The sequence below is a fragment of the Lathyrus oleraceus genome, chromosome 4, assembly GCF_024323335.1.
Source record: "Lathyrus oleraceus cultivar Zhongwan6 chromosome 4, CAAS_Psat_ZW6_1.0, whole genome shotgun sequence".
Lineage (NCBI taxonomy): Eukaryota > Viridiplantae > Streptophyta > Magnoliopsida > Fabales > Fabaceae > Lathyrus > Lathyrus oleraceus.
The window spans coordinates 313,140,698-313,212,786 of NC_066582.1; the positions used below are offsets into that span (position 1 = coordinate 313,140,698).

A 72,089-nucleotide genomic window follows, 5' to 3' on the forward strand; every position below is an offset into this window, starting at 1 on the left:
TCCCTTGTTTGTTGTTGTTACATTAATGCATTCATGCACATCATAACATTCATCACAAAAATAAATTTCAAGGAACTAAGGTCTTATTTGCAAAAAATTTCAGACCATGGATTGTGGATGAAGGAACACTAAGAAGTACAGTTTCAGATGTCCTGATTTGAAAGAGCTAAGGAAGTTATCATCCTTTGTATTAGATACCTTGGACTTGAAGCAACGTCGTGAGAATGTTTTGTCCGTGCTATTTACTAATCTGGTTGAAGGACTCTCGATTGTTTTGGTTCAGTTTTATGACCCTCTCTATCGTTGCTTCACTTTTCCCGATTATCAGTTTCTGCCTACTTTAGAGGAATATGCCCGTCTCTTGGGAATACCCATTTATGACAAGGTTCCTTTTAGTGGATTTGAGGAGATTACCAAATCTCATACCATAGCTGAAGCTCTTCATTTTAAGAAGTTTGAGATTGAGAATTATTGGATGAAGAAAGGAAGAATGTTTGAGTTGACTTATGTGTTCCTTATTGGTAAAGCCACTGTCTTTGCTCAAGCCGGTAGTGTGGATGCTTTTGAAGCCATCTTTGTGTTGCTCATCTATGGTTTGGCTTTGTTCCCTAACATTGACGGTTTTATTGATATTAATGCCATTAGAATCTTCTTGATTGGGAATCTTGTCCTGAATCTGTTGGGTGGTATCTATTTCTCCTTGCATTTGAGGAATTATAAAGGTGGTGGGACTATTGTGTGTTGTGTTCGTCTTCTTTACAAGTTGTTTATTTCACACTTGCCTCAAACGCCCGCTTTCTTGGAGAACAAACAATGTCTAAGGTGGTCCCAGAGACTTATATCTCTCACTAATGATGATATTGTTTGGTATGATTCTACATTAATTATTATGGATATTATTGATAGTTGTGGTGAATTATCTATTGTACCTCTCATTCGTACAGAAGGAGGAATAAACTACAACCTTGCTTTGGATCGTCGTCATCTTGGGTTCCCCTTGAGAGATAAACCTAACAACACTCAGTTAGAAGTTCTTTTGTTTCAGGAGGGTAAATATCCCTAACATCTGAAGCATAAGATGATATATGTTTGGCATAAGGTGCATAGGAAAGGAAGACCCGAGTTTGGTCCGTGCAACTGTGTAGCTTTGGAAGCTTACACTACTTGGGTGAAGAAGAGAGATTTGGAGTTGAAGATGATGTATGCTTATGAAAGACCTATGTCTTTGGATGTAGTTGAGCCATTAACTCTCCCTAACCAAGACGTAGAGGAGTTGGAAGGTGCACTCTCCTAGATGAATCAAGAGAGAGATATGTGGGAAGAGTGGTTCCATGCTTTGAGCCGAAAGGATGAGGAGTTGCAGCTTGAGTCAAAGGACAAGGATGCACTTATTTAACTTCTTGAAGACCGAGCAGTGAAGAGACAGAGAGAGCCAGAGGGTCCATCTTTCTCTAGTATGCCTCATCCTTCTGGTGGTTGGAAGAAGATTGTTGACCAGCTTATCCTTGAGAAGGATCAAATGAAGACTTCTTTTGAGTCTGAGATTTGACACATCTGAAGAAAGTACGCACCTGCAGCCAGATCATCTGACATTGTTTCTAGGGGATCCTTAGGATGATAGTTTCCTTTTCTCTTGTATTTGTACTTTGGTTTTTGAAATTGTACTCAGTGCAATCCTTCCAAATTGTATGAATAAAAAGAGATTTTATGGTTAATCAAATTGTTACTACTACTATTATTTAAATATATTTGCAAATAGAACTTCATGTGTTCCTTGAAATTAAAAACAAACCAAAAAGTTGCATTACATGCATAATATGCATAACAGGTTTTTCTTCCGCCAGATTGTCTTATTGGTTATTCTTCTGTGCTTCAGCCAAGCTGACTCACCGATACAACACTCGCGCCAATCAACCCAATATCATGGAATATTTGGAACAAGAGAATAGAGAGATAAGGATGAGATTTCCCAGTTGACCGCTATGATGGAGTTTGTTCTTGCTGCATAAAATCAGTCTTCACCAACTCCTAGAACTCCTCCCAGAGGACTGTTATTTTTGAGGTTGCTACCTCAACTGTTCCCGTCGCTACTAGCCAATCCGGGCCTTCCATGCCTGTTGGATTCCCGTGAGGAATGCCATACAACTTTGTGCCTGAAGGCCCAAATGTATATGATAAGATGGGAGAAATTAAGGATCAGTTCCTTGAGCTACATAAAGAGTTGAAGACTCTGAGAGGAAAAGACTTGTTTGGGAAAAGTGCTGCTGAGCTCTGCCTAGTGCCTAATGTGATGATCCCAAAAAAGTTCAAAGTCCCTGACTTTCAAATGTATAAGGGAAATACTTATTGACTAAGCCAACTTGTGATGTATGCCAAAAAGATGTCAACTCAAACTGATAATGATCAATTACTAATTCTCTACTTTCAAGACAACCTGAATGGTGTTGCTCTGAGGTGGTATATGGGATTAGAGAGTGCATGTATCCGTACTTTCAATGACTTGGGTGAAGCCTTTGTCAAGCAGTATAAATACAATGTTGATATGGCGCTTGATAGAGACCAGTTGATGTCTATGTCTCAGAAGTATAAAGAGTTGTTCAAAGAGTATGCTCAGAGGTGGAGGGAACTTGTTGCCCAGATTAATCCTCCATTGGAAGAAAGAGATGACAAAGATTTCCCTGAAGACCCTGAGTTCGTTTTATTACGAACATATGATTGCCAGTGCCCCTAGTGATTTTACCGAAATGGGAAGTAAGGGGATGAGGTTAGAAGAGGGAGTCCGTGAAGGACGTCTGTCTAAGGAAGAAGCATTGTCTAGTAAGAAGTACAGTGGTAGTTTCTCCAAGAGAAAGGAGGGGAAACTAATTCAGTATCTGTGGGTAGGCAGAGGAGGCCTCATGTCAGAAGGAGTTCTCAACCGCGTCAGCATCAACATCAAGTTTCTTCAGTGATTCTTGTATTTTCCAACAATTCCAACAATCAATCTGTTCCAATTCAACAACAACAATAACAACGTCAACAACAACCGCAACAAAGAACCAACTACCACAACAACAATAATCAGCAACAACGTTTTGAGAGGAAGAAGGTCTGTTTTGATCCCATTCCTATGTCCTACGCAGAATTATATCCATCTTTGGTTCTCAAGAACCTACTTCAACACAAAAATCCACCTCAAATTCCCGAGCCACATCCATGGTGGTTCAAACCTGAACTTCGTTGTTCCTTTCACTAGGGAGCCCCTAGCCATGACATTGAGAAATGCTACCCATGGAAGTACGAAGTACCAAAGCTTGTGAAGAGTGGGATGGTGTCCTTTGAGGACTGTGCGCCTAATATGAAAGGTAATCCATTGCCCGCCCATGGTAATACTTTTGTCAATATGGTAGATGGTTGTCCTAGAGAGTATAAGGTTTATGATGTCTGCCATATCAGACGGTCTTTGGTTTCAATTCATAGAGATATATGTTTGGTCAGTGATTGTGAGCATGATCATGATGGTTGTGTGATATGCTGCGTGAACCCTCAAGGATGTGTTATTATCAAGAGGGACATTCAGAAGTTGATGGATGAAGGGTTTATCCAAATTTTTCAGTTGAGAGATATAGATGATGTGAATGTGAGTGTGCTTGTGTTCAAGACCCATGAGCAGGTAGTAATCCAATTTGATAGTAGTAACAACAACAATGTTAATAGATCGGTATCGTCGTTGGTAATACAGTTAGTGGGCCCTGTCCTGTATGCATCCGATAAAGTTGTGCCTTATCAATATAATACCACAATATTGGAGAACAGTCTAGAGATTCCTTTACCCGTAGCAGATTTTATGGTGAATATAGTTGATATTGCAAAGGTGACCCATAGTGGTCGTGTCTCCGGTCCGATCCTTCCGAAGGAGGTAGAGGATGTTTCAATCAATAAGAAGGTGGATATGACAGTGGTGAATCGAGGTAGTGCTTCAGTGTGCCAGTCTGGTGAATATAGCAAGCTGAAGACTAATGATGATGATGAAGTTTTGTAGTTAATAAAGAGGAGTGAGTTCAATGTGGTGGAGCAGTTGCTCCAAACCCCGTCAAAGATTTTAGTGTTGTCTCAATTGATGAACTTTCAGGCACATAGAGAGGCGTTGTAGAAAGAGCTCGAGCAAGCCTATGTTGAACATGATGTAACTGTGGGTCAGTTTGACCACATTGTTGCTAACATTACTTCATGCAATAATTTGGGTTTTTGTGATGAAGAGCTTCCTGAGGAAGGCAGACATCATAATCTAGCGCTCCATATTATATGAATTAAAAGAAGGACGCTCTGTCCAACATATTGGTCGATACAGGTTCATCTGTGAATGTGCTTCTGAAGTCAACTCTGTCTAGACTTTCTTATCAAGGTGCCCCTATGAGGTACAATGGCGTGATTGTCAACGCGTTTGATGGTTCTCGTAAAATCGTCATTGGTGAAGTGGACATTCTAGTCAAGATAGGTCAAAGTGATTTTCAGATTACTTTTCAAGTGATGGATATTCACCCAGCCTATAGCTATTTATTGGAAAGGTCATGTGTAGCGGGGTATTCGTTACCTTTAGATTTATTGACTAAATCAAAAGTAAATCATAAAATACGAGTCACCACCGCACTTCTATTTATCCAAAGGAAAGGTTAGAAAGCGAACAAAAACCGAGATGTTTTATCAAATCAAAAACTAATAAAAATCTCAGAGATCTGGGTAAGGGGGTTGGTTATGAAATGGGAAGGTTTTAAGCACCCAAAACATCCTTAGTACTCTAAGGGAGCCCTTTTTGCAAAGTTGTATGGTAGGTTGGTATTTGTGAAAATATTTGTGCAAACATGATTGGGGAGATGAGAAAAGAATATACAAATTATTTATTATTCTTGGGTTTGAATGGATAAACCCATTGCCACGTACCATCTCAAAGGTAGGATCAAAACCTCGTAGTTCGGGTTAAAAATCTCAAAATATTGGTGAATTGATTTGTCAAAAGCCTTAAGGTCTTTTGTTATCAAAGGGAGAAAACTCAACCTAAACTAACAATCCACCATGTGAGGAGAGCTTCAGCATACTAGTGAGGGATCCATCCTATAATAAGTTTGGAAGACTTATAGTCCAATCACTAAGGATGAGGTGAGGTTTACATCAACCACTATGATAACTCAAGCCTATGGCTAATGTTTATGAAAAAAGGTTTTAACAAAGGTGGCCATTGGAACCACAAAAATCACTTGAAGTGAGTTATATTTACAAATTAGAAGTATTCACAAAAATGAAGTCAAAGTTGAGTTAAGATTCAATTCAAATTAAGTATTAAATGAAAAGAGTTTGAAAAATCAAAGGCATATGGCCTAGGTTTCTAATTTGAAGACAATGTCAATGTTTGCACAAAATGAGTTTGGCTTGGGTTAGAGTGGAGAGATGAAGAGAAGGGCTAGTCCTAAACATTAAAAGATGAGAGAAGAGAATAAAACCCTTGGAGTTCCTTTCTTGATATCATAAAGATGATTCAAGATGCTCCTTTCCTTTGGACTTAGCAATTAACTCAAGCAATCAAACAAATATTCAATCAAGCTCCTAGGATCTCCATTTGGCTTGTCTCTCAACGTGGATGCTCATGATAATGGTCCTTCTAATTATCTCAAGTTTGGAATCCTTATCACACAAGAACAAACAATCAAAAGTTTCACAATGCAATAAAGAAATGGACAAAGAGAGAATTTAGATTAGGGGTCCTTTCAAGTCAACATCAAGATGTAAGCATTCTAAAGGCATGAGGCCTAGTTGCTCTTCAACAATTTTAGCATTCTAAAGGAATGAAGCCTAGTTTCTCTTGAACTCAATTAAGCATAGGTGAGGTCCTAATTCTAAGTCCTTTCTCCTTTTTGGATTGGGTTCACACAAACGAAGACAAAATAAGCACAAGGCAATAGTATATTTACACAATAATATGCTCAAGTGAGCAAAAGGAAAATGGCATAAACATAAACATTAGCTCAAATGAGCAAAGGGAAAAGACAATATGAATAAATGAGCAAGAAATTAAATTGCATTAAAGTAAATTGCAAGAATTAAAAGTTAGTAATTAGTAGTTAGTGTTAGTATGCCATAAGGCAATTTAGCGCTATGTTAAGCAATCGTAAGTGGATTAATGTAGTAGTCACACCTATCTGAGGCCGGTCAATAAAACTATAGGCAAATAAACACAAGTTAGAGATCATGACAAGTAAGCCATGCTCCTACAACTTGCCATGCCAAAAGAAAAGAAGAATGACCTTGTATGGATTTCAGGTTCTTTGCTTGACCAAGAAATAACCTATCTTGGACACAAAGCAATTCACTTGATCTCTGAACAAGTTGAATTTGATTTGGATCAAAGAAGGTTAAGCCTCTCATATGTCAAGGCTAACCACAAATCAGGAACTCATTGGTCAAAAGAAAAAGAAGAAGATAGAAGATGAAGATGAAATGCACACAAATGAAAATTCAAATGACATAACAAAGACATAATGATCAAATGTGAATGGAACCAACATCAATCAATGGTAAACAGAAGTGAAATGAAGATTAGAAGTCAAGAAAGGTCAAACATATTTTTGGTATTTTTTTGGAAATAAAATAATACATAAAATAAAATGAACAAAGTAATGTCAAACTTCAAATCCAATTCAAATCAACTTGGATAAGTCCAATTGGATCATCATAAGTCTAACATGGTCAAACTAGGTTTGACAAATTTTCTCAATATTTTTTGAAAACGGAAACTATTTTTAAACAATTAAAAATGAAGAAAAATAACACAAATGGACTAAAATCTCAAATAAATCTCAAATCAATTAAGAAATTGATGAGAATATTTTTCATAGACTTATCATCATCCACATGTATTAAGAAAATGTTGTTGGCATTTTTGAATATCTAAAAGTATTTAAAATGAATTAAAAACAATTAAAAACAATTAAAAACAAAATAATTCACAAAAAATGTTAAATGAAATCACAAAAATAATTAAAAATCAGATTATAAAACTAGAATTTAAGAGAAATTTTTTGCAATTGGTCCCATATTTTTGTGATTCCAAATAAAGGAGTTGTGAATTTTTGAAAATAAATGGAATTAAAGAAAATAAAACAGAAATTAATAAAAGAGAAAAAAATCTGGAGCACATGATCCAACCTCATTAATTGACGTGGATCATCAAGTGGCTCAGATACGCGCGCTCATTGTGTTCCCCAGTCAAATGCAAAACATGCTGGATTAAAAATAGTCAAACATAACAAAGGCTGAAATTAGATCTGGAGAGTTGGATCCAAAGGCCAGGCGAGTTCCACGTGGGGACGGTGGTGGAAACCACCGTCTTCTCCGGCGAGCAAGCAAAAACTGGCCACCAGTTACAGGTTTTGCAACCTCAACCAAAACACACGATCCTTATACCAAATTAAAGCTGGGGTGATGTACATCACCCCTATAACCTTAGATTTCACTCAAGGTCCCTATGGGAGGAGAAATCTGAGGTGGAAAATCTAGGTGTTCAATCTGAAGTTCATCAATTCACAAAATTAAAGCCACCATTGGCTTGCCTCTCACACGAGGACTTCAGAAAACCAAGCAAACTCAAGCAAAGCACAATATATGGTGAGATTCGAAGCAAAATAGTTGAGATGTAAACCTTTGGAGTGCAGCTTTGATGAGCACGATCCAACCAATCTCTTTCTTGCAGCTTGATCTTGAGGTATGGTATGAGTGTAAGGCCTATGAATTAGTACTGAAGATCAATTGATGTTGTTGAAAATCAAACATGAAAAGGGAAATGAAAATGCAAAATTCCTTTGGTGTGAGGTTGGGGTTCAATTCCAACAGAGTTTTAGGAGCCTTCAGGTTGATCATTCAATGAAGAAAGCATCCTATTTATAGATGAAATGCAAAGGATAGTGGATGGAACTCGTGTGCATGAGAATTGGGTCCTCCATGCATGGGCTTGTACAGGCGCATGTGAGGCCCATGAGCTAATGCAAATGAATGCTGAAATGATTTGGAGAAGGTTTGGACGTGTGGTTTGCATTACAATTGCTTGTGTGTGAAGTTTCATCATGAAATGTATAAATGGTCACAAACATAGGCATGTGAATAATGGTGGGAAAGGTCTTCACATAAGGAACAAATGCTATGTTGAACAAAAATCCATTTGGAGTTTGGAAAATAGTGAAAATTGGCCATGAAGTTTGATATACAAAACATGTATGTGAAAATTTTGCCAAAAGTGACCAACTTCAAGCCCTTGTTTTTCAATGATGCAAGCCTCAAATGGAAAAACCTCCAACATCAAAGTTGTATATATTTTCAAGACAATATATTTGGACTTACATTTTGCATCATTTGGTCCAAAGTAACCTATAATGTTTTGTATTATCACATGTGTTTCCTTTAGGATTATGAAATTTTGTCCAACATAACAATTGAAGTAGACATTTTAATATTTCCAATTCAAATGGTCTTACCTCAAAATAATAAAAAATGAAGGAGTTAGGTTCTTGGGAAGTTGACCCAAAATTAGAATTTCAGTCAAAATGACCTATAATGTTTTGAAATATATGATGACCTTCCAAGTTTCGAATGGATTTTTGATAAACATGAAAGTTGTTTAGATTGTTCTTAAGAACATTTTTAATCTTGGGGTCATATTCATTTTGCAAGCATATCAAAAGTTAGGGCTTAGTGGATTTCAATTTAGTTAGATGATTTGACTGGTCAACTTCTCAAGTCCAAACTTCAAATCTTAATGAATGAATGATTGAGGATACTCACATAGGCTCATATATGCATACAATTATGAATGAAAGAAATTCCCTTGATTGAATTTGATCATAGGTTGAGGTTGCTTCATGAGCAAAGCACAGTCAATGCACAATTGAATTAGGGTTTCCTTGGGAAACAATCCTCAAGCCCCTTGGTTTATCTTGATCAAAATGACAAATTGAGATACTTGGGAGACATATATGATGATTGAGAGCTTTGGGAACCATTGTTATGCTTGCTTTCATCTTCATCTGGTCACTTCATTGAGCATAAGGGCCTCCTAGGAGCCTTGGATCTCATGATTGCTTGAGCTTCAAAACAAACAAGTTAGTGACAAATTTTTGTGCTTTTAGTTAGTAAACAAAATAAGAAAAGAAATACTATATAATTCAAGCATGCTTGGTGGTCTCAAACCATTCACACAAGTCCCAACCCTAGGGTAAGGAGCCAAGATGCTATGATCTTTGAGGCAAAATGCAATGAGCCGTGATGTTATGCCATGAGGGACCTTAGGGTCAAAATTAGGGTCTTACACCATGGATTCATGAAGCAGGAGCTGTGACATCTAGTTTACACCAGAAGCTTACATTTTTGAAAAACGGCAAGCTTGTCGCTGGTAGTGGAGAAAAGGCGCTTTTAGCGAGCCATCTGTCATCCTTTTCTTATGTTGAAGCTGAGAAGGATGTTGGAACTCTGCTCCAAGCCTTGTCTATTGCTGAAGTGAAGAAAACAGGGAGACCCATGTCTTCTTTGAAGGATGCTCGAAAAGATATTGAGATTGGAAGCACTGATTAATGGGGTCGTGTGATAGAAATTGCTGAAAACAAAAATAGGGCCAAATTGGGATTTCAAATAGGGTCGTTCAACGCCAAGGTTGAAGATGTACAACTGAGTTTCCGCAATGGAGGGTCCATTCATGGTAATGATCAACACTCAGCTATTGTGATCAAGGATGGTGACGATGAAGACGAAGCTTGCGCCAACTTTGTGACGCATGGCCATACTTGCAACAATTGGGTTGCTATTGATATTCCTATTGTTGTTCACATCTCTAAGTAATTTATTTTCCACTTTAAAAAAAACCATTCTCCTATGCCTAAGGAAGAAGTGAACATTGTTAGGCATTTCAGTTATAATTAATGAAAAACAATTTTATTCATTCATATTTATGATGTTTTATTTTTACTTTTTGCTTTTCTGAAAATGGTAATCACAAAGAACATAAATAAATAATAATTGTTCATCTCCATAATATTTGGTCACAATTCACTTCTCTAAAATCAAAATATCAAATCATTATGCAGGTTGGTTCCCAAACCCATTGAATACAATGATCCTACTCCCTTTCCAAACTTTGATTTCCCTGTGTTTGAGGCTGAGGAAGAGACTAATGATGAAGAAATATTTGATGAATTATCTCGTTTACTTGGGAATGAGGAAAGAGTCATTCAGCCATTTGAAGAGTAGATTGAACTAGTTAACTTGGGTTCCGAAGATGATGTGAAGGAAGTCAAGATTGGGTCTCAATTGTGTCCAGAGGCTAAGAAGGGGTTAATTGATCTTCTTCAAGAATATTCTGATGTGTTTGCTTGGTCCTATCACGACATGCATGGTTTGGATTCTGAGATCGTGGAGCATAGATTGCTGTTGAAGCTAGAATGCCCTCTATACAAGCAGAAGTTGAGGAAAACTCATCCTGATATGGCAGTGAAGATCAAAGAGGGAGTACAAAAGCCGATTGATGCTGGTTTCCTTGTTAGCTCCGAATATCCGCAGTGGGTGGCCAATATTATGCATGTTCTGGAGAAAGATGGAAAAGTACGCATGCGTGTTGATTAGAGAGATTTGAAAAAAGATAGTCCGAAAGATGATTTTCCTTTGCCTTACATTGATATGTTGGTATACAATATAGCTAAATTCAAAGTCTGTTCATTTATGGTCGGATTTTAAGGTTATAATGAAATCAAAATGGCACCAGAGGATATGGAGAAGACCATATTCATTACACCATAGGGAACATTCTGTTATAGAGTGATACCTTTCAGTTTAAAGAATGCTGGTGCAACATACCAGAGAGATATGACTACTCTTTTTCATGATATGATGCATAAAGAGATTGAAGTTTATGTTGATGATATGATTGCCAAATCAAGTTATGAAAGAGAACATGTTGAGCATTTGTTGAAGTTATTCCAGTGTTTGAGGAAATACAAACTCCGCTTGAATCCCAATAAGTGTACTTTTGGTGTTTGTTATGGTAAGTTGTTGGGCTTTATTGTTAGTGAGAAAGATATTGAAGTTGATCCTGCCAAGGTCAAAGCAATACAAGAGATGGTTGCGCCCAAAACTGAGAAGCAAGTCAGAGGTTTTCTCGACTGCTTGAATTATATCTCAAGATTCATATCGCATATGACTTCCACATGTGCGCCTATATTCAAACTTCTTCGGAAAGATCAGTCTTGTGATTGGACCAAGGATTGCCAAAAACCTTTCAACAGTATCAAAGAGTATCTTCTTGAGCCTTTGATTCTGTCTCCGCCTGTTGAAGGAAAACCTTTGATCATATATTTGATTGTACTCGATGAGAGTATGGGTTGTGTTCTTGGTCAGCAAGATGAGTCTGGAAAGAAAGAATATGCAATTTACTACCTCGGTAAGAAATTCATCGATTGTGAAACTCGGTATTCTATGCTTGAAAAACTTGTTGCGCATTGGCTTGGGCTACTAAGCGTCTGTGCCAGTATATGTTAAATCATACTACTTGGTTGATATCCAAAATGGATCCAATCAAATATATTTTTGAGAAGCCTACTTTAACTGGGAGGATTTCCCGTTGGCAGATGTTCTTATCCGAGTATGATATTGAATATCAATCTCAAAAAGCAATTAAAGGTAGTGTCTTGGCTGACCATTTGGCTCACAAACCGATTGAAGATTATCAGTCAGTACAATATGATTCTCTTGATGATGAGATCTTGTACTTAAAGACAAAGGATTGTGATGAACCATTTCTTGAAGAATGGCCATAACCTGGTTCCCGTTGGGGCATGGTATTTGATGGAGCTGTTAATCAGTATGGGAATGGCATTAGGGCAGTGATCATTGTTCCTCAAGGCACTCATTTTCAATTTACAGCTAGATTGACTTTCAAGTGTACAAACAACATGGCTGCGTATGAAGCTTGCATTATGGGGCTTGAAGAGGCCATTAATCTCAGAATAAATATCTTGACGTCTATGGAGATACAACTTTGATTGTGAACCAGATCAAGGGTGAATGGGAGACGAACCAACCCAGTTTGATACCATATGGAGACTATGCGAGGAGAATTTCAACTTTCTTTACAAAGGTTGAGTTTCATCATATCCCTCGAGATGAAAACCGGATGGCAGATGCTCTTGCAACTTTGGCTTCCATGATTATGGTGAAATTTTGGAATGAAGTTCCCAATCTAACTGTGATGCGTCTTGATAGGCCAACTCATGTGTTTGCTGGTGAAGAAGTCAAAGATGAAAAGTCATGGTATTTTGATATCAAGTGTTTTCTCCAAAGTCAAATTTACCCACCTAGGGCATCTTTGAAAGATAAGAAGACTTTGAGGAGATTAGCTGGAAACTTCTACCCGAATGGTGATGTGCTTTATAAGAGAAACTTCGATATGGTTTTGCTTAGTTGCGTGGATAGACACGAATCAAACATGTTGGTGACTGAAGTCCATGAAGGTTCCTTTGGTACTCATTCTAATGGACATGCTATGGCAAAGAAGATGCTGAGAGCAGGTTACTGTTGGCTTACAATGGAATCTGATTATTGCAAGTTTGTGAATTAATGCCACAAGTGTCAAATTTATACAGATAAGATTCATGTTCCTCCGACATTGTTGAATGTTATTTCCTCATCATGGCCCTTCTCCATGTGAGAAATTGATATGATTGGCATGATTGAGCCTAAAGCTTCCAACAGACATCCTTTTATTCTGGTGGCTATTGAGTACTTCACAAAGTGGGTTGAAGCGGTATCGTATGCGAATGTAACCAAGCAAGTTGTTGTAAGGTTTATCATGAATGAAATTATATGTCGGTATGGTGTTCCAAGTAAGATCATTACTGATACTGGATCGAACTTGAATAACAATATGGTGGAATCTCTTTGTAAAGAATTCAAGATTGCACACCACAATTACTCTCCTTACAGACGTAACACGAATGGGGCTATTGAAGTTGCAAAAAAGAACATCAAGAAGATCATTTAGAAGATGGTTATAACATATAAAGATTGGCATGAGATTCTTCCATTTGCTTTGCATGGGTACCGTACATCTGTCTGCAATTCAACATGGGAAACCCCTTTATCACTTGTTTATGTCATGGAAGATGTGCTCCCCGTTGAGGTTTTGATCTCATCATCGCGTGTCTTGATGGAAGCCAAGTTGACAAAAGTTTACAGGTGCTAGACCAAATATGACTAGTTGAACTTGATTGAAGAGAAAAGATTGACTGCCATGTCTCATGGTCAATTATATCAGCAGAGAATGAAGAAATCTTTTGATAAGAAGGTCAGGCCTCGTGCGTTCAGAGAAGGTGAACTTGTGCTAAAAAAGATTCTATCTTTCAAACCAGATGCTAGTGGCAAATGGGCTCCTAATTATGAAGGCCCATATGTTATGACGAAAGCCTTTTCAGGAGGTGCTTTGATTCTTACAATTATTGATGGTGAAGAGTTAAATTGTCAGGTGAATGCCAATGCAGTCAAGAAATACTTTGCCTTAAAAAGAAAAGAATAACTCGCTAAGTTGAAAACCCGAAAGGGCGGCTTAGGAAAAAATGAGCGTCTCGGTGGATTGAAAACCCGATAGGGCGATTCAGGCAAAAGTTAGAGACATAAAAACAGAAAAGTCATCCTGATAGATGGAGTACCCCACCTTGGGGAAATCTATGCAAAAATTAAGGATTATGGCCAGTAAGTGCATTCGGTTGGTCCCTAGTCATTCGAGTGGTTTTGAGCAAGTCAGTCAGTTATGATGCATCATTCTCAACCGAAGCCAAGAGCACAACGGATATTGAAGTTGGTAGAAGGATTAGTGATCATTATGTTTAATGTAGCCATTTTTCTATGTAAATTACCGTTTCCAACTCTTGTAAAGACATATGGAGTCTTATCATTTAAAGACTACCATTCTATTAAATAAAGTTGAGATTTTGTCCAATTTTTTTTGCTCTTACTTATTTTTCCATCTAAATAGAATTGAATTTTATGATAATAATTTTGAAACAAATTAATAAACAAAAATCATTTTTCCTTAAAATATCAAAGCAACTACTTTAAAAAGTAATCAATTTCAGTAAGGAATATCAACAACAATCTGAGAAGAGGTAAGTCCTAAAGTGCAAAGCAATGTTGGTCTTCTCGAGCAGGTGGTTTGGTAACCTTTTCCTCCCCAAGAGTATTCAGGTTTCCCCAGCTGAGTTTCTGGGTCACCGCCGCAGTTGATTGATAGGCTCACATCTTCAATAGCTTGCCTGGACAGAGCCTTATCTCCTGTAGTCACCAGCAGAGTTCATTCCCGATTCCCGGTAGTGATGATTATGAGAAGTGTTTGATTTAGTCCCTTGTGAGGTTATCTCCCATTTGATATGGTGTTGATCTAAAATTCCCCGCAGAGTTGATAATTTGGATCCTCGACAGATCGTCTCTCTTTCCCCAACCAGGTTTGAGATATTCAGAGCCAGATGATTTGTATCCATCCCCCAACACATTTCTCCAGTTCGTGTTTCCATCTTGTAGAGATTAGTCGAGTGTTGTAGCGATGGTTCAAATCTATGACGTTTGTATCCTTTGCGATAGTTTTGTCAGCATAATCATCAATCATATACAAACATATTCATACATCAGACATTTAATTATGCATTTTTATCACATTTGATTATTCTGTTTCCCTGTTTTGGTGACATTATTTCTCCATACAGGTTTGGTGCGTCTGTCCTCCTTCAATTTTAGAGTGTCGACCCCCCTTAAGCAAAAGGACTTTAACCTTTCTCATCGCCCGATTCCACCAACATTGTCCACTGCGGGATCTTTTATCTCAATTCTAGGTTCAAACTTCTGATCCTGCACCTCTTCTACTTTCAGTGGCTGCTCCACTCCATGATCATGCGTGTACACACTCCCCCCATAATGGATTGATACGGTCGCACTGGTGGTACCGGTTGCGCTACATGGCCCGCTACATGGCTCATTTGTCATTTTTCTCTCTCTTTTCACGAAAATCTCCATTTTTCATCTAAGTTCATCTTCTTCAACCTCTCTGAAAACGCTTCTTCTTCGCTAAACCCTAATCTTTCAAAATCTCCAAAGTCCATTACAATGTCTTTTGATAAACAACAAAATCAATCAAAGAACATCAAAGGTGCTGGACCTTCAAAAAGCTCTACTTCCCAAAACAGTCCAACTAGCACAACCATCACTGTTGGGGACCGAGAATACATCACTGCTCCAAAACTTTTGAAAGAACAGAAAGCAATTTTTGCTTCTCAGGTAATGGTTCCTTCCCTTCTTTTTGGAAATGCTTTATGGTTTCTAGGCCCATTAGTATCTGAAGAACATTTAGAGAAGTGTGCTTAATTTTTTCCTTATCACCATACTACTAAACCCATAGCCAACAAAACCCTTTCTTTTAAAGAGAATGAGGATCTAAACCAGAGAGAGGCTTTTCAACTGGACTTTATCACTGATAGTTTCAAACCCTTTCGGTCTTGTCCAACTCTAGACAAATCCTATCTCGCTTGGTTAACAAAAGTTGATAAGAAGAAAGCCTCATTTTGGAAAGAATTGGGTATTTTTGACCTAATCTAGATGTCGAAGCTGGGATTCAGTTACTCTCAGCCTTTATTACTATCCAACCTATATTTCTAGGATAGCACGTATAACACCTTTCATCTTCCTTATGGAATGATGCCTCCCACACTTTTCGACGTATCTGCCATTGCTGGACTTCCTCCGACAAGAGAGACCTTCGACCCCTACCAAGACTGTGAAAACTTGATTGACTTCAACGTTAAGAACGCTTCATTTAGTACTTACATTAATCTATATCACGCTGATGGGGAAGAAGTTTCTGATATAGAACATATAGCATTCTTAGGTCTATGGTTGTCCAAGTTCTTCTTTTGCTGTAAATCTCTACAAGTTGCTAAGAGATTTTTAACGCTCGCTAACCAATTGCATGCTGGTCGAAGAGTGTGTTTGAGTGAACTCTTATTGGCTAGTTTGTACGAAAGTCTAGGATCAGCTAGTGCTAAGCTAAAGGAATACGAAGCTGGCACCAATCTATTACTATCTGGGCCTTATTGGCTTCTTCAATTGTGGCTTAATGCCACTTTCGAATCCTTTTTGCCAACACGAGGAAACGTCGAAGAAGATGCCTCAGAGATAATGAATCGAAGCATTGAGGGCACCAGACTCCTTCGACTGACTCCAGCTGATGATGTTGATAACTTACAAACTTCCCTCACCAAATACACCTTGATGTTCTCGAAGCGTCATCATTTCCTTCCTTCGATGGCTCCTTTTGCCAATCGAACGCATGGTCCTTCCTGGTTTACTTCCTCGCTCGAAGACGCTGTGAAAAATGCCAACACAGAGATCGAAGACATATGGCGTGCCTTTCTCCTTCCAAGGCTACTCGTTTCTAGGATTCTGCTAGTAAAAAGTCATGTGTGTCGGTTGGCTTATCAGCCTAATTTTGTCTCTCGATAATTTGGGTTGTGTCAACTTATCCCTTTCTCTTTATTCAAATGAAAGCGGGAGATCTGCTATACAGGGACTGAATGATGCGCTCGATACATTGCCGTCCACAAAGAATTCCATGCCAATTTTGCCGAATTCCAATTAATAGCCTTCCAACCATCGTTCTATTCCACCAAGGGTTTCGCCACTTGGTGGACATATTTCTATTCCAAGAATATGTTTTCTACTGCTGAAATCAAAGAACGTCTAACGAAGGCTTTTTCATCTTTCCAGGAAAATGTCCCCAAGGTTGTCGAAAGGAAGGTGGTGAAGAAAGAAAAACCTGTGGTGAAGGCTAGTTCGACTACTCCTTCCAGGCCAACTACCTCCTCAAGCCAGGGAGTGCCTTCTGGCGCTGCACCAGAAAAAGCGAAGAAGAGTTCAAAGGGTAGTGGCAAGCCTCCCTTGACACCAAGAAAAGAAAAACCTCTCCTGCCAATATAATTCTTGTCGAAGATGATGAAGAGGATACTCCTCCCACTCCACTCCAGAAAAAACTGACGAAAAATAAGGCAACACTTGCCCCTTTCCAACCAAATCAACAACAAGGTGTCGAAACCATCACTCTCCCTCCTCTTCCAAAGAAAACTCCATCTCATCCTTCTGGTGCTGCAGTGTTGGAGCATATTGGGAGCAATGCCTCCGATCCAGAGGCTCAACAGGACAAAGCCACCACTCCCCTCATTTCTACTGCCAATCAATGTGATCCTTTGAGCGGCATGAATCTGTCTCCTCCTTCGACAGTCAGCGGTGCTATCCAAAATAAAGGCTCTTCGACTGGAGCTCAAAATCTTGAAGAAGACAACGCTCAAAACGAAGAAGAAACCTCTTCTCTTGGTGAAGGTGGAAAAAGAGATTCGAAGCACGTTGACGAGAAGTACTCAACAGGGAAAGAAAACTTTGAGGATACTCCTAGTGATTCTCCTTCCATAGTTGCGTTACCTTCAAATCATGCTGATGAGGACGATCAGGATTCAGATGAAATTGAGGGGTATTTTCGAGAAGATGAAGACATAAATATGGGAGAAGCTGATACTGAGGGAAATCAAACTGGAACTAGTAATGCCAGCGTCGACACGGTCCCAAATCCAACTAAAGTTCGACCATCCGTCACCCAGACTTCACCTATATCACTCACTGAGGAGGAGAAAAGATCTTTAAAACAAAATGATCCCCTCAAGTATGTGAGGTTAATGATGGCTCAAAGGGAATCTTCTTCAGAGCAAAGTATTTCTGGAGCTTCGACCCAATCTGGTGCTAGTGTAAACGAAGCATCACATGACGAACTCCTTCAGCAGGTGAAGAAGGCAGTTTTTGATGTAAATCTCTTCGACGAGCTAAGGAATAATGTGGGGGCGAGCTTTAGCATTAAGAAGCTAATAAGCAAGATTAACATCACTGCATGCCCCACTAATGTAGGTGAAACCCTTATTGATATTCAGAACCTTATTGACCAAGTGTGCGCTGAATATCATAAGGAGGTGGACGCCAAAGCTAAGCTTCTATCGACTGAAAAATCTCAAACCATTGAGTTTGACAATGCCCTTCGAACTTCACAAGCTTCTGAGGAGTTAGCCGCTTCCAAAAAATCAGCCCCAGCAGAGTCGCCACTTTTCAGTAGCGGGGTATTCGTTACCATTAAAGATATTGACTAAATCCAAGGTAAACCATACAAGTCGAGTCGCCACCGCACTTCTATTTATCCAAAGGAATGGTTAGAAAGCGAACAAAAACCTAAAAGTTTTATCGAATCAAAAACTAGTAAAAATGTCAGAGATCTGGGTAAGGGGATTGGGTATGCAATGGGAAGGTTTTAAGCACCCAAAACATCCTAGGTACTCCTAGAGAGCCCTTTTCATAAGTGTTGTTCTAGTCTAAAGGGTGTAGGTATATCTAAAGTACTATTTACTAAAAGGAAGGTTAAAAGAAAATGACTCGCAAGGATGTCGCATCCACTGCCTACGTATCTCGTCTGAGTATGAGAATCAGAGTCTTCGTAGCTCGGCTACCTATGGCTTAAAGATAAGTGTGCTCGGTAAGACGTCGCGTCTTATGCCTACGTATCTCATCTGGACTGAGAATCAGAGCAAAACGTAGTTCGGCTAACTAGGGGTTAAGGATTGCCATCTGAACATGGACTAAAAAAAAGAGGACACCAGTTGTGTCAAAGGAGGGTGGGCAGTGTCTTCAACGTCCTAGCAGTAGGTGTCGCAGCTCCTTGAATCGAGTCTTAGGCAGTTACCTCTTTGCAATAGAACGGACTGAAATTCCACAAGATCGGAGACGCACGGAAGGTCTAAAAATGGGGAAGCTCTGCTCTAGAGTTGTCATGCAATATGGACCTATGTGTTAGGATTTACAAAGGGGAACATCTACCTAATGTTAGCATGCAAAGAATAAGGGAATTCTACCTATGTTATGATACAAAGGGTTCAACCTAATGGGTGCTACCTGAACGGAACGAGAGTCGACGGATGGAGCGCGGAGAGGAGTTACGGATAAGGGTAGATGGCAATGTCGGAGGCAATCGACTTACAGGTAGATGGTGATGCCTGAGGTAATCGACTTACAAGAGGATGGATGAATGGGTGCTGGTTCTGTTATGTTTTGAAAATGATTACTCGATGTTGGATCGAGCTTTTGATCTTATTTTGAAATGGTTATCGGATGTCCGTTTTAATTCTTGTATTAACAGGTGACTAAAGAAATAAAGAAATAAATATTATACACTTTATGGGAGAGGGGTACATTTGTTATGAATGGGGATTGTTCATGGCAAACAAAAAATAAAAATATATGCCTCATACATCATACAAGTAGGCAACAGTTATCAATCAGATCGGCTAAATAAACAATATTTAATCAAACCAAAGAATCAAACAATGGAGCATTTAAACAATGAATGGGAGTATGAACATGTTAAATAATCAAGCAATAGAAAGCATGAATGAGAGAAACAAGTATAAAAGATAACAGATGAATCAAACAGATAAAAATATGCACACGAAGGGTCCACTGAATAATTTAATCAGGAAATGAGGTAAGGACCAAATAAAATCAAGGTAAAAGGCATCCAATACATGGCATATGAGATGAACAAGGGAGGATCAAAAGATCTCTTCAATTGCCATAAGCAATCCCTAAGTCAAACATCGATCATAAAGAAAATTATGAAAAATTAAACTAAATAAGGTGGGGTCAGGACATCATCATCCCCCAAAAAGATTTTAAAAATAATGAAAATTGGCACGTGAATTAATTAAAACAAAATATAGGTCAAACCAAAAATCAATTAATAAGACTAGGTTAGAAATGAATCAAGAATAAATAGTAAATTAATCAAGAAAATTATGAAAAATTAAACTGAATAAGGTGGGGTAAGGACATCATCATCCCCCAAAAAGATTTTAAAAATAATAAAAATTGGTACGTGAATTAATTAAAATAAAACAGAAGTTAAATTAAAAGTCAACCAACCAAACTAGGTCAAAAATAAATGCAAAATAAATTGAAAATGTGAAATAAAATTTTAAGAAAAGGTCAGGTTGACCATGAGACAGTGGTCAACCTTCATCCCAAAAATCAAATGCTAACAATAATTTTAAGTCATAAAAATAAAATCAATAAAAATAAGTGTGTTAAAACGGACCAGTTAGAATAAATAATTAAAATAAAATATTAATATTAAAAAAATACAAAAATAAAAATTATATGAAATCAAATAAAATGTTAAGAACAGTGAAAAATATTTTTGGGTAATTTTATGGACGAAGAAAATATTTTAAATAAGAAAAAGAAATATGAAAATGGAAGGATTAAAGGTGATGAACATGGTAAGCAAGCGTAGATATATCAAAACATGGCCATGGAAGAGATGATTACCTAATGGAAAACAGAAGTGGAATGGAATCTGATATGTGATGAAGCTTTTCCTCTTTGCCACGAAATTCCAATGCTCCTTTAGGATTAGGGTTTCAGCTTCTTAAATAGGGTGGATTAGGTGTTCTCATGGGCTTTTTAATAAGTGATTTATCCATAAGAATAAAAGTGTGATGTGAGGTGTAAAATGTTGTTATTTTGGGCCAAACTTAAGTGAATGGCTGTCCAATGCATGGCCAAAAAAGGTAAAAAAATGTAACTGGTTTGTGCAGCATGCTTAGAAAATCTGATTGGGACAGCCATACCCAAAATCTACCTAGAAAATCAAGTCATGGTGCCCACTTTAAATGAATGTATCTCTCAAACCATGGATCCAAATGAGATTATTCCAAAAGGATGTGAAAGAGGACATGGCAAGGTACAATTGTTGTGAAGAAAGTATTTTCAAATAATGCCTTGAAGTGCAAGAAAACTGGCCTAGAAGTCTTGACAAATTTTCTAAGTGTCCTAAAAAAATGTGTCACTTTGACTAAGCACAACTTTCTCAATTCTAATGAAAATGGGGCAAACTTTATATCTCTAGAAAGCTTGGAACAAGAGGAACAACTTTCATGTTGGAGGAAGTTTCAAATGGAGCTTTTACCTTGATGCAAAATGGGCTTAAAGTGAGTGCAACGATCATGAAAACTTGCCCTAAATGGAAAGTCAACCATTTCCAAATTAAGTACTTTTTCCAATTCCTGATTAAATGATGAATCCATGATACAACCTTGATAAAATTTCACATGTAGGATCCCCTAGGCATGGATTTTGAGATTCCACTCTCAAAATGTTAGGAGTTGACTTTTCTGGCCCCATAGTTGACTTTTCTCAAACTGTCTAATTCCTGATTCCATTGATCAATTGAAGCCCTTCTAGCTCAAATAAAGAGCTGATTTTTTGTATGTAGACCCTTGTGGACATATGGAGGGCCATGGAAAAGAGTTTCACCCAAAGAATCAGAAATAAACTGATTTTATACCAAACCCTAGGTTTAGGGCAATATGATCAGGAACTGATTGCACTGATTGCCAATGGATCTTTCTGAGATAATTGTGAATCTTCCTAGGCCAAGATGCCTCTCTAATAATGACATGGATGAGATCCTCTACTTCCAACCAAACATTTCCTGTTGCAGGTAGCCATGAAACCCTAATTTCTGATTAAATCCAGATGAACACTCTGATAGCTTTGAATCCTTCAATGATGAACTGAGGACCATAATAAGATACTTGGACCCCCCTGAGACCCTTGAGACTTGTATACTTAGAAAATGAAGTCCAATTCTCAATCTTGCTTTGTGTGGGCTCCTTCTGTTAAGGAGTGATCGATCAAAACCTGATCTCCATGTCACTAATCCAGTATGCAATGACTATGACCTAATATGATGCTAATGAAGTGTAAACCATAATCCCATGCTTCTAGGAAAAATGAAGGGTAAATTTTGGGGTATTACACATTCTAGAAAGGGAGATTGTAAGTCTCCCATCTTTCATGGTATTGTATGGAAACTTGGCCTTTTTCCTTCCTATGGAAGATGTCTTGGTTCAAGGATCCATGTTTGTGAATAGATGGTTGAGTGTTCTCCAAAGAATGACTTAATCAATTGAAAAGAAAAACACCACTAACATTCAATTAACCTTGACTAACATTTGAATAACTCTTATTAATATGCTTTACTTTCAAGTCATTTACTTTATCCAATTTAGTTTTTAGTCATTTACCATTCATTGTCAGTTACATATCATTTAACTTATTTATTTATGCGATTTTCACTTTGCTCATTTGAGCCATATATTGTGATTGTATATATTTGTTTGTGTATTTTGAGAATGTGGGCTTAGGACCTTAAAATACCTAATGAACAACAAAAACCCTAAAATATGTTTGTGTGGACTGTTGGGCTTGATCTGAATTTTTGGACTTAGGATTAGGCAATATTCCATGTGCAAAAGGACTTGGCCAATGCCAACATTTCTGAGACCAAGTTATTGTGATTTGAGATTTCATCTGATGCAAGTATTGGGATCCACTTGAACTTATCTGCTACATGGTCTTGATGCAATTGTTATTTTGATCTCGTGTCTAATGATTTATTCTGAGTAAATCAAGGAGTATTTCATTTGATACATGAGAAGACAAAGAAGACTTCTAGTTATGGGATTTGCCCACTTGAATATGGCCATATTTATTTGATGCCTTGATCTTCATGATGTCCGATATTGCTAATTGCTTGCTGATTAATGCTTGATTTAAATTCCAAAGGGAAAGTGGGTTTTCTATATGACATCCTTGTCTGTTGGATTGCATCCCATTGGTCAGATCATTTCAACTCTTAACTTTTAATTTTATGCTGAGGATTAGTCTCTTCATCTCCTTCTACTTCTTAAATTTCAAAATCTCTCCCCCTTTTCAAAAACCTTATTTGCTTGTAAATTCAAACTTAGACCTTATTTCAAAATAGAAACTTTGCCCTTATGCCATTGAATTTTCAAACTCTTTTCTAAAATCAAACTTGTAAATGAACTTAACCATATTTGACTTAAAATTTAAAAAGACAAAAATAACTAACACCCATTCAAACTTTTGAGGACCCTTTTTCCCTCTTTTAACTTAAACCTTTGATTAAAAGCAACTCACTCATTTTGAAATTGTTGCCACTAACTACGAGGTTTTGATCCCTCATTTTTATGTTGGTACATAGGCACAAGACCAAAGGTCTTCTCAAACACAAAAGTATAATTAATGAATTCTTTTGTCATCCCCACATTCTATGTTTCTCAAACATCATTTTATACCAAACAGACATACACACATAAAAAAGGGCTCCCTAGGAGTACCTAGGACACTTTGGGTGCTAACACCTTCTCGTTGTGTAACCAACCCGCTTACCTGTAATCTATGGCATTTTATTAGTTTTCATTTGAAAACTTCTTATCTTTGGGTTTTGTTCTTACTTTTCCCTTTTCCTTTAGAAACAATAAAAGTGCGGTGGTGACTCTAGTTTTATTGACGTTAAGCTTATCCATAACTTGATGGTCATGAATTTACTGCTACACTATGCCATGTCAATACGCGTTGACAGCGCCGTTGAACACTAAACCCCAAATGGATCCAACTCAGGACCTTCTTCAATAGGTGGCTCATCACAGTCTTTCATCCTCAAAGCCATAACATCTTCATCAAGAAAGTCAAACTGCATAGATTGAGGATCCTCAATAGGCTAATGGGCCAAATAATCAACGAGGATACTCCCTTTGATAGCTTTTGGGTATGATACTCAATATCGTACTCGAATAAAAGGATTTGCCAACGAGCAATCCGGCCGGTCAAAGCAAGTTTCTCAAAGATATACTTGATTGGATTCATTATCAAGATCAATCAAATACTATGATTCACCATGTATTAGCGGAGGCGCTTGGAAGCCCATGCTAGCGCACAACAAGTTTTCTCAAGCATAGAGTAACTTGCCTCACAGTCTGTGAACTTCTTGCTCAAATAGTAAATGGCGTGCTCTTTCTTACCCGTCTCATCTTGTTGACAAAGGATACAACTCATGGATTCATCGAGTACGGTTAGAAACATTATAAAAGGTCTACCCTCAACAGGGGGAAGCAGGATGGAGGGCTCTTGCAAATATTCTTTGATCTTATCAAAATCATTTTGACAGTCTTCATTCCATACCAAGGCTTGATATTTTCTCAATAGCCTGAAGATTGGAGAGCAGGTTGCAATCATATTTAAGATGAGCCTAGAAATGTTGATTAGTCTTCCAAGGAAGCCTCAGACTTATTATTCTGTCTTTGGCGTAGGAATATCTCTTATAGCTTTTACTTTATCAGGGTTCACCTCAATACCCTTCTGACTGACAATAAAACTAAGTAACTTACCAGATTGTATCCCAAATGTACATTTGTTGGGATTTATACGAAGCTGATATTTTCTCAGGCGCTTGAAGAATTTCAAGATATGATCCAAGTGATCTTCCCCTGTTTGAGATTTGGCAATCATATCATCTAGATAAACCTCGATCTCCTTATGCATTATGTCATGGAATAAGGTTGTCATGGCCCTCTAGTATGTCGCACCAGGGTTCTTCAATCCAACAGGCATCACTCTATAACAGAATGTTCCCTACGAGGTGATAAACATTGTCTTTTCATGTCAGCTTGCGCTATTTTGATCTGGTTATATCCGAAGAAACCATCCATAAATGAAAAGATGTTGAATTTTGCAGTATTGTCTACCAACATGTCTATGTGGGGTAGAGGAAAGTCATCCTTCGGGCTAGCTTTGTTTAGATCTCTATAGTTCACGCACATCCAGACCTTCCCATCCTTCTTCGACACATGCACAATATTGAAAATCCATTGGGGATATAAAGATGTGATCAGAAACTCGACATTAACCTGCTTTTACACCTCTTCTTTGATTTTGATGGATATATCAGGATGAGTACTTCTTAGCTTTTTCTTCATAGGTGGGTATTCGAGTCGGAGTGGAAACTTGTGTTCGACGATATCGGTGTCCAACCCTGGCATGTCTTAGTAGGACCAAGCAAACACATCAATGTACTCTCTTAGCAGTATTGTCAACTTGTGCTTTACACTAGAATCAAGTAATTCCCCAATTCACACTTCCTTCTTATCTTCCTCGGTGCCCAAGTTGATAAATTCCATCGGCTCTTTGTAAGGCTCGAGAGTCTTGTCCTCTTGTTCTAACAATCTGGAAATTTCATATGGGATCTCTTCGAACTCTTATCCCTCTGCTTCATACACTGGGAACTCAAAGTCGGGAGAGGGCGTAGGGTCATTTCATTCAATTGGTTTATTCAGAAATAGGCACATGCATTTATGTTTTTGATTTTTAGAAACTAACTGAAATAAACTGCACATGCATATTAAATTTTGTCATTTTTTTTAGGAGTTTTATTTTCTTTACCATCTTTCCAAATAAAGAAAAAGGAGAAAGACATAATTGAAATCAAACTGAACTTTTATTTATGCTGTTAAGAGTTGGAACAAATTTTATGAAGCCCAAACAAAACACCTCTGCCTTGGGCAGAGCAGAGGGCAACTTTTTGAAAAATAAAAACATAATAACAACAAAACATATTACTCGGGCACATGCATGACTACGGGAATATCCACAAAGCTTGGTCTTCTGGCTCGATTCTTCTCCCGTTACAAAGCTTGGTCCTTCATCAGCATCATCTTGTGGGATAACACATGAATGATTTATAAACCTGCCACTTCTAAACATCTTGGAAATCAGCTTCACCTCTTGAATAATCCTCTATGCCTTGGATGACTGCTCATAAGGATTAAACCCTAAACCAATATGTTTATTGTTATCATAAGTTGTACAATCCTGCCCCAACCCAAGGCTTGGCCACTTGCCACCACTTGTTGCGCATCTTTTAGAAATGCCATAGAAGCTCCCACCTTAACCTCCTCATCGAGGTCCTCAATCTTTACTGCATTTTCAATTTCAAGCCCTTGAAACTTGGTGATGGCAACATCCTCTTCTACGTCAATGTATATGAAGGTAGATAATTGGCTGCTCATTAGGACTTACTCACCATAAACAATAACAAGCTTGCCATTTCGGATAAATTTCAATTTCTAGTGCAAGGTGGATGTGACGGCGCCTGCGTCATGAATCCACGGTCTCCCAAGAAGACTGCTATAACAAGGATTAATGTCCATCACCTGGAAGACAATTTGAAATTGTTGTGGACCCACCATCATTGGCAAGACAATTTCACCCATTACATTCCTTCTAGAACCATCAAAGGCCTTCACAACAACATCGCTTGGCTTGATATCGACCTTAACAAAGGTCAAATTCGCGAGAGTAATCTTCGGCATTACATTCATAGAAGAGATGATATCAACCAAAACATGTGAAAGAGAGTCCTTTTCACATCCCATGATTATGTAGAAAGCATTGTTATGATTTTTACCCTCGGCAGGAAACTCATTGTCAAAAAAGCTCAGTGTGTTGCAAGATGTAATGTTCCCAACTAGATGGTCGAATTGATCAACCGTGACATCTGGATTTATGTAGGATTTCCCCAAGACTTTCAACAGATCCTTGCGATGCGCTTCAGAGTTTAAGAGCAAAGACAAAATAGATATCTTCCACTGGGTTTGAAAAAGCTGATCCACCACCTTATAATCACTCTTTTGTATCAGGCCCAATTTTTTTTTCATCATCTACATCCTGTACGGGTCTTCTCTCTGGAATGACCAATGGAGCCTTACCATTGTGTGGCTTCTTGACTATAGGCTTACCACCTCTAAGATTAACAGGAGTGAAAATCATACCGCTTCTCGTGAGACTGCTTACATCAGCAATATTGGTGACAACTTTGTGGTTAACCAATGGTTTATCGACACTATTCACATTGGTAGTGGGCTCGTACCACCATGCTATAGCTTTATCAAATTTATAGGGGAAAGGAGCTGGCATTTTGATGTCCAAGCGCTTAGTAGAGCTTGCAGGAGGCGTACCATCCTTGGGTGGGAAAAAGATCTCAAAATCTATGGGCTTTCTGAATACAGACATGTAAGACCCCAATTTTGAACCTAAGATCCCTCATGCTATCTTATCATCTACATTAGCTTTGACATCACACCTTAGCACCCCCTTACCCCTCATTCACTGGGTTTGTATTGGGAGAGATCACCAAGCACATTTGATTGTATCATACTTTACTTTCTTTGTTTGCTAACCAAAATACAAAAAATATGTCTATGTATAGCTTTGTTTCTTTTATAGGTAGTGTGTGCTTCCACCAATACCCTCATCAAGCTCACAACTAGGGTTTGACACCCTCAGTGAAAGGAGATCAATCAAGAGATAGTTCATAGTGGTTCTAGACATCATATATGGATCCCCATGTTCTTTATTTATCATTTGGATCAAGAATTCATCAAGAGTTTGAAGCTAGTTTGCATTGGAAACCCTAATTCATCTGGGTATCTTGTGACTTCCTCAGCAAGTTTCTTCAACAATTGGTCTAATATATCGAGGTATACTTAAATATACATCATCTTATGCATATATTATCCTCCATGAGTCCCAAAAATCAAGAGAACTTCAAGTTTGCAAGTTGGTTGAAAGAGGTTGACGAGAGAAAGTCAACTGGTCAAAACCAGGGTTCCCTAGACCCTATCTCCTTCAATTTTGTCATATGAAAATGATTCCAAGAGAAAATGTACTCCTTATGACATTTCAAACAACTCTCACGTTGACATCAAGAGCTAGTTTTGCTTAAAAAGTTAGGTTTTATGGTGAAAGATTATAAGTCATATTGTTTATATCCTAGTTGGGAGGTCAACTTACAAGGACCATAACTTTCTCGGTATTTATGTGATTAAGGCCATCCAAGTTTCATGATTAATTCCAAGATATCCTATCCAACTTTTATTCTTTGATAAATGCAAAATTCAACTTGCAAGTGCATGTGCGAAGAGAAAACATTATGGGTCATTTTGAGCCATTACCATTGAACAAACAATTTTCCTCAACTTCTAAAATGTTGCACTCCCTCATTAAAAATCCAAATGAGGTTAAATATGTGACCACTTTGGATAGGATTGAAAGATCTACAACTTTGGTGAAGAGACGATTTCCATTTGGAGCTCATAGAAAAAGTTACTCAAGTTGGAAGAAGTGTTCATTTGACTTGGTACTTAGAAAAATTTCAATTATGTTTGATTTTTCAAACATCCACCTTAAAATTCATCTTGATCCAAGGTTCAAATGGAAAGTTGTTCCCCTTGATGCCACTGTTCCAAAAAGTCCAAGATCACTTTATTTGGACAAGATTTGAGGGACTTACGCATAGGTTCTTTACAAGGCTTCATTTGGTAAGATCTATGTTCAAAATTGATTTCCATAATGCATGACAATGTGATATCATTTTAGGTTGATTACTACAGAATGTTGGATCATTTGGCATCATGAATTGGGCCTTGTACACGCCCATGTATCCATGCAGCAAAGTTTCTAATTTTAGAAAAAAATTCAAATGGTGTAGAAACATTTCCCTTGCCTATCATTTGGCATCATGAATTGGGCCTTGTTTAAAAATACTTCCTACTTTCTAAAAATTGTGATTTTTTTATCTTAGGTCCTTTAACCTTGTTTGACCTAGGATAAACGCCTTGGCCATTTATTTGGTATTTTAAAGGGATTTGAGGTTTTGTCCAAATAAAAATGTATTTTAATTCTTTTTTAATGTGATTTTTCATTGATTAAATGTTTAAGAATTATGTTCAGCCATTTTTATGGTCTCGTGGTTTTTGACTTTATGTTTGGGCCTTTTTCATGGTTGATTTGAATTTTGTTGGATCAAAACTATTAGATTTAGGGGATTGATGAAAAGTACATTATCATCTCCCAAAATGAATGGATGGTTTTGATCAGATGAATTTCCTCTCATGATCATGTTGTATTTCTATTTCACCCTCCCTCTTCATTTTCATCCATATTCTTCCCCATTTCCCTCATTTGACCAAAGAAATCTCTAATGTCTAAATGCTAATTGGTTGATTAATGGCCTTGTGTCAGATGAATCAAAACAAGTCTGACTGTGATAGGTCCTTCCCATTTTCTTTTAGTGTCTGTTATGTATTAGGATTTTGGCTCTTTGTACCAAATCTCTAACATGCATTGACTCCTATATTTGTATTTCCTAACCTCAGACAGTTTTGACTTCTACATAAGTCCAATTACGATTGCTTAACATAGAGCTAAATTTGACCCTCATAGTATAGCATTCTAGTAAGTGAGATTATAAGTCTCCCATTCTTCATGGCACTGTGTGGAGACTTGACCTTTTTCCATTCATGGGAGCTAGTGGCATACTTCTTGAATTATCCAAGTTGGAGCCCTTCTCATGGAAGGTGTCTTGGTTTAAGGATTCATACTTGTGAATGAATGGTTCAGTGTTCTCCAAAGAATGACTTAATCAATTAAAATTCACCACTAACATTTGACTAACCATTGACTAACTCTTATTCATTATGCTTTTACTTTTAAGTCATTTACTTTATGCAATTTAAATTTCAGTCATTTATCATTCATTGCCATTTACATATCATATCACTTTTTTATGATTTAGTCCTTTTCACTTGGCTCATTTGAGCCATATCTTGTGATTGCATATATTTGTTTGTGTGTTTTGATTTTGTTTGTGGGCTTAGGACCCCAAAACACCTAATAACAACAAAAAAACCCAAGAAACATTTGCTGGACTGTTGGGACTTGATCTGAAGTTTTGGACTTAGAACTAGGCAACCCTCCTATACTAAAGGACTTCGCCAATGCCAACATCTGAGACTGAGCTATCTTTAATTGTGCCCTCTTCTAACGTAAGATCTTGAGTGCCCTTGTTTCATCTCCTACTTTGTATAGTCATGTTCAACTCGTGTGGAGTAGTCCTTAATGGGTTTAACCTACTTTTTTATGTGTATATATTTGTATATTTGATGTTTGTATATGTCTTTGTATGATATAATATGTCTGTTGTGCTTGGTGATCTATTGGAGGTGAGATAAGTTCTAACACGAACTTGAGTGCAATTAAGATAGGAGGATGGTATAGTCATGTTCAACTCGTGTGGAGTAGTCCTTTATAGGTTGGCTTGAGACCCATCTATTCAGTGGAGACCTCTTTGGAGTTACTGATGTCACACAAGTTATTTATCACTAGGCATTACTTTCTCTATATCTGGGGTCCGAGAAGTTGAGGACCGTAGAACATTTAACCCAACTTGGCCTATTTAGGACGTAGTGCGGAGACTGTTCAAATGTAGAATTGATAACAATTGTTACACGATACTACACTCATACGAGTTTCTCTTAAGATTATTATGGGTTGCTGAGTCAGTCATCCTAACCTGTAATATCCGATAGATGGAATCAAGACTCTAGGAACTATTTAGTACATGATCTATAGGTTTTATGCTTAGTACACTCCTTTGGGATGGTTCTTAACCCGACTCCATGCTCGTGACTCACAACAAACCATTTGATTCTTAGTTGTTACGATCAAGTCTTGTCAATATCAACGGAACTTGGGTGTTGATAAGGTGAAAACTATAATCCACCAAAATGGATGATTGATCTTGATGATGACTTTATCCATCCTTTGACCTTTGTTTGTGTTTTATGTGTGATCCCTTGTTTGTGATTTTTGAATCCATGCATACATGTGCATCATAACATTCATCACAAAAAAATAAATTTCAAGGAAACTGAGGTCTTATTCGCAAATATTTTCAGACCATGGATTGTGGATGAAGGAACACTAAGAACTACAGTTTCAGATGTCCTGATTTGAAAGAGCTAAGGAAGTTATCATCCTTTGTATTAGATCCTTTGGACTTCAAGAAACATCATGGGAAGCTCTTGTTTGTGTTATCTACCGATGTGGTTGAAGGACTTCTAAGTGTCTTGGTTTAGTTCAATGACCCTCTCTATCGTTGCTTCACTTTTCCTGATTATCAGCTTGTGCCCATGTTAGAGGAGTATGCCCATCTCTTAGGTATACCAATATCTTACAAGGTACCTTTAAGTGGATTAGAGGAGATCCCTAGATCTCATGTTATAGCTGAAGCTCTTCATCTGAAGAAATCTGAGATTGATGCTCATTTGGTGAAGAAAGGAGGAATTCTTAGGTTTACTTATGAGTTTCTCGTTGGTAGGGCTATTGTTTTTGCTCAAGCTGGTAGCATGGATGCTTTTGAGGCTATATTGGTACTACTCATCTACGGCTTGACTTTGTTCCCTAACATTGACAGTTTTGTTGATGTTAACACCATTAGAATCTTCTTGATTGGGAATCATGTTCCGACTTTATTGGGTGACATGTATTTCTCTTTGCATTTGAGGAATTATAAAGATGGTGGGACTATTATGTGCCGTGTTCCTCTTCTTTACAAGTGGTTTATTTTGCACTCGCCTTAGACACCTGCTTTAATTAAGAACCGACAATGTCTACGGTGGTCTCAGAGACTTATGTCTCTCACTAAGGATGATATTATTTGGTATGATTCGGCATTGTACAGCTTGGATATCATTGACAGTTGTGGTGACTTCTTGAATGTGCCTCTCATTAATACACAAGGCAGAATCAACTAGAAACCAACATTTTCCCGTCATCAACTTGGGTTCCTCTTGAGAGATAAACCTAATAACACTCAGTTAGAAGGTCTACTTTATCAAGAGGGTAAAGATCCCCAACTTTTGAAGAGAAGGATGATACATGCTAATGTGCATAGGAGAGGAAGATCCGAGCTTGGTCCATGCAACTGTGTAGCTTTGGAAGCTTACACCATTTGTGTGAAGAAGAGAGCTTTAGAGCTCAAGATGTCGTACGCCTGTGAAACACCTATGTCCATGGTTGTGGTTGAGCCATCAACTCTCCCTAACCAAGATGTAGATGAGTTGGAAGACTCACTTGCCAAGATGAAGCAAGAGAGAGATATGTGGGAAGAGTGTTTCCATGCTTTGAACCGAAAGCATGAAGAGTTTAATCTTGAGTCTAAGGAAAAGGATGCACTTATTGAGATTCTTGAAGATCATGTAGTGAAGAGACAGAGAGAGCCAAAGGGTTTATCTTCCTCTAGCATGTCTCAACCTTCCTATGCTTGGAAGAAGATTGTTGATCAACTAGTTCTTGAGAAGGCTCAAATCAAGACATCCTTTGAGTCCGAGATTTGAAGTATTCGAAGGAAGTATGCACCCATATCCAGATCATCTGATGCAGTTGCTAGGGATCCTTAGGATGATAGTTTCCTTTTCTCTTGTATTTGTACTTTGGTTTCTGAAATTGTACTAAGTGTAATCTTCCAATTGTTATGAATAAAAAGAGATTTTCAGGTCAATAAAATTGTTATTATTAATTGTTATTATTTATTTACAAATGAGACCTCATATATTCCTTGAAATTAAAAACAATCAAAACATTACATTACATGCATCATTTGCATGACAGTTTTCTTCCGCCAAATGTCTTATCAGTTCTTCTTCTGTGCATCAACCAAGCTAACTCACCGCTATAATACTTGTGCTAATGAACTGAAAAGAATGGAGCATCTAGAGAAAGGGTACAGAGAGCTGAAGGATGAGATCGTCAGACTTACGGAGCTAATGGAATCTGTGATTGCTCCTTGGAATCAGCCTTCACCGTCTCCTGAAACTCCTCCTCGTCTAAGGACTGTCATTTCTGAGATTGTTTCATCCACTGTTCCTATTGCTGCTGCCAGCCAACACATTAATGTTATGCCTGCTGGATTCCTTTGAGGAATGCCCTAAACATCGTGCCAGATGGGTATGCGCCCACATTTGTTTCTCTGCCAATATCTAGCCCGGTTATGTTAGTTCCCCCTCCCATCGTTCATACTATGCCTCGTGTATATGAGACTATCTACCACTCTGATTTGTATGAAGATCCAGATGTCTATGAGAAGATAGATGAGATGAAAGATCAATTCCTCGAGCTGCGCAAAGAATTGAAAACTTTGAGAGGGAAATATTTGTTTAGAAAGACTGTTGTTGAACTTTGTTTGGTTCCAACGTTAAGACTCCAATAATATTCAAGGTCCCAGAATTTGAAAAGTACAAACGGAATACTTTCCCATTGAGCCATCTTGTTATGTATTCCCTGAAAATGTCTACTTAAACAAATAATGATCAACTGTTGATTCACTATTTCGAAGACAACCAGATAGTGCAAGTGTCCATACTTTCAATGACTTGGGCGAGGCCTTTGTCAAGCAGTATAAGTACATTGTTGATATGGCGCCTGATATAGATCAGTTGAGTTCGATGTCTCAGAAGTACAAAGAGACATTCAAAGATTATGCTCAGAGATGGAGAGAATTTGCTGCACAGTTGACTAAGATTTTCCTGAAAACACTGAGTTCATTTTACTACATACGCATGATTGCAAGTGACCCCAATGATTTATCAAAATGGTAAACATGGGGATGAGGCTAGAAGAAGGAGTTTGTGAAGGACATTTGACTAAAGAAGAGGCGTCAACTAGTAAGAAGTATGGTGGAAGTTTCTCTAAGAAGATGAAATGAGAGACTAATTTAGTGTTAATGGGGAGGCAGAGGAGGCCTCATGTTAGGAAAAGTTCTCAACCCCGTCAACATCAACACCAAGTTTCTTCAGTAATTCCAGTTTTTTCTAAAAAATCAAACAATCAATCAGTTCCAATTCAGCAACAACAACATCAATAACAACCTCAACAAAGAACCAACTACAACAACAACAATCATCATCAACAAAATTTTGAGAGGAAGAAGGTCTCCTTTGACCCTATTCCTATGACATATGCAGAGTTGTACCCGTCTTTGGTACTCAAGAATCTTATTCAGCCGAGAAATCCTCCGCAAATTCCCGAGCCACTACCATGGTGGTTCAAGCCTGATCTTCATTGTTATTTTTAGTAGGGAGCCCCTGGTGATGATATAGAGAACTGATATCCATTGAGATATGAAGTTTAAAAACTTGTGAAGAGTGGTATGGTGTCCTTTGAGGATAAAACGCCTAATATGAAAGCCAATTTGTTGCCTGCTCATGGTAACGTTTCTATCAACATGGTGGACAACTGTCCAGGGAATCTCAGATTTTTTGATGTGAGGCGTACCTGAAGATCTCTTGTAGAAATACATAGAACTATGTGTTTACTCAGTGAATGTGAACATGACCATGATGGTTTTGTCATTTACATTATGAACCCCCGTGTATGTATGGTTGTCAAGAGAGATATCTAGAACTTGATGGATGAGAATGTAATCCAGATTCAACAGTCGAGGGATATGGGAAATGATGTGAATGTCATTATTCTAGTGTTCAAAACCCCTGAGCAGGTAGTCATTCAGTTTGATAGAAGCAACAATAATAATGTCAATAGTTGGTTATACGGTTAATGGTCCCTGTCCCTTATGCATCCGATAACGTTATGCCATACCAGTATAATGCCACTATGATTGAAAATGGTCAAGAGGTTCCGCTACCAGTTGCATACTCAGTGGTAAATATTGCAGATATTGTGAAGGTGACCCATAGTGGTTGTGTGTTCAGTCCAGTGTTTCCGAAGATTGTGGAAGATGTTTCTGTAGGTACGAAGTTAGAAATTCCTATAGTGAATCCAGTTAGTGCTCCAATGTCTCAGTCTGGTGAATCCAGCAAACTGAAGGCTAACAACGATGATGGGGTTCTCTGATTAATAAAAAGAAGTGAATTTAATGTTGTGGAGAAGCAGCTCCAGGCGCCATTAAACATTTATGTGATGTCACTATTGATGAATTTTGAGGTACATAGAGAAGCATTGTCGAGTGTTAGAACATGCCTATCTTGAGCATGATGTAACTGTGGATCAGTTTGACCACGTTGTTGCCAATATCACTTCCTGTAACAATCTGAGCTTTTGTGACGAAGAACTTCCGAAGGAAGGCAGAAACCACAATTTTGAAATACTTATTTCGATGAATTGCAAGAAGGACTCTTTGTCCAACATGTTGGTTGATACAGGATCATATTTGAACATGTTGCAGAAGTTAACTCTGTCCATACTTTGTTATCAAGCCGCCCCGATGAGGTACATCACCGTGGTTCTTAAAGTGTTTGACAGTTTTCATAAAACTGTCATTGAAGAAGTGGAACTTCCGGTGAAGATAGGTCTAAGTGATTTCCAAATTACTTTCCAGGTAATGTATATCCACCCGACCAATAGCTTCTTGTTGGGGAGGCCATGGATTCATGAAGCTGGAGCTGTGACGTCTACTCTACACCAAGCTTAAATTTGTGAAGAACGACAAGCTTGTCATTGTCGGTGGAGAGAAGGCGTTGTTGGTAAGACATTTGTCATCTTTTACGTATGTTGATGCTGAGGAGGAAGTTGGAACACCTTTGCAAGCTTTGTCCATTGCAGGTGAATTAGAGAAAGTTAGGGCACCCATGTCTTCATTAAAAGATGCACAAGAGGCTATTCAGGCTGGCGGCATTAATAAGTGGGGCCGTATTGTGGAAGTCGCTAAGAACAAGAATATGGCAGGGCTAGGATTTCAACCAGGGCCATTCAACACCAATGTCAAGGTTATGCAATCAATTTTCCATAGTGGAGGGTTCATTCATGGGAATGATCAACACCCAACTGCCATTGAGAAGGACAGTGGTGACGAAGGCGAAGTTTGGGCCAACTTTGTAACGCACGGCAAGACTTGCAACAGTTAGGTTGTTATTGATGTTCCTACTATTATTCACCGTTTTAAGTAATTTATTTTCATTTACTTGAAGAAAAATCTTTCTCCTATGCCTAAGAGAGAAGTGAAAATTGTTAGGCATTTTCATTATTATCATCAATGAAATACAATTTTATTCATCCACATGTATGATGTTTTATTTTTACTTTTTCCTTTTTTCTAAAAATGGTAATCACAAAAAACATAAATAAATAATGAAACTTTTATTTGCATAATATTTGTTTGCACTCCATTTATCTAAAATCAAAATATCAAATCATTATGTAGGTTGGTTCTCAAACCCATTGAATATAATGTTCCTACTCCCTCTCCAAACTTTGATTTCCCTGTGTTGGAAGCAGAGCAAAAGATTGATGATGAAAAAGTATCTGATGAGTTATCCCGTCTACTTGAGCACGAGGAAAAATCCATTCAGCCATTTGAAGATCAAATTGAATTGGTTAACTTGGGGTTGATTGATCTTCTTCGAGATTATTTTGATGTGTTTTCTTGGTCTTATCAAGACACGCCTGGTTTGGATTTTAAGATTATGGAGCATAGATTGCCATTGAAGCCAGAATACCCGCCGGTCAAGCAGAAGTTGTGAATAACTCACCCTGGTATGGCAGTAAAGATCAAAGAGGAATTACAAAAGCAGATTGATGCTGGTTTTCTTGTTACGTCAGAGTATCCGCAATTGGTGGCCAATATTGTGCTTGTTCCAAAGAAAGATGGGAAAGTCCACATGTATGTTGATTACAGAGATTTGAATAAAGCTAGTCTGTAAGATGATTTTTCTCTGTCACATATTTATATGTTGGTAGACAATATAGCTAAATTTAAAATCTTTTTATTTATGGATGGATTTTCCGATTATAATCAAATCAAGATGGCACCTGAAGATATGGAGAAGATCACGTTCATTACACCCTAGGGAACATTCTGTTATAGAGTGATGCCTTTCAGTTTAAAAAATGCTGGTGCGTCATACCAGAGAGCTATGCCCACTCTTTTTCATGATATGATGCATAAAGAAATTGAAGTTTATGTTGATGATATGATTTCTAAATCTAGCGATGAAGAAGAACATGTTGAGCATTTATTGAAGTTATTCCAGCGTTTGAGGAAGTATGAACTCCGCTTGAATTCCAATAAGTGTACTTTTGGTGTTCGTTCTGGCAAGTTGTTGGGCTTTATCGATCTTGCCAAGGTCAAAGAAATACAAGACATTCCTGCGCCCAAAACTGAGAAGCAAGTCAGAGGTTTTCTTGCCCGCTTGAACTATATCTCAAGATTTATATCGCATATGATTGCGACATGTGCGCCTATATTCAAGCTCCTTCGGAAAGTTCAGTCTTGTGATTGGACGGAGGATTTCCGGAAAGCTTCTGATAGTATCAAAGAGTATTTACTTGAGCCTTCAATTTTGTCACCACCTGTTGAAGAAAGACCATTAATCATGTATTTGATTGTGCTTGAAGATAGTATTTAATCAAGTTGAATTTTTATGATGATAATTTTGAAATAAATTAATGAATATTTATTTTTCTTAAAATAAAAAAAGCATTCACTTTAAGAATAATCGATTTCAAAAAGAAATGTCAACAACAATCTAAGGACATGTAAGTCTTGAAGTGTGAAGCATATTTTGGTGTTCCCCAAGCAGTTGGTTTGGTAACTATTTTCCTCCCCAACAGTTCTTCATTCATCCCTAGCTTGGTTAATGAGTTTCTCCCTGAGTAATTTCTCATCCCAAGTAGAGTTGGTGGGTCTCATCCCCGGTTGACTTGATAATTTGTCCCCTTTGCAAATTCATATTCACCGACTGAGGTGCTCATGTTTTGCATCCCCCAGTTTGTGATTTGAATGATTGGACCCTGGATATCCGGAACATCTATTTGGTTCCCAAATCTCCATTTGCATTTGTTTGTGCTGCATAACCGCGATAGTTTCTCCCATGTGTGAGTCAGATCCAATTATATTTCCCTTGGAATTGGTTTATTTTGTAATTTCCAAGAAGAACTTGATTATTATTGAGGAATTTGATGGTCTTTGGTTTGTTCTGACAAGTCACAGCATCCCTAACAATTTGCTTGATTCGTCATTTAGAGTTTAATCTCTTGTATTCCCCGACAAATTTCATCTTCTGATAGAAGATCCCTCGTTCCCGACAGTATTGGATTCTGAGCAGTATTTCATTCCATCCTCTACAAGGTTGTCTCCCATTCGACACGGTGTTGACTTAAAATTTCCCGTAGTGTTGATAATTTGGATCCTCAGCAGATCCTTCTCTATCCTCGGCATGTTTGGTTGGTCATCCTTCAGTAGTGCTCTCTCCCCGCCGAGTTTGATGTGATTTATTGGAAGCGTGTTCTCCATGTCTTTTCCCAATCAGAGTTGATTTATTCAGAACTAGATGATTTATTTTTATTCATAGCATTTTCTCCAGTTGGTGTTTCCATCTTGTTAAAATTAGCCGAATGTTGTAGTAATGATTCAAATATTTGTTATTTGTGTCCTTTGCGTTGTTTGTCATCATAATCATAATCATATACATGCATATTTATGCATAAAACACATCTTCAGATATTTCATTATGCATCTTATCGCATTGATTTTTCTTTTGATCCCATGCTTTGGTGATACTATTTCCCCATGCAGATTTAGCGTGTCTGTCCTCCTTCAATTGTAGAGTGTCAGCCTCTTAAGCAGAAAGAGTTTAACCTTTCTAATTTCCCACTGAGTTATTTCTTCGTGGATGACTATTATTTCAGTTTCCTCCCCAGTTTATTATCTTGATGGAACTACTCCCCTTGAGTTATATCCTCATTGGGTTGAGTCTTTGATTGATCATTTCTTTCTAGTTCTTACCTGGATAGATCTTTTGGGCTCCAAGAGTGTATTACCTAGTAACTGGAAATATTTGTCTTGATGTTGAGTACATTACTTTTTCCCAATATCCGGTAAAATCTAAACTACTTCCTTTGTTTTCCCAAGTGGATTCATTCTCACATTTCCTCGGTAAGTCTATCCTTGATATGTTCATCCTAACCGGTGATGGATATTCTTATTTTTTGGTTTTCTACCCAGTAAAAAGGTAATTGTAATCCCTGCTTTTATTCCCCAGAGAGTTAATTCTTGATATGTTCACTTTAACCGGTGACCAATTTTCTCCTCTTTGCGGTCTTCTACCTAGTAAATGGTAGATATAAATCCTACTTGTCCCAGAGAGTTAATCCTTGCTCTGTTCACACTAACCAGTGACATACTCTCTCTATTTTTGTGGTCTCCTAACCAGTAACTGATGGTTGTAAATCCCATTTTTCTCCTGAGTCTATCCTTGATATGTTCATCCTAACCGATGATGGATATTCTCTATCTTCGGTCTTCTACCCAGTAACTGGTAGTTGTAATTCCTGTTTCTCCCTGGATGTTTTTCCTTGATATGTTTACGCTAACAAGTAATGGATACTCTTCTTCTTTCCCCCCAAGTAGTCTATCCTTGATATGTTCATCCTACCGATGACATATATTCTTCCTCTGAGTTTATCCTTGTTATGTCCACTTTAACCAGTGACAAATACTCTCTCTTTGGTCTTCTTCCTAGTAACCGGTAGTTGAAAATCCTATTTGATCTTTTCTCCCCAGTAGGATATTCTTACCCATTAACCGGTAATGAATATTCCTCTTTTTCCTCAGCGAACACATCCTTGATATATTTACCCTAACCGGTAACGGATGTCCCTCTGTCCGACTGTATTGATCTTCTTACCCCGTAACCGGTAGTAGATAATACATCTATTTTTTACTCTTGTGTTGACGTATGTTCTACCTCAGTTGAGTTTGGACACATATTTCCCTGGTGAAGTCACCATCCTCTACAGATAACCTTGTCCCCAAGCCGAGTCCTTCCATTGATTTATTTTCATGGAAAACCCGTCATGTCTCCAGCAGTTTTCAAGTCGTAGCCTGGCCTACGCATAGCCTTTTATCCCCAAGAGTATTTGTATCCTCGGTGAGTTTTCCTTACAGAATGCATTACACTCCTTTGGACTTTCAGTCTCTCTAGATTCTTTTCCTTTGTGGCAATATATTCCCCACAAAGATTATTTTAACATTCATATTATATTCATCATGATGTCTCTTAGGGACCAAAATTTGTTTCTTAATGTTGTTATTTAAGTCCATTCTATTAAGCTGATACGAAGACTTTAACCTTCACATCCTCAGTTAGAACGTCCTTCAATAGGGGTAGATGTAAGACCCCAATTTTGACCCTAATATCCCTCATTCATTGGGTTTGTATTGGGAGAGATCACCAAACACATTTGATTGTATCATACTTTACTTTCATTGTTTACTAACCAAAATACGAAAAATATGTCTATGTATAACTTTGTTTCTTTTATAGGTAGTGTGTGCTTCCACCAATACCCTCATCAAGCTCACAACTAAAGTTTGGGACCCTCATTGCAAGGAGATTAATCAATATATACGTTATAGTGTTTCTAGACATCATATATGGATCCACATGTTCTTCATTTATCATTTGGATCAAGAATTCATCAAGAGTTTGAAGCTAGTTTGTATTGGAAACCCTAATTCATCTGGGTATCTTGTGTGACTTCCTCAACAAGTTTCTTCATCAATTGGTCCAATATATCAAGGTATACTTTATTATACATCATCTTATGCATATATGATCCTCCATAAGTCCCAAAAATCAATAGAACTTCATGTTTGCAAGTTGGTTCAAAGAGGTTGACCAGAGAAAGTCAACTGGTCAAAACTGGGGTTCCCTAGACCATATCTCCTACACTATTTGTCATATGAAAACTCTTCAAAGATAAAAGTTACCCCTTATTACATTCCAAACAAATTTCATGTTTACATAAAGAGCTTTTTTTTCTTGTAAAGTCATTTTTTATGGTGAAAGATTATAGGTCATTTCGTCTGTGCCCAAGTTAGGAGGTTAACTTCCAAGGACCATAACTTTCACAATTGTTATGAAATTAAGTCCATCTAAGTTTCCTTATAAATTTCAATACGTACTGTACAAATTTGATTCTTTGAGAAATGTGAAATTCAACTTGCAAGGGCATGTGCCAAGAAGAAACATTATAGGTCATTTTGGACCATTACCATTGAACAAGCAATTTTCGTCTACTTCTAAAATGCATAACTCCCTCATGACAAATCCAAATGAGAGAAAATTGGTGTCCATATTTAAGAGGATTGAAATATATATAACTTTGGTTTAGAGAACATTTCCATTTGGAGCTCATAGAAAAAGTTATTCAAGGTGGAAGAAGTGTTCATTTGACTTGCTAATTTGAAGAAAAAGTTTTCAAGATTAAAATGGAAAAGTTTTCAACATAAAATTTTCTCCCCTTGATGTCACCTTTCCAAAAAGTCCACGATCACTTCATTTGGACAAGATTTGAAGGACTTACACATGGGTTCTTTACAAGGTTTCATTTGGTAAGATCTATGTTCAAAATTCATTTCCATAATGCATGACCATGTGATATCATTTCGGGTTGATTAGTTCAGAATGTTGGATCCTTTGGCATTATGAATTGGGCCTTGTACACTCCCATACATCCATGCAAGCAAACTTGCTAATTTTAGCAAAAATATCAAATGGTGTAGAAAGAATTTCCCTTGCTTATTTAAACAACTGCATTGCATCATTACTTCACACACACCTCTCCCAAGCTTTGCCAAGCGATCTCATAACCTCACACCATAGAATACCTTAAGGATTTCTTAGAAATCGAGTTTGAATTTCACCTTCTATTTTGAGATTCAAACTCCAAGGATCCATTGCCTTTTTCATCTTAATTGGTCACTTCAAGCAAGAGGAGGAAGAACCAAGCAAATTCAGATCATGATCAAGCCAGATTCAAGCTACCTGAAGGTGATTTTTCAGGAACTTTGAGCTTTCGATTCTCTCTCATTTATTCACTATTCACTTTGATTTTTGGTTGCTGAAGTCCTACCAATGTAGGAAACAAGATTAAGTTGCTTTGAGGTAAAATAGAAGCAACTCAGATCATGAACCTCAATTTTCAAATCCATGTATCTTTCAATATACTTGGAAATGGAGAAAATGGAGGTCAGATTCGAGCTCCCAAGTATTTTTCCTTTAAAACCATGTCCTTACTTCTCATTTTTGTGGTGGTTTGTGGTGGACCAGTCCGGTGAGGTCCATCGGAGAATATGACCGAAACTAGGGCACTAGTGGTGTGTTGGTATTGCCCAGACCATCTGTTCATGTATCCACATTCTAATTATGACCCTTGCTTTTGAATACCACGTGTGTGATGCAGTTGACTTAGGTGTTGGATGGAAGCGCGCGCTTGGCCGTCGGATCTCCCACTACATTAATGAGGGAGATCTTGTGGCCCTTGATTTTTGACATTTTATGATTTTTCATTTAATTATCTCATTTTGTTTAATTCATAACAAATCCATTTTTAATCCAAAAAATATGGAAATTTCACCAAAAATCTGTAAATATTTTTCTCTTCCATATTCTAAATAAAAATTATTTTTTGATTTAATTATGGTATTTTTTATGAATTAAATGTTTTTGTCCAAATTTTTAATTTTTTAAAAATACTTCTGACTTTCTAAAAGTTGTGAAATTTTTTGTCTAAGGTCCTTTGACCTTGTTTGACCTAGGATAAGTATCTTGGCCATTTATTTGGTGTTTTGAAGGGATTTGAGGTTTTGTCCAAATAAAAATGTATTTTAATTCATTTTTAATGTGATTTTTAATTGATTAAATGTTGAAAAATTATGTTGAGCTATTTTATGGTCTTGTGGTGTTTGAATTTCTGTTTGGGCATTGGTCATGGTTGATTTGACTTTTGTTGAATCAAAGCCATTGGATTTAGGGGATTGATGAAATGTACATTTCATCTTCCAAAATGAATGAATGGTGTTGATAATATGAAATTCCTCTCATGATCAATTTGTGTTTCTATTTCCTCCTCCCTCTTCATCTTCATCCCTATTCTTCCCCATTTCCCTCATTTTACCAATGAAATCTCTAATGTCTAAATGCTAATTGGTTCATCAATGACCTTATGTCAGAAGAATCAATACAAGTATGACTGAGATAGGTCCTTCCCATTTATTTTAGTGTGTGGTATGTTTTAAGAGTTTGGTTCTTTGTACCAAATCTTTAACATGCATTAACACCTATATTTTTATTGTCCGACCTCAGATAGTTGTGACATCTACATAAGTCGAATTATGATTGCTTAACATAGAGCTAAATTTAACCCTCAAAGCATACCATTCTAGTAAGTGAGATTGTAAGTCTCCCATTATTCATGGCATTGTGAAGAGACTTGATGTTTTATTCCATTCATGGGAGCTAGTGGCATACTTGTTGAATTATCCAAGTTGGAGCCCTTCCCATGGAAGATGTCTTGGTTTAAGGATTCATACTTGTGAATGAATGGTTGAGTGTTCTCCAAAGAATGACTTAATCAATTAAAATTCACCACTAACATTTGAGTAACCATTGACTATCTCTTATTTATTATACTTTTACTTTTAAGTCATTTACTTTATGCAATTTAAATTTCAGTCATTTATCATTCATTGCCATTAATATTTCATATCACTTGTTTATGATTGAGTCATTTTCACTTAGCTCATTTGAGCCATATCTTGTGATTCTATATATCTTAGGACCTTAAAACACCTAGTAACAACAAAAAACCCTAAAAAACATTTGGTGAATTATTGGGACTTAATCTGAACATTTGGACTTAGAACTAGGAAACCCTCCATATGCTATAGAACTTGGCCAATGCCAACATCTGAGACTAAACTATCTTTAACTGTGCCCTCATCTGATGCAAGTCCATTAGGGCCCTTGATTCATCTACTACTCTGTCTTTGTGCTTAATGGTTATTTGATGCAAGTCCTTGAGCGCTGTTTTTATTCTCCCTCTTTTTGTCAGACTCAAAAAGACTTAGTAAAGAGAGTAGGCAAAGCATAATTCATTAATGAAGGAGAAGTACAAATAAGATGACAAAATATAAAGAACAGAGGGAAAACAGTTAGAGGAGACATGGAAGATAAGCACGTAGAGAAAATAACAAGAAAATCCTAAGTGCCTAAGGGTTCGGAGGAGGCAGCATCCTCCAAAGCAACTGAGTCAGCAGGTTCTGAATGTTGGAGTTGATGGAGTCCTGTTGATCCAATCTTGCTGTCACAATCTGTTGCCCTTTCTGTAGTTCTTCTAGAGTCTTCATCACTAGAGGAGCGAAATCAGAGTGAGATTGCTCCCCCTGAATCAGACCATCATCCCTAGCCTTGGCAACACCTTCCGCAGCTATGCGTGCTTCTTCTTCAGCATCATCCTTAGCTTTGGCTTCAGCTTCAGTAATAGCAGCGGCCTTAGTGGCAGCCTTTTCTGCAGCTTCTGTTGCACTTTCTTCTTCTCTTAAATGAGCCTTTTCCTCAACTTATCTGCGAGCTCGTTCTTCTTCCTCTATGGCCAAACGGTCCTGTAACCTCTCTCCAACTTCTTTGATGAAGTCGTTTCAGACTTTTTAAGAGAGGCCTTTCAGTTTGAAAGCCTCAGATATGATCCATATGATCACTCTATTCCAGTGAATCCTCACAACAGAGGGATCATCACTGATTCTAGAGTTTTCAGATGGCGATTTGATCTTCTCCACTAGAGACTCAGCAAATAAGGCTACTGCCTCTTCTAGGGTGGGAAAGGTGGGTTCAGTCTCAGAGGTGGGAGATATAGTTGTTGGTGGTATGAGGATGGTTTCAGTTGGAGGTTCAGATTGATGGGTAATGAGGTTTTCAGAGGGGGTTTCTATGTGAGGTTCATAGGATGGTGTTGGTGGTTGTTCATATGGTGAAGGAATGTTGGTTTCTTGCTCAGGTGGGTTTTGGGCGGAGAGGGTGCGAGGCTGGAGTTGAGCAAGAGTAGTGGATTGAAGGTCAGATGGGTTAGAATTAGAGGATATGGTAGAGTAAGGTGGGGATGAGGGTGTGGAGGAGGGTGGTGATATGGGTTCATTAAAAAGTTGAGATTCATATATATGCAGAGTTGTGGTGGTGAGATTGAAGTTTTGAAGGGGAGGTGATGGTGGGTTAGATGTGGGTGTTTCAGAGGGATTTGTGGTTGAGGTTGTAGGTTCAGAGTGTCTATATATAGGGGAAGGTTGAGGTAAAGAAGAAAACATTTGCCTTAATTGTAAAGTAGGAGAGTCAGAGGGTTGAGACTTACTTGGAGAGGAGGTGGAGACTAGAGGCACATGTGGTCTGGATACATATGTTTCCCTCAGCTTCTGAGCTTTCTTCTTTGACTTTCTTTTAGATGGATCTCTCATCCTCTTCAGGAAATTTGGTGGATGTTCAGGTAGCCAATCTACCAAGAAATCAGAGATGTCTACCCCTTGATTTGCCAAATCCTATAGATAGTAGGCGATAACTTATGAAGGGTCTATCTTGGAGAACAGGTAGAGACTGTTGGGTATCTTCCTCTTATCCTTTAGAGCTTCCCAGGAGGTTTCCAGAGAAGGCTTGACCAGAAATTTCTCTATGATTCCCATGCTTTTCAGATTCCTTAAATTCAAAGGCCTTCCGGTGTCGATTGTCACATCCTCTGTCAGATTGTGGAGAATCAAATGATCCACCAAGCCGCTCTCTATCATAACATTGGAGATCAGCCTTCCCATGGGAATGTATGTTCTGGGCTTCATGTTGTTTCTGGTATCCCTGACAGAGTCCCTCAGATATTTGAACAACAAAGTTGGCAAATTTAGCTTGAGCCCTTTGTGTAGGCAGTAGAGATAGCATTTTTGGTCAGTGTTGATGTAGTATGACGAGTTGGATGTTGGGTGATAATGAATAGTCCCGAGAATGATCTTCAGCCAAACCCTTAGATTCTGGCGAAGTTCCTTGTTCTTGGACGAGTTTCATTCATCGCTTTGATTGAAGATTGTTGGGATAATCTCCTGGGACATGTATTTTTCCCTAGGGTTTATGTTCTAAATTCTTCTTCCCCCTGTTTTCTCCATATTCAGAAGTTTGTCTATGGACTTCTCAGTGATCACCATTTTCACCCCTAGAACATGTGAGACTATACAGTGGTCATCTGAATCTGCAAATCTCCAGAATTCCTTGACCAGATAGGTGTAGATTGGACCATAGAGTCTTTGAAAATAGTTTTCCCAATCTTTCTTTTTCAACTCCTTTGTGAAGTCAATCCCATTTCTCTTCATATTGTCAAAATCTACCAACGATTTGCAGAGAACTTCAAGTTTATCGAATGGAGTTACAAGATGAATGTGAGGGGGACGATCTAAGATGTGGGGTTCATTGTAGATGGGAGTGGAAATGGAAGCGGTTACAATAGTTGTTTGCTGGGAAGAGGTTGAATGTTGTTCCGTTGATTTCATCTGATGGGAGAAGTTGTATACTAACTATTGTTGAGAATCCATGTAGTAAATGAAGAATAAACTGATGAACACTTGAAGAATGCTTGAAGAATGAGAGAGAGTTGAGAGTGATAGTTTGTGTAGGAAGTGAGTGAAAAGTGTGAAAGTGACAATTGTGACAAGTATTAGTACACAAGATTCGCATGAAAAACGACACCATTTCATGGGAATATTAAACAACAATTGAATAATGGCACAAAAATTGAGTTGACACGCTAAGGGGAAAATTAATTACAGCTAATGATGGATGTCTAATCCCATAAATTTGCACACTACTCGAGGAGATCTCAATAGTCTGTCTCTTGAGTTTTGTGATAGACAGTTGTCTAGAAGATCCAAGGTCATATCCAAGAGAGGCCACGTGTTGATATATCTGATCTTCAAGAATACCTTTAGATTGGGTCCTCAGGATTTCTGATTCGGATAACTTCTAACTGGTAGAAATATCAGAGTCAGATATAGACACCAGATATTAAGTTAGAGCCTATTTTTGCATTTCAGAGAAGCACATATTTGACTCATTATGGGGAACTTTCCATGCTTAAATGTTTTAGAATGAATGAGAATCTATCTTCAGCAAGGGGTTTTGTGAAGATATCATCCTATTGGTGGTCTATATCTATGAATTTTAAAGAAATTACCCCTTTCTGAATATAGCCTCTGATAAAATGATGTTTTGTTTCTATGTGTTTTGCTCTGGAATTTAGAATAGGCTTCTTACTTAAGCATATGTAAGAAATATTATCACAAAAGATAGGAACGTTACCCTCACATATCTGAAGATCTTCTAGTTGATGCTTCATCCAGAGCATCTGAGTAGTGCATAATGAATCTGAGATATATTTTGCTTCTGCAATAGAGAGTGTTATGGTTGACTATCTTTTGATGGCCCAAGATATAAGATTGTTTCCTATAAATTGATAGTTCCCAAATGTGCTTTTTCGTTCCAATTTGTCTCCGGCATAATCTGCATCACAATATCCATAGAGCCTATACTCTGATTTTTTCTCATGCATCAGGCCAAGGTTAGGTGTTCCTTTTCTCTTAACTACTGTTAAATGCGATTCTCCTGGATCTGATTAGAATCTGGCACAAAGAGAAATGCTGAAGAGAATATTTGGCCGTGTAGCCGTCAGATAGAGAAGAGAGCCTATCATACCACAATAAAGCTTCTAACAAACATTTTGACTTACTTCTTCTTTTTCTGGAATGGATGGAAATGTTGGGTTTTCTTCCCTTACACAGTTCATAAGGTGTCTTCTGCAGAATATGTCTCATAGAGATTCTACTTTGAATATAACATGATGTATTAACTGCTTCAGCCCAAAAGTGTTTAGCCATATTTGTTTCATTGATCGATGTTCTGGCCATTTCTTGGAGAGTTGTATTCTTCCTTTCTACAACCCTATTTTGTTGTGGAGTTCTAGGACAGGAGAAATCATGGGATATTCCATTTGAATTAAAAGGTTATTCAAAAAACTTATTTTCGAAATCGCCGCCATGATCACTTATGACTCTGATGATTTTAGAGTCAAATTCGTTTTGCACTTTTGAACAGAAACTAGTGTATATAGAGTGTTACTCATTCTTGTGCTTTTGAAATTTTACTCATGTCCAGCGACTATAATCATTAACAATGACCAGTCCATAATTCTTTCCATTAACTAAAGTTATCTTAACAGGTCCAAACAAGTCAATGTGAAGGAGTGCTAGAGGCTTAGAGGTAGAAACAACATTTTTCTTTATAAAAGAAGTTTTTGAAAATTTTCCTTTCTGGCACACCTCAAAAAGAGCATCAGAAGAAAACTTCAGTTTAGATAGACCTGTGACTAACTCGAGTTTATTTAGCTGAGAAATCCTTCTCATACTAATGTGACCCAAGCGTCTATGCCATACCCATTGCTCTTCATTTTCAGACATTAAACATTTTACATTTTGATATTTTAGATCTGAAACATTAATTTTGTAAATGTTATTTTTCCTCTTGCTAGTGAAAAGAACTGTTCCATTGTTCTGATTAATTACTCTGCATGTTTTTTGATTGAAGATTACATCATAACCGTTATCACTTAATTGACTTATGGATAACTGGTTATGCATTAATCCTTCTATGTAAAAACCTCTAGAGATAGAGGGAAGAGATCCATTACTAATTGCTCCGGAGCCTGTGATTCTTCCTTTCCGATTTCGTTTGAAGCCTACAAAGCCAGCATCTTTAAGTTCCAGACCTTGGAGTATATGCTTTCTTCCCGTCATGTATCACGAGCATCCTGAGTCCAAGTACCATGGTTGGTGTCTTAACTCTACTGCATAGGATATCTGCAACATAAACTATTTTATCCTTTGGTACCTAAAATCTTTTGGGTCCTCTGTGATTAGTTCTCCCATAGTTTTTGGAAACTTTGGGTTTTCTTGCATTAGTAAAATTTTGTGTTTGTGCATGTGTGTAGTGATAAGAAAGAGGGGATTTAGGTTTATCATTTGCAGAAGGTATTTTCTCATCTTCATCAGAGTCATATCATGTTCCTCTTTTCTTATTCTGACTAACTCCATAAATCATAGAAGCCATTCTGCTTTTCTCTAGCCCGTTTTTCACAAGCTTTTGAAAAGCTTTTTTCAAATTTGTATATTATTGTGTTAGAAATTTGTGGGGCTTGAGATAAAACTTCTTCAAGTTTTAAAAATTGTTTAGTTGAAGATTCTTTTTCTCTTTCCAAAACCAAAATGTTGTCTTTTAATTCGAAAACTTCCATCTCAAGCTTATCACATTCTTCAATGGTTCCTTCAAGGACTTTCTTTAAAGCCTTGAATTTTTGTCGATGTTTCTGATATGAACTTGGAGATTCAGATAAACAAGATTCAAGGTCAGAATGAGAGATATTAAAAAATAACTCTTCAATATTAAATTCTCTTTCTTATGACCTTCCCAGGTGGCCATGAGTCCCTTCTTGGTTTTAAAGGAATTTTTCTTGAATCCTTCTTTTCTTGAGATGTCTTTCTTGAGCTTTGGGCATTCATTTCTATAGTGTCCTGGTTCTTTACATTCATAGCATGTTACCTCTTTGTTTGGTTTGCCTCTGGAAGTAGATTCTAAGTGATCTCCCTTATGTATTGGTCTTATGAAGTTGTTATTTCTTTTTCTCCGTAGTTGTTTGACTCTTCTAGTTAAGAGGGATAACTCTTCTTCATCATCAAAATCATCCTTTTCGGAGTTATCATTTTATTCTTCTTCAGCTTGGAGAGCTTTGTTCCTTTCTGGTTTGCGTCTCTTAGACCTAGACTTCAGAGCCACAAATTTACTTTTCTTTTTGGGCTCATATTCCTCAAGTTCTATCTCATGACTCCTGAGGGAGCCGACGAGTTCTTCCAGGCTTATGTTGTTCAAATCTTTTGATAGTTTTAAGGGAGTGACCATAGGTCTCCACTTCTTTGGCAAGCTTATGACAATATTTTTAACATGATCTGCAGTTGTGTAACCCTTGTCCAGAATCTTGAGTCCTCCAATTAATGTTTGAAATCTAGAAAACATTACCTCTATAGCTTTATCGTCCTCCATATTGAAAGCTTCATATTTTTGAATTAGAGCCAGAGTCGTTGTCTCTTTGACTTGAGAGTTGCCTTCATGGGTCATCTTTAAAGAGTCAAGTATTTCTTTAGCAGTTTCCCTGTTGGTGATCTTTTCATATTCATTATAGGATATGTCATTCAACATTATTGTTCTTACTTTGTGGTGATTTTTGAAATCACGCTTATGATCATCAGTCATTTTATTTCTGGCAATAACAATACCAACATCAGATACAGGTGGTACAAAGCCGATTGTAACTATGTCCCATAGGTCAGTGTCATAACCCAAAAAGAAACTTTTGATTCTATCTTTCCAATAATAAAACTATTCTCCATCAAACACTGGCAGTTTGGCATTGTAGCTGTCTCTTTTATTGGTGTAAGCCATAGTGTTTTTCTCATGTTGGATCTCTCTACATTGTTAAATGTTTGATTTGAAAATAAATAATAGAGTCAAAGCTCTGATACTAATTAAAGGTAGAGAAAAACAAGAATGGGGGTTTGAATTGGTTTCCCAGATAATAAAAACTTTTGCAAATAAAACACACACGAAAGATAGAGTTATCAACACAAAAGTTTATCCTGGTTCGCTTGAAGTTCAAAGCTACTCCAGTCCACCCGGCCAAGATGATTTCTCCTTCAACAAGGACTTAATCCAATAATCTAGAAAGATTACAACTAAAACGTCTAAGAAAGTAAAGATATCTTAGCCCTCTCAAGTTTACAGACTCAAAAGTCACTTGAGGAGATTTTCAACAACTATTTTGAAAATACAATGAAGTGTTTAGTGCTTCTAGGTAAGCAATAGTAACAAAATATAAGAACTGAATTGTTTCACACTTAGAGCAACAACTCGTGTGAACAGATTTGAACAAGAATGAAAGAGAATATAGAATTTTTGTTTGCAATAATCTTGTGTGTATGGTTCGTGCCTTGTATGATGATGATCCTTCCTTTATACAGTGGTTTGAACAAGAGACCGTTAGCTGAGGCATTCATGATTATCTTGGCAATGATGTACTTTTAATGGCATTAAGTTCGTTGTCCTTTCCATAGCCATTTTGGAGAGTGTTAAATTCTTTCCAACTAAGAATTCATACCAAAACTAGAAAGACTTTGTAGCTAAGTCTTTGTGGTTGACCTTGAGTCAGAGTACGTGGAGTTCAGATTTTCTTGTTCAGCATGTATACTTCAGATAGTTGCTAAGAGTAGATTTAGTTTAGAAGTTCTTGATATGTGTTTTTGTAGAGCCTTCTTTAGAGTACAAATCATCAGATCAACTGTGTGGAACTCTTTAGGTTCATGGTGTCAGAGTCTTCTACCGTCCGACTCTGTGAGCTTCGTTTTCTTCAGAGTCAGAGTGTCTGTTTCAATTTATGCTAAGTTGACTATTATGGACTTGCATGATGTCAGATATTTGTCTATGTGATCCTTTTTCTCTTAGAGTCTTGCAAACTTAGATAAATTTGTTAGGGTACCAATTTGTTTCATCCTTTGTTATCATCAAAACCTTCTAGATGAATTGTAAACACAAAGTCTTGTTCTAACAGTTCCAATAGGATTTCCAAGCATGTTCATGGCAATTTTAAGGGATGTTAGAGACTCCATCTCAAGGTGCTTCAAACATGAAAATTATAGTGTCAAGTCTCCTCTTTCCATTGGTTCCAAGAACACCTCAATTGGTTGGCCACAACTCAAGATACCATCCTCTAAAGTCATGACCTTGGATTGTTGATTTGGGTTCATACTTAGTGAAAAAAATTCTAAGTATTTGATCATCTCAAGCAACCCATTTCATGTCCAATTTTCATAAGGTAGCAAGCTTCATTTGGATCTTACCTCAACATAAGAGTTGCAGATCATTATCTCCTCTCCACTTTTCCTTCAAGTATTTTCCTATTTGGTAGCTTAAGGAACAAGTTTTGGACATGGCAATTTAGGACCTCAGGATCACTAAATAACCTATAATTGATATTTTGACATGCAGTTTCAAGGAGCCATTTTCGTGCCCATTTTTGAAGGAGCTCAAGGTTTTGTTTCAAATTTCCTCCAACATCAAATCTTTTCCTCACCTTTCCCTCTTTTCAAAGAGCCCTAATTCATTCCATTTGGCCATGAAACCCTAGTACTATAATAGGTTAAACATGACTGATATTTAATCTCCATTATCACACTTGTTGTTGGATTTGTGCATGATGTTACGTTTGTTTACAACATGGCTTATTCCACATGACCACAACACACCACTTCTTGCCTTGTTTGGACCAACAACACACGTATTGTGTGCATGCACATCATGTCCAAAGTAGGCCAAAAGTGGAAATCTTTTTATTGTCTCCTTTCCTCTCTCCACTGGCTCTAAGTCACAAAAATCCTGAGTCCTTTCACTACACCTGAAGCTCCCTAAAATGACAAAAAACAAACATGATTGGCATCCAAAATGTAGTCTTGCATACCAATTTTCAATCTTTGCAAAAACTACCAAACTTTCCCTCCAACGGTTCTTTCATCTTGCAAAATATCACACCTCATCACACGCATCATATATAAGACATCCTTAACCTATTTTAGAGGAGGGCGTGTCACTGAAGAGAGAAAACTTGAGTACTGCAACATTGAAGCTTGAGGATTTTTCTTCTCTTAGAAGCTCGCTCTCACCATTCACCCTGCTTCATCCTTTCCTCCAGAGGAACACCAAGCTTTATTGGAGAGGTTTTTGAAGCTCTATCAAGTTCAAAAGGCAGTGGATCTTCTCCACTAGGTAAACATTTTCCCACCTCATCTCCTTCATTTTTGATATGCATATGCCATGAAAAACTGGAATATGTTGTATGAAGTTGGTTTAGTATGATGGTTTTGTTTGTTTACCTGGATATGGAATGTTTGAGTTGCTGAAATTTCTTAAAACAGTTGGTTTTGCCTAACTTTCGTACCACTTTTCTCCATGTTGAATCTATATTTTTAAGATTTGCTTTATTTGATATTGTTCTACTCCATGAGACCTGCATTTTTGCTTTTAATTCCATTCATTTTTATGCATTGTTGATGGAGTTGTGTGTTTGAGAAGTTTCTATTGTAGGATGCATGGGATTAAGGCTCATACGCATCTTCATTTTTGAGCCAAGGTTGAAGATGAGTGTTGGATGCGGGTGATTAGTTGGGCACATTTTTGTCTTTTTGTGACTTCAGTGATGGTGTGACCAATTGATGTCGTGTTACATACTTTTTGTTCATTTTATTTTTTATTTCAAGTGTCACGTTTTTAATCAAATTTTTAAATGGTTTGGATTGTGGGCTTTGGAGTTTCTCTTTCTCCACCCCCTACTTTGGGCCCATGCGCATATTTCAACTAAATTTAGTTCATTTCTTGTTTTTTACAACTTTGCATGATCTTTGGGTACTTTGGTGCTTATACCATGGATTCAATGCCTATGTGAACTTATTCTTGATCTTGAGACTTTTTTTATATGAATAACATGTTTATGTTTGTCTTTTCCTTCTTCCATAAATCCCTTATCTTTGCTTGTTTTGCTTGCATGAGGACTTATGTCCATTTATGGTTATGTGGTTGCTTTTACTTATATGATTTGTTTGAGAATCTTTCTCAAGTTTTCTTAGGTGATGATGATAGGTCTTTAATGTGTTTTCTAATTCCATATATGAAATCTCATCCCCTTCCCTTCATTTCACTCTTCTCATGACATGTTTGTTTGGATACTTGACCCATTAAGATAATTGCTTAATAGTATGCTTATTTGCGTGCTTTCCTTGAACCCTTTGATGCTTAAACCTTGTATGCATAACCTTATAGAGCTATAAAACATGTCCTTATGCTTATTTTGATTTGATGTGGTTGCCCATTTTTGTTTGATAACTTCTTTATTTGCTTTAGTTGTACTCACCACATATTTGAGCTTTGCCTCCCCCTTTCGTTACTAGTTTGAATAAGTAGTTTCTATTTGTCAACATATGACTATTTGGGGATAATTTGTGATGTACTAAAGACTATTTAGACTTGATAATTCACCTCTATCTCTTTCTTGTGTGAATTATCTTTCATCTATTCTTTCATGTCTTGATATGAATTGTTTACTTTCATCTATTCATCCATGACTTGACATGGATTACTTTTATTTATCTCTTATATATTCTTCCATGACTTTATATGGATTACTTTTATTTATCTCTTATCTATTGTTCCATGACTTGATATGTATTTCTTTTATTTATCTCTTAAATATTCTTCCATGACTTGATATGGATTACTATTGTTTATCTGTTATCTATTCTTGCATGACTAGATATGGTATTGTTTATCTTTTATCTATTCTTCCATGACTTGATATGGATTACTTTTATTTATCTCTTATCTTCTTACATGACTTGATATGGATTAATTTTATTTATCTCTTATCTATTCTTACATGGCTTGATATGGATTACTTTTATTTATCTCTTATCTATTCTTCCATGACTTGATATGGATTACTTTTATTTATCTCTTATCTATTCTTCCATGACTTGATATGGTATTGTTTATCTTTTATCTGTTCTTCCATGACCTGATAGGGTATTGTTTTCTTTTCCTCCATGACTTTATATGGATTACTTTTTTATTTCTTTAATTTCCTCCCATGACTTGACATGGATTACTTTGTGGATTTATTTCTACTTTCACCATAACTTGATATGTATTTGTCTTCTTCTTTTTATCTCTTTTCCTTGTATGGATAACATGTTCCCTGTATGATTTCTTTGGTTCATTCATGGTTAAGATTTAGGTAGACCCCTTGATAATCAAGCATAACAATATTAGGTAGACCCCTTGATCCTTAACCATAGGTCAATTTTTTCATGTTAATCTAGGTAGATGTTTCCCATTTATCCTAACTTTAGGACCACTATTGTATGTCAACATTAGGGTTATCTTTATAATTCCCTTAGATTTTACATTTTCCTTTTTGCATTCATTCTAAAATAAAAACCTTTTCTAAATCAAAATCTAAAAACATTATAAATACTACTTGAACTCTTTCAACAATAAGAGAGAATTACTCAGATATCTCCTACTTTAGGTGGATCATTTGATGCATTCTTTCAACAAAATACTCAACCAATCAAACTTTTTTTTCCACTTGGATTTTCTTATGAAAATTTTCAATAAGGGTGGTTACCCATAAAAAGCACCAACAAACCAAAACTTTTAAGAACTACGGTGCTCTGATTCTTTATTGATACGTAGGAATTGGGTTGCAAAACCTAAGGAAGCACAATAATAAATACTTTCTTTTTATTTTTCAGTCCTTTCGCATGCATTCCCTTTTAGTCACTAAGTTTTAGAATAAACACAACCTTTTGATTAGAAAAACAAGAGTGGATCCTGTAGAGTACTACATAAATGAGGGTGCTAATACGTTCCTCTCGCGTAATCGACTCCCTTACCCATCTTTTGGTTATGATATCATTATCTTCATCCTTTTCTAGGTTTACTCGGTTTTTCCTTTCCCTCTCTTGGGACAAATAACATTGGTGGCGACTCTATTTTGTGTGCGTGTTTCTTCGAGATGCGACAACTAAAGACTCTGCTGGGGATATCCCTAAGCAAGTTAGTCCTAGCTCTTGTTTGTTTTCTCTTCATTGGGTGTTTATTTCTTTATGTTTTACTGGATCATTGCATTCATTGCATTTTATTACTCTCCATATTTTGGATATTGTTGTTGTGTTGGTTGATGGATCTTCTGTTTACAGGTTGGGTGGGATGTTACTATGAGGTAAAAAGCCCACTACTGAGGTCAGTGACACATATGTTAGAGTGGATAGTCATGTTAACTATCGTGGCGCTTGACACATAAGAGTTTGTATGGCATACCATGCCCAGATGAGGTTCTGGTGAGAATGCTTTTGTCTTGCATGCCTTATGCACTAGACAGAGTGTTATCATAAGAACCATCGACTCTGGTTGCCATTTAGAAGCCAGTTCTATTCTGATTAGAACCTATATGTGAGATGGGGTGGGTATTACAAAACAAGCCTTCATCATACCCTATTTTCTATGTATCACGTTGAACTTTTGAGCTTGGGACATTCAGCCAGTTATCAAGCACATCATCTATCCATTAAAACTATATTTGCATTCATAAGAATTTTTATATTCATTCTCTTAACACACATGTCTTTGTATTTCCAGGTGTTTTTAATTCTTTATTCTCGTTATTTAAGTTGTCTCTAAAGATGGATACTGGTAGAGATGGATATATTTCTTACATGTTTCCTGAGGTTAACTTGGATTTCCTTCTTGAGATGGCTGCGAGATCCCCTTATGGCAATCTCGAGATTGTCAAAAGAGACTATGGGAAGATTGTAGAATACCTCAAAGCTCCTCTCAACAAATATTAACACAACACACTTCATACTCTGCTACAATTCTATGATCCTCCCTTGCGAGGCTTCCCTTTCCCCGATTTTCAGTTGGCGCAAACTTTGGAAGAGTATTCATGTAATTCGGGAATTCCCATCAAGCTTCAAGTTCCTTTTCATGTGTCTACGGAGGTCACTGATTCTGAACGTATTGTTGCTACCCTTTATTTTGGCAAATCTGTGGTTGATGATAATCTCAAGACAAATGGAGGACTCTCCGGGTTTCATCTAAATTTTCTGGATGCTTTGGTTAAGGAAGAAAATTGGAAGGTTTTCAACTCTGTTTTTGCTTGTAGTGTTTATGACATTTTTTTTTCCAACGTGGTTGACTTTGTTGATATGAACAACAAGAGTGGATCCTGTAGAATGTTACAGACATGAGGGGTGCTAATATCTTTCCCTTTTGTAATCGACTCCCTTAACTATATTTCGGTTGCGAGATCATTAGATTCATCCTTTTGTAGGTTTACTCAGTGTTTCCTTTCCCTCTCTTGGGATAAATAACATTGGTGGCGACTTTGTTTTGTGTGCGCGTTTCTTCGAGATGTGACATAAATGAAAAGGACCAAAGAATTCAAACTGGTCAGAAGAAAACATGTTCCAAAATGTCATACAAACATCAATCTGGAAACACAAATCAGGCATCAAGATTGGAGGTCCATTCTCAAGTAAAAAATAAGCATAACATCAAAATCAACATCTAAATGAGAACTACATGAGAAAGAGCTCAAATGAAGAAACTTCCAACATAAGAAAGTTTCCAAATCTCATATTAAAACCAGGGATGCAATCATTTCATATTGATCATGCATCAAGAACAAGTTACAACTTGAACCAAGCAAAAGGGGCAAAAAGGAAAACCCTAATTTTGAACTCTAAGAAATAAGCTTCAAATGAAAAAGTGTTTAACACAAAATATGTCACCAATCACCTATGGAAACCAAAAATGTAACTATATATCATTTAGGAACCAATTTGAAACACATATGGTTTTCAAACTTTGGAAATAAATAAATAATAAGTCGTAAAAATCAAACTAAATGAAAAATTCCTCAAAATAGAAAGCTTAAAGAAGTAAAAGTATCACATATTATATATGGATCATACACAAAAAATTTAGGATTTGTATCATGTAATATGAAATTACTATGATTTAAATACATTAAAAATTAAACCTAGAAAGAGAAAAATGATTTTTAATTGTCTATTGGTCAAAAATAAATAAATTTACTATGGAAGATAAAATTATTCCAAACAACTTTCATGATGGACAGTTTTCCAAATTCCAAATGGTTTGAGAAATATTAAATAGACAAAAATAATCAAAATAAATAGAAAAATTAAATAAAATGTAATCTAGTGGAAAATAGGGGAGAAAGGTCTATGACGAGCATGCGTGCAGATCTGTCCCTTTTCCTTATTAATGAGGTTGCTCAGTGTGAGCCACTGGATCCAATGGTAGTCCACCATAACACGCGTTTCTTATGGCATGGGAACATAACAAAATTCAAAATTTGGAGGAACTACACGTTACACTCCCATTGGTCCAATTTGAATTTTGGAGGGAGATACATGTGGTCTCCTGAGAAGACAACCATACCACCATGGGCGCTGGCCGGTTTCTAGAGAAAATGAAAACAATCTTAAAATGCAAAACCCAAAAGAGCAAAGTTACTCAGAATTTCATGGCGAGCAAGATGGTGGGATCCCAAATTATTTATGAACAACCAGTAGTGCAAATCAAAGGTAGGACCAATATGAAACCCTTAGCTACAAATCAAAATTAAATGCTACTTAGTTCAAGAAAATTAAATTAAATAGTATGGTGATTATCAGGAACAAATTTCCAACAGCATGACATCAAAAAGATTAAGATTTGGGTCAAGTTTTATACCTCTTGAAGATCACTTGAATGACTGACTTCAGAGAACTTGTTCTTCCGCCGCAGGTCATTATTTTGCTTGCTCCAAGTTGTCACACCTTCACCATACTTCAGATAACCTTGTTGAGCCAAAGGAAAAGCTTAAGGGTGCTTGAGATTTGAAACTCGATTCATAGTTCAGAGGTTCAGAGAGAAAAATTGCAGAGATTCAATGGCTATCCAAGCTTGATAATGGCAATGAAGAAGCTTTTATTTATAGAGGAAGGATGTGTTTGTCATTTGCTGAATGCTTTCAATTAGGTTAGAGGGTAAATTGGAGTTTTGCAAAATCTTGCAAACCAAGTTTTGGTGAGATGGCCCTTGTACCTTGCTAATGGCGTGTGCAAACACACTATACTCTCCACTAATCTATTTTGAATCCAAAATAGTTGCCAGTTGTCCTTGTCCTTGCATCATTTGGTGACTTGCTTCCGAAGGGTGAAAAATGAAAAATTGAGGAATATGAGGCATAGGCATGGCACGACTCGTGGGTGAGTGCAAACAACAAATGAAAATGGGCGTCTCATGATTTGTTTGAGGTACAATTGCAATAAGGTTGATTGATTTGGGGGAAAAGACTTTTTTGGCCAAAATCTCATCATGGCTCGGGTTGGAAGACAAGTCATGGTTTGATCCCTCAACCATGGCATACCTTGATGCACACACACCACATAATTGGTATATATTGGAATGGCACAAAAAATTGAGCTCAAAAGTGTGTAATTTGAAAAATGGTTATGTGACATAAATGGATAACTTGAAATGCAAGGTACAAGGTGGCCAATTTGAGTTTTGGCATGAATCAACCTCAAAGAATGATGCACACAACTCATATGAACCATTTTTGAAGTGTATGAGTAGGAAAACACCTAAGAAGTCTTTAGATAAAAACCTCATTTTTTCACTTTTGGACAATTTCACCTTGATCTATGCATTCTTGGCTTTTGGAGAATGAGTGAAAGTTTTAGATGGTGGAAAAATAATGTCATAACAAAAAGAACCACCTCATTTGGGTCAAAAATGAGAAAGTTATGGGGTAGTGAATTTGGAAAAATGACCTATAACGTATGGACCTCATTCACCCTTTTCCACTCAAAATTGGCCTTTGATGTGTGGAGATCAAATGTTCACAATGGTTGTCAGATTGACTTTTCAAAAAGAACCACATCATTTGGCCAAATGTTGAAGGACTTATGATGTTTTGAAGTTTTTCCCAAAGTCATTAGGAACTAAAGATGACATGTAATGTTTTCCCAAAATAAAAGGGCTTCCACTCAAAGTTGTACTTTATGATCAAAAGCAAACTTGTTAGGAATGTCCTCAAGATTAATTTGGTGAAAATAACCACTCCATTTGGATGAAAATTGACCCAGTTATGGTCAACTGAAGTTGGGAGAAAATCAGGGCGCTACATAGAGAGACCTTCAAACTCAAAAGCTAAACCAAGCAAAATGTATTTTTGAACAATGAATCAAAATTATATAGGGTATCAATTGGAGAATATGAGAAAAATAAATGGTCTCGATATGATAAGTATTGTTCAAGTTATGACCTTGGGAAGTTCAACTTGAAGATTAGGTCAAAAGCCTAGATAACTTGAGATGTTTTGCCTTCAAACATGGTTTTCCATAAACAATTAGCTCTTGACATGTGAAGAGAAGTTATAGGTGATTAAGATTAGAGTCCAATGTAAAACTAACCACATTCGTATCTTGCTTTATGAAAAATTTATGACCTTTAGAAATCAACCCCTCTAGTCTTAGAGCCAATGAAGCAATTTCCTTGTGATGATTTGCACAAATAATGACCAAATGATGTTGAGGTGCATGCACATTATGATATTCAATGAAAAATGATAAACCTTTAATGATTAAGACCACCATATTCTTCCTTTTGATCTTCAAGCTTCTCAATCCTTGCACCGTCTAAATACAAAAGATACAAGCATACCACAAAAGCAAAAATCCATCTAAATGCACGAAGTTAGTGATGAATGATGAAAATGCAATATATACCTTTGACCCAAGTACATAGTGATAAGAGACCATGCAAGTTAAAGATAACAAAAGTAATAGTACAAAGCAAGGTAATGGGTGATACAATGAGTCAGATACCATACCCTAGCTTGAGCAAACAACCAAAGAGATGTTATCAAGACCAAAATCACTTAGATCCATACTGGTGATCACATTAGGCATTGAAGAATTGAAATTATGAATGAAATGTTTGATTAAGAGGCTATAAAGCTTAGGGGTAAAAATTGGGGTATGACAAATGCCCATATCTGAGTTCCTTCAGCCTTGAGATGTGAAGACTGAAATTCTTCGGGATCAAAAGGACTGAAGATAGTTAGATACACAATACCTTATTTTTATCCCTAAGATAAATGGATGATGATACAAAAGATAAAAATTGATGGAGAAACGTTATGATATGAATGCCATGCGATGCAAGACTCGTTGAGGAAAAGAGAAAAAATGCTAGACTACCTGGGGAAAGGCCTACTATAAGGAAATCCACTGGCGAATAAACAACACTATCAATGACTAATTGTTGAAAAAAGAAAATCCATAGTGAAATAAACACTAAGGGAAAAAAATAAAGTAAGTCTGCCAGGATTCACGCAGATCCTTGTAGCGGTAAATTGATGACCATTCTCCACCATGGTGGCATTATACTGATAGGGAACAACTTTATTAGATGCATACGGGACAAGGCTCGCTAACCGTATTACCAACGGTGATACACATCTATTGACGTTGTTGTTGCTGCTACTATCAAATTGAATTACTATCCCCGTTATTGTTGGTGTTGATACCGATCTATGTGTATATAATTGTATATTTGATTGTTTGTATACTCCCCAACAGAGTTGCCACTTAATTTCTAAAGCGGTAAATTCATGACCATTAAGTTATGGATAAACTTAACTTTGATAAAACCAGAGTCGACACCGCGCTTTTATTGTTTCCAAAGGAAAAGGGAAAAGTACGAATAAAACCCAAAGATAAGAAGTTTTTTAAAATAAAAACAAATAAAATACTAGAGATTATAGGTAAGGGGGTTGGTTACACAGAGGGAAGGTGTTAGCACCCAAAGTGTCCTAGGTACTCCTAGGGAGCCCTTTTTTATGTGTGTATGTGTTTTTGGTATAAAAGATGTTTGCAACAAATAGAGTGTGGGGATGAGAAAAGAATTCATTAATTATATTTTTGTGTTTGACAAAACCTTCGGACTTGTGCCTACGTACCAACATAAAAATGAGGGATCAAAACCTCGTAGTTTGTGGTATCAATTTCAAAATGTGTGGATTGGTTTTAATCAAAGTTCTTGTTTAAAAGAGGCACGGATGGCCTAAAAGTCTGAGTGAGTGTTACTTCTTTTTGTCTTTTGAAATTTTAAGTCAATATTGTAAAGTTCATTTACAAGTTTGATTTAAGAAAAGAGTTTTAAAGTACAATGACATAAGGGCAAAGTTTCTAATTTGCAATAAAGTCTAAGTTTTGAAATCACAAGGAATGAAATTATGAAAAGAGTAATCCTAAGAATAACATTAAGAAGTGGGAGAAGATGAATAGACTAATCCTAAGAATAAAAGTAAAAGTTCAGATTTGAAAAAATCTGACCAATGGGATGCAATCCAACAGACAAGTGTAAGACCCCAATTTTGACCCTAAGATCCCTCATGCCATCTCATCATATGCATTGGCATTGGGGTCACACCATGGTAGTCTCTTTACCTTGATTCATTGGATCTGCATTGAGAGAGGTCACCAAGTACTTTAGATTGTATCATACTTTGTTTTTATTTATTACTAACCAAAATACTAAAAAACATGTCAATATATAGTTTGTTGCTTTTGTAGGTAGTGTGTATTCCCACCTATGCTCTATCAAGCTCATATCTAGGGTTTAAGGCCCTCAATGCAAGGATATAAATCAAGAAATGAGGGAGATCAAATGGCTCTCATTTTTTTGAATTTCTGATTATTTCATTTAATTACTTCATTTTTAATTAATTCATGTTAATTTCATTATAAATCCAAAAAATATTGGACTTTCACCAAAAAAATTCTAATATTTCTCTCTTTCATTTTCTGAGTTAAAATTATTTTTGGATTAATATTGATATTTTTCATGATTTAATTGTTTTTATGCATATTTTTAATTGTTTAAAAATACTTTTGACATTTCAAAAATTATGAATTTTTTTGTCTAAGGTCCTTTAACCTTCATTGACCTAGGATAAATCTCATGGCTATTTATTTGGATGTTTTGAAGAAGTTTTAGGTTTTTGATCAAACATAATTTAATTTAAATGCATTTTAATTTGATTTTTAATTGATTAATTATGAATAATTTGTGTTGAGACATTTTTCTTGACTTGTGAAGTTTGAATATGTGTTTGGGCCTTGGTAAAGGTTGATTTGACTTTTGTTGGATTAAAATAATTTGATTTAGGGGATTGATGAAATAATACATTTCATCTCCCAAAATGAATGAATGATTTTAATTTGATAAAATTCCTCCCATGACCAATTTCTGTTTGTCTCATTTCCCCTTCCTCTTCATCTTCAATCCCATTCTATCCCATCCCTTCCATTGGCCAATGACATCTCAATATCCTAAGGCTAATTTGTTAATCAACAAGTTATGTTAGATGAACCAATACAAGTATGGATGAGATTAGGTTCATCCTTTGATCATTTTCTTTTTGAGTGTGGTATGTTTTAGGAGTGTGGTTCATTATACCATATCTCTAACATGCATTAGCGCCTAAATTTCTATTGCCCAGCCTCAGATAGTTGAGACTTCTACATAAGTCCAATTACGATTGCTTAACAAACGCTAAATTTTGACCCAAAAGGAATAACATTCTAGTAAGTGGGATTGTAAGTCTCCCCCCTTTCATGGTATTATATGGAAACTTGACCTTTTTTCCTTCCTTTGGAAGATGTATTGGTTCAAGATCCATGCTTGTGAATAGAGGGTTGAGTGTTCTCCAAAGAATGTCTTAATCAATTAAAGAGAAAAACAATACTAACATCTAATAAATTAACATTTGACTAATTTTTATTCTTATTGCTTTAATCTCAAGTCATTTACTTTATGCAATTTAAATTCAAGCCATTTACCATTTCATTTTCCACTATACATATCATTTAACTTGTTTATGTATATGCCATTTTTACTTTACTCACTTGAGTCATATATTGTGATTGTATATATTTGTTTGTGTACCTTGTTTGTGTTTGTGGTCTTAGGACCTTAAAACACTTAATAAACAAATAAAAACCCTAAAAAATGTTTGTGTGGACTGTTGGATTTGACCTAAGCCTTGGACTTAGAATTAGGAAACATTCCCTATGCAAAAGGACATGGCCAATGCCAACATTTCTGAAACCAAGTTATTGTGATTGTAGCTTTCATCATATACAAGTATTAGGATCCACTTGAGTTCATCTGCTACATGGCCTTGATGCAAATGGTATTTTGAACCTGGATCTAATGCCTTCTTCTGAGCCATTCAAGGAGTATGTCATCTGATACATGGGAAGATTAAAATAAGACTACGAAGTTGCTAGCTTAGATGTGGCTATATTTATTTGATGCCTTGCTCTTCATCTTGCTACTTTTTTATTGATATTTCTTGATTCTAAAGTCCAAAGCAAAAGTGGGTTTCTATATGACATTCTTGTCTATTGGATTGTATCCCATTGGTCAGATCTTATCAACTCTTAACTTTTAAATTTTATGCTTAGGGTTAGTCTCTTCATCTCCTCCCATTTCTTAAATTTCGAATCTCTCCCCCTTTCAAAATCTTCTTTGCTTGGGATTTCTAATGTTAGACCTTATTGCAAAATAGAAAATTTGGCCTTATTCCATTGCATTTTTAAAATCTTTTCTTAAATCAAACATGTAAATGAATCTAACCATATTTACTTAAAATTTCAAAGTCGTTTAGGCCCTTTATGCCTATTTTAAAATTTAAATTTTGTTAAAAGCAATCCACTTATTTTCAAATTGATACCACGAACTACGAGGTTTTGATCCCTGATTTTCATGTTGGTACGTAGGCACAAGTCTGAAAGTCTTGTCAAACACAAAAATTTAATCAATGAATTCTTTCCTCATCCCCATACTCTATTTTTCTCAAACATATTTTATACCAAAAACACATACACACATAAAAAAGGGCTCCCTAGGAGTACCTAAGACACTTTGGGTGCTAACACTTTCCCTCTATATAACAAACCCCCTTACCTGTAATCTCTAGCATTTTATTAGTTTTGATTTGAACACTTCTAATCTTTGGGTTTTGTTCGTACTTTTCCATTTTCTTTTGGAAATAATAAAAGATTGGTGGTGACTCTGGTTTTATTGACGTTATGTTTATCCATAGCTTAATGGTCATAAATTTACCGCTACAAAAATTAAGTGGCGCCTCTGCTGGGGAGTAGTCCTCAGTGGGTTTACCCTACTTTTTAATGTGTATATATTTGTGTATTCGATGTTTGTGTATTTATTTGTGTGATATAATGTGCTTGTTGTGCTTGGTGATCTCTGAGTGGTGAGATAAATTCTAACCCAAACTTGAGTGCAATTAAGAGAGAAGGATGGTATAGTAATGTTCGACTTGTTTGGAGTAGTCCTTAACAAGTTGGCTTGAGATCCATCTACTCAGTGGAGACCCTTTTGGAGTTACTGGTGTCACACAAGTTATTTGTGGATAGGCATTACTTTCTCTGATTCGGGGTCCGAGAAGCTGACGACCGTAGAACATTCAACCCAACTTGGCCTATTTAGGACGTAGTGCGGAGATTGTTCAGGTGTAGACTTGATAACAATTCTTACGCGATACTACACTCAGACGAGTTTCTCTTGAGAATATTATGGGTTGATGAGTTAGTCATCCTAACCTGTAATATCCGATAGATGGAATTAAGACTTTGGGAACTTTTTAGAACATGATCTACACATTTTTATCCTTAGTAAACTCCTTTGGGATGGTTCTTAACATGACTCCATGACCGTAAGTCATAACAAACCCTTGATTCTTGGTTGATACAATCAAGTCTTGTCAATATCAATGGAACTTGGGTGTTGATGAGGTGAAAACCATAACCCACCAAAATGGATGCACTACGCCAAAAACTGGAATAGACAGCGCACCTTAGAGGGCGCTTTCTTAAAGAAGCGCACTCTAAAGTGAAGAGAAAAATAAGGAGGAATAGACACCGCATTTTAGAGGGCGATTTTGTAACAAAGCGCCCTCTAAAGTGAAGCGAAAAAATAATGAGGAAATGGAGGGACACCAATAGAAGGCGCGTTTATGAAAGCGCCCTCTAAGGGTACCCTTAGAGGGCGCTTTTAAAAAAGCGCTCTCTAAGTCCATGTACATTTCTAGTTTATAAGGCTCTTTTGGAAAGCTTTAGAGAGCGCTTTTAGAAGCGCCCTCTTAGGCCCCCTTTAGAGGGCGCTTTTTTTACACAAGCGCCCTCTAAGGTCCCCTTTATTAAACATTAAAATTATAACATATATACTGCATGTCTCTTTATTTTCCCTCTCTATATGCTATTTCGTTTACGTAACTGGGTTTTCTCTCTACTGTGATTACTCTCTACTGCGATTACTCTCGTCCTCCGTTCGTTCTCCCTCCCTCACCGTCGTCGTCGCCGTCGCCTTTTTCTGCTGATGCGTTCACGTTCACTGAGTTATCTGCGTCCACCGTGGATGTTCACTTTCTTCTCCATCGTTACCATCACCTTGAAGGTATTTCTCTTCTCCATCATTACCGTTCACTTTCTTCAGGTGTTTGATTAAGGCATTTTCTAAATTGAGGTTTACATTTTGTGCATTATGTTGATTAATGTTGTTTAGGGCAAACGAGCACTATATGGTGTTCATGAGCACCTTGTTCTAAGGTTTTTTATTTCTGATTTAAAACTGATGTCATTTGGAGTGTGTTTGAGCTTGTGCTTGGAAGTTTGATGATTATGGATGCAAGTTTGTTCATGTTCCAAACACCATAAGTTTGCATTGGTCTTTTGTATGCAGTAGGTGTGTGTGAGTTTGTATTCAATAATGATGAAAAAAAGAGAGAGTTTAGATTGTTGTAACATGAGAGAAATGGAAGGTATACGAATGTGTTTTTTGTGTAGCTTCACGAATATGGTCATTGTCTTACTTGGGTCTTATTGAATCATTTCTATATTACAGATAAAATGGCTAACAAAGACGATACCCATGACGCGAGTGGATCACGTAACAATGTTGAAAAAGAAATCAAACGAGGATTGACTGTTATGAAGTCAATCATTCGTGCAAGAGACAAGGGTGAAAAATTCGAAGTATATTGGAGTGCTGAAGACCAACTAATTGAGCCTAACGGTTCAATGTTGGCAAGTTACATTGGTTCCCTTGTTCGACAACATATTTCGATTACATGTGATAATTAGAGAAGTCCGGAATTGAAGGTTGGCAAAGAAAAAATATGGTCCGAGATACAGGTACTTGCCATATATTATTATATGTTTTTTTAGTTGACTATTTGTTGACCATATATTGTTATAATATTACTTATAATAACACACTCCATTTGTATGTTTTTTAGAGATCCTTTCACATCGATGAAAGCCGGCAAAAATATTGTATTCAATTGGCCGGAAAAAGACTCCGAGGATTTCGATCCTTTTTGTCCAAAAAATTTCTCAAGGATGAGGAAGGAAACTTTGTTGAAGCAGAACGGCCAATGAAGTATGCGGAGATTATTTCAGCCGAAGAATGGGATAACTTTGTCGCCAAACGAAGAAACGAAAAATTCCATGTAATATCTATTAATTATGGTATTATACAATTGTTAAGTTACTTGGTTCTAATATGCCTTAAACTTTTTTATCCAGGAAGTAAGCGACAAAAATCGGAAAAGGGCATCAAAACCCGCGTATCCGTACAAAAAAGGGCGTACGGGATATGCACGGTTACAACAAAGAATTGTGAGTATATTCAAAAGCTATGAGTTTATACATTGTCACAATATGTTATAATTGATGATCTTATAATCTGATTCAATTTGTAGCTAGCCGAGGAGAAAAGTGACGCAACATCTCTTATGGAGCACGTATTGTGGAAGGCTGCTCGGGTTGGGAAGGATGGGGCTGTCGTTGAAGCGGTTCAAAATGTTTATGACGAATGTGTAAGTATATGTAACATTATTTCTTTAATTATATCGAAAATTTTATTAGACATATAATTCATTTTTAATATCCTCTAATAATATTTCAGGAGACTTTATCCCAAACCTTACCTTCAACCGAGGTCCAGGATTGCAGGAGCACACTTAGTCGAGTACTAAATGTTCCTGAGTATTCCGGTCGTGTGAGGGGTAAGGGTTTTGGTGTGACTCCGTCGTCATTTTATAAAAAACCAAAAACAAAAAATCCTACCAACAAAGAGGTGATGGAGACCTTGGCGGAGTTAAGGGCACAAGTACTCGAACTGCAAAAGGAGAATGCAAGGTATAGAGAGGAAAGGTGCGGTTCCGAGGCAAAAGATACTAGTGACCGAGCTAGTATCAATTGTCAACCGAAATTTCCCGAGGTAATTATATATGTTATTATGAAATTAAAATAGCACTTTTTTACTTGACACATATACACGTTAACAATAACATTTATTATTGGTTTAGGGCATTACACCTTGTCAGCTGTATCTATCGTCACCAACTTATCGCATAGTTGGCAAGGGAAAAGTGCACAACACTTCGGGTGAATTACTTCACCATAATCCCCTCCCGGTGGGATATATGAAAGTTTCGGTTGACCTTGTATTAGATACCGACAAGCTTCTACCATTACCTGACGTTGTTTCAGAGACAACGTTGATGCGAGATGCAGTCGGATCCTTTGTTGGATGGCCGTCAGATCTAATTTTCCCAGATGCCGAGGTATATATGTTCTAAATGATTATGAATATTTAGTATTCACATTTCAATTCAGCTACAATTATGATATTTAATCAATCCTTATTACATGGTAATGTTAGACTCCTACAAGACCCACACATAAAGCTGGTAAAGGGATTTCAAGACGCATCAAGTCGGTTGCATCTCAAAAAGAGGTACAAATATATATACCCATTGAATTATATACGCAACGATTCTGTTGCATCACAAAAAGTCATGATTTAATTTATATGAATTTTTAGGTTCCCGGTCGAAAGTTGAAAAAAGCTGGTAACGATATTCCAACGACGTCCGGGACAAAATCTCAAATTATGATGCGTCTTGAGAAAATGGTGGAAGAGTCCGATATTATGCACGACGCCATCCGTAGTGTAGATTTTGATGAAGGTGTTTTCGGAATTGCTCATTCCGAAATAATTGCAAACGAGGACATGCAACAACTTTTTGAACACGAAGAATTGGGCATCGTTGTCATTCATACATGCATATGGTACTCCGATCAAACTATTATTTACATAGTTGAACAATTTATTTACACATTTCAATGAGTAGTCTAATGTTTATTATGTTTCTATTTAAGGTATATGTATGTAACATTGATGCGGGGAACTGAATTGTGTAACCGATTCAATTTTATTGCTGCTTCCCGTATCAACACAACGTTTATAACGAAAAATCCAACATCCGTAAAGAATGAACTAGTCGATAGATTCATGGAGGCCGGCGATAATACTACACCCAGTTTGTATTTTTTACCGTTTAATTCTGGCAACGGGTTAGATTTTCTTTCTAATAATTTCATTCTAATTTATGTATATCTTTTACGTAGAAAATTTTCATGCATCTAAATTTTTGTTTTATTTTACAGTGGTCACTGGGTGTTGGTTGCTATGGATCTTTCGAGACTAATGGTGTATTATCTCGATTCGTTATCGGGTGATTGGAGTAAATATCCGAGTATGAAGAAGACGGTTGACGCGTAAGTGAAATTCCCCTAAATATTCGTGTGTATTTGTATATTTAATTATGTCTGTCAGATTGATCTCAATATACGTTTTTATTTTGTTAGGGCAATACTAAAATTTAGATTGAAAAAGAATTACCGTAATAGGAAGGACATTACCTGGGTCAGAGTTCAGGTATATATTAATTATCTTATTTTTGCTTATAATAGTGTTTGTTTTTTTGATTATAATAGTGTTTGTAAGAAATTAACTATATATATATATTGTTTGTTTTTCTGTGTAGTGTCCTCAGCAAAACAATTCGGTCGATTGCGGATTTTTTGTATTGAGATTTATGAGAGATATCATTGAGTTGAATCGTATAGACATCCCAAAAATGGTATGGAATAATAACTTAGGGTTTATTTTAATATTATCGGATATTTCATCTAATTTGTTACTAAATCATGAATATGTTTTATTCTCTTAATTGTAGTACTTTGAGGAATACAAATCTTACTCAAGAGCTCATTTGGATGAAATGAAGGATGAATTGTGTCAATTCATTGTTGATCAAAGAATCATATAGCTAGGTTGTATATTGTTGTACATATATGTATGGAATGTTGTTGTTGTATGCTGTTGTTGTATATATGTTGTATATTGTTGTTGTACTTTTACTAAATCATGAATATGTTGTTGTATATTGTTGATCAAAGAATCATATATTAATGTTGTATATATGGAAGATTAATGTTGTATATAAATGGATTCATGTTGTATGTATCAATGGATTAATGGTGTATAACATTGGATTAAAGGATGAAATCAATATGAATTTTACACTTTTGCAGCATGCGAACAGGTTACCAATTAATATCCACTGTTTTACAAACAATTTTTTTTAAAATAACTAACACTTTAGAATGCGCTTTCTGTAGGAAGCGCCCTCTAAACACTTTACATTGACAACTTTAGAGGGCGCTTTGTCCAGAAAGCACCCTCTAAACACTTTACATTGACAACTTTAGAGGGCGCTTTTTCCAGAAAGCGCCCTCTAAGGTGTCCCTTTATGGACCACTCCAGAGGGCGCTTTTTTCTGAAACCGCACTATAATGTGGCCTTTAAAGGGCCACTTTAGACAACGCTTTCTCCAGGAAAACAAAGCGCTGTCTTTACCTATGCCAGCGCCACTTTAGAGGGCGCTTAAAAGCGCTGTTATAGGCCAAAATAAGCGCCCTCTTCTCCCTTATTTGGCGTAGTGATGATTGATCTTGACAATGACTTTATTAATCCCTTGACCTTTGTTTTCCTTTTGTGTGATCCCTTATTTGTGATTGTTGCATTCATGAATTCATGCGCATCATAACATTCATCACACGAAAAATAGCTTCAAGGAACTGAGGTTTTATTTGCAAATATTTTCAGACCAGGGATTGTTGACGAAGGAACACTAAGAAGCACAATTTCAGATGTTAGGATTTGAAAGAGCTAAGGAAGTTGTCATCTTTTGTATTAGATCCCTTGGACTTCAAGCAACGTCATAGGAAGCTTTTATCCGAGTTATTTGCTGATGTAGTTGAAGGACTCTTGAGTGTGTTGGTTCAGTTTTGTGACCCTCTCTACCATTGCTTCACTTTTCCCAATTATCAGCTTATGCCTACGTTAGAGGAATATGCCCATCTCTTGGGGATGTCAATTTCTGACAAGGTGCCTTTTAGTGGATTGGAGGAGATTCCCAGATCTCATATTATAACTAAAGCTCTTCACTTGAAAAAGTATGAGATTGAGGCTCATTGGGTGAAGAAAGGAGGAATTTTTGGGTTGACTTCTGAGTTTCTCATAGGGAATGCTACATCTTTTGCTCAAGACGGTAGTGCGGATGCATTTGAAGCTATATTTGTGTTGCTCATCTATGGTTTAGCTTTGTTCCGTAACATTAACGATTTTTTGGATGTTAACGTCATTAGAATCTTATTGATTGGGAATCCTGTGCCTACTCTGTTGGGTGATGTGTACTTTTTTTTTCATTTGAGGAACTCTAAAGGTGGTGGAACTATTGTGTGTTGTGTTCCTCTTTTGTACAAGTGGTTTATTTCGCGCTTGCCTCATACGCCTGCTTTTGTGGAGAACAAACAATGTCTACGGTGGTCACAGAGGCTTATGTCCCTCACTAATGATGATATAGTTTGGTATGACTCTGCATTGAGTAGCTTTGATATTATTGATAGTTGTGATGAGTTCTCTAATGTGCCTCTCATTGGTACACAAGGTGAAATCAACTACAACCCTGCTTTGGCACGTCGTCAACTTTGGTTCCCCTTGAGAGACAAACCTAATAACACTCATTTAGAAGGTCTTTTCTATCAAGAGGGTAAAGATCCCCAACATTTGAAGTAGAAGATGGTTCACGCTTGGCATAATATGCATAGGAAATGAAGATCTGAGCTTGGTCCGTGCAACTGTGTAACTTTGCAATCTTACACTACTTGGGTGAAGAAGATATTATAGTGGTAAATTCATGATCGTCAAGCTATTGACCAACGAGACATCAAATAACAAGAGTCGCCACTGCGCTTTTATTGTTTCCAATGGAAAAGGGAAAAGTATGAACAAAATCCAAAAATAAGAAGTTTTCAAATCAAAACTAATAAAATGCCAGAGATTACAGGTAAGGGGGTTGGTTACACAAAAGGAAGGTGTGAGGACCCAAAGTGTCCTAGGTACTCCTAGGAAGCCCTTTCTGGTGTGCCTATGAGTTTTTGTACAATTGATGTTTGCAAGCAAATAGAATGGGGGGATGAGAAAAGAATTCATTAATTATATTTTTGTGTTTGACAAGACCTTCGGACTTGTGCCTACGTACCAACATAAAAATGAGGGATTAAAACCTCGTAGTTCGTGGTAAAATTTCAAAGTGGATGCATTGCTTTTAACTAAAGTTTAAGTTTGAAAGGCACAAAGGCCTAAAAATGGTTTGAATGAGTTAGTTCTTTTTGGCTTTTGAAAATTTTAAGTCAA

At 36.9% G+C, this 72,089-nt stretch overlaps 1 protein-coding gene across 1 annotated transcript; it reads right to left on the reverse strand.

The window, feature by feature from the left end:
- Positions 1–44,347: 44,347 nt before the first annotated feature.
- Positions 44,348–45,145, reverse strand: LOC127137255 (uncharacterized). The gene has a single exon (XM_051063729.1). The coding sequence runs from the start codon at positions 45,143–45,145 to the stop codon at positions 44,348–44,350; it is 798 nt and encodes a 265-aa protein (XP_050919686.1).
- Between the last annotated feature and the right edge of the window lie 26,944 nt (positions 45,146–72,089).

What these genes read in the sequence shown, in the direction of transcription:
- LOC127137255 (XM_051063729.1), bottom strand. Translation starts at nt 45,145, where the DNA reads ATGAGAGATCCATCTAAAAGAAAGTCAAAGAAGAAAGCTCAGAAGCTG.